This window comes from Larus michahellis, chromosome 1 (assembly GCF_964199755.1).
Source record: "Larus michahellis chromosome 1, bLarMic1.1, whole genome shotgun sequence".
NCBI lineage: Eukaryota > Metazoa > Chordata > Aves > Charadriiformes > Laridae > Larus > Larus michahellis.
In genome coordinates this window covers 70,228,939-70,301,027 of record NC_133896.1, presented here as the reverse complement: position 1 = coordinate 70,301,027, position 72,089 = coordinate 70,228,939, and the positions used below count along the sequence as shown (strand labels likewise).

At 39.8% G+C, this 72,089-nt stretch overlaps 1 protein-coding gene across 3 annotated transcripts; it reads left to right on the top strand.

The window, feature by feature from the left end:
* The first annotated feature begins 31,177 nt into the window (after positions 1-31,177).
* SLC15A5 (solute carrier family 15 member 5) lies at positions 31,178-68,628 on the top strand. Of its 3 annotated transcripts, XM_074572745.1 has the most exons (10): positions 31,178-31,731; positions 33,531-33,968; positions 35,779-36,001; positions 41,677-41,846; positions 45,765-45,985; positions 48,525-48,711; positions 53,500-53,688; positions 58,021-58,152; positions 66,266-66,374; positions 68,194-68,628. In XM_074572745.1, exons 2-10 carry the CDS (start codon positions 33,599-33,601, stop codon positions 68,336-68,338), a joined length of 1,746 nt encoding a protein of 581 aa, XP_074428846.1. In that variant the 5' UTR covers positions 31,178-31,731; positions 33,531-33,598; the 3' UTR covers positions 68,339-68,628. The 3 variants fall into 3 exon arrangements, with proteins under 3 accessions (XP_074428846.1, XP_074428848.1, XP_074428847.1); XM_074572747.1 differs by lacking the exon at positions 53,500-53,688; XM_074572746.1 differs by lacking the exon at positions 31,178-31,731 and having other exon boundaries at positions 33,283-33,968.
* The last annotated feature ends 3,461 nt before the right edge of the window (positions 68,629-72,089 follow it).

The following is a 72,089-nucleotide window of genomic DNA, read 5'->3' as shown; positions in this document are numbered from 1 at the left end:
GAGTATTTCCACTGAAGTCCGCAAAGCAACTCACATAAACATGGGCCTATCCCAGGAAACGGATTTATTTTTTAAAAAATGGAAGCATTTCTGCAGCTCCTAGCATACTTCAAGGCAGCAATTGTATCTTCATAAATTTTTGTACAACACCTAACACATAATATATCCCAATCATGTAGTGTAATTAGTGTTATTGAAATAAAATTATAATTATTTTCTGTTACCATTTTTTGTTTGTTTGTTTGGCTTCTAATCCTTATCTGAAGCCAGTTTAAAAAGAAGGTAAAGCTATTTATTAAGTTAACAGAGTTAAACGGAACACACATTATTATACTTGAGAATAAAAACTGGTAATTCATTTATATGCAGTTCTCAGAATTCTAGACTGGAACTACCAGAAAGCCAGGAGAAAGGCCATTTTCATTAGTTGTACATAGGGTATAATGAGAAGTGCAGCTAGAAATTCTACAAAAATCACCCTTTCCTTTGCATTTCACATTCCTGTTTTACAGATTCTGGAAACTTAGATTGATTTGTGTGATCTTAAAAAATGCTTCTGAAATTGAGACAGCTTATATGTTCCTAGTCTTTGAATGTTGAGGCCAACACCTTATTAATTTTTTCCTACTGTCATTGAATTCCCCTAAGGAAGGTATAGAAAGAAGAAACGAGGAAGGGAGGAGGACAAGAAGGGAGGGAAAAGAGGAGGGAAGGAGGAAGGAAAAAGCAGAGAAAAAGAACAAAAAAGAAGAAGGAGAAAGAGAAAAAAAGACGAGGAAAAGAAAAATAGAAAAAAAGAAAAGGGGAAGGGAAGGGAAGGGAAGGGAAGGGAAGGGAAGGGAAGGGAAGGGAAGGGAAGGGAAGGGAAGGGAAGGGAAGGGAAGGGAAGGGAAGGGAAGGGAAGGGAAGGGAAGGGAAGGGAAGGGAAGGGAAGGGAAGGGAGAAAAAAAAGAAAAGAAAAAGGGAAGAAAATAAAGGAAAACAAAAAATAAAAATGAAAAACAAATAAGAGAAAAGAAGATAAAAGATCAAAGAAAAAGAGGAATAAAGAAAAAGGAAAGACAGAAATAAGGAAATGAGAGAAAGGGAAAGAAAAAGAGAGAAAAGAAGTAAGAAGGGAAGCCAATATTTCTTGTGGACCCTGAACCACTTAAGAGTGGGGTGGAGTCTTGAGTAGAGTGCAAAACTAGGGCCATAGTCAGTAAAGCAGAAGTGAACTTGTGCTCAAGGTCTATTTTCTTCTCAAAGTTCAGTAGCGGGATAAAGTGCCTGTACAACATTTGAAAACTGCTGTGATCTACGTGAGGTTAGATACATAACTGTGGTGATAGTTGCTCCTGAGGGGCCCGTTCTCACAGTCCTTACTCATGTGAATTGTCCCTTTGATGCTAATAGGATTACTCTTGTAAATCAGGGAGGCCATATCAGCCCGATGCCCAGGGTTATACTGATCATGAAGGGCTTGATCTTGCAAACCTCATTCATGTGAGCAGCCCTTTTTCATGACAATTTTCCCATTGACCTGAAGAACTATCCATACAGCCAGAGACAGTAGAATCAGAACACAAATTTCGGGTCAGCATAAAAGTAGGGATATAAGAGTTTTTCATTTAACCTCCAGCAAGGAACAGATGCTCCCCAAGAAGGCCAGAGAAGTGCAATCATTCTGTCTTGACTGCGGGGAAGGTGAAGGAGAGGCATATATGGATCAGCCTCGTTCCATCCTGTCTCTTTCTCTGGTTCCATTTATTCACCATAATTAGTGTGGTAAAGAAGGTACCAACAATACGTTTTCACCACACCTGAAGCTTCTGTTCACCACCGCCTTGCTAACATAAATTAGTTATTTCCTCAAATAGCTTTTCTGAAAAATTGACAAATTATGCCTCCCACATTAAATCAACCAATGATTTACAGAGTAAAAAAAAAGATGAACACTAAGATTCAGACCATATTTTAACTTAAAATCTGAAATGCTGTTTAAATGCCACGAGGAAAGCGTTACAAAAATGTTTACTATAGCAGACCAGAGCCAGTTTTTGTGCTTCTCCATTAAAACCTGCACCCTCTGGTTAGAAAGCACTTTCGCTATATCAGATGTTGACACCTGTGTAATTTCGCTGTGATTCACATGCTTCTGCTTCAGAAGATCTCAAACTGCTGTCTGGTTTCTCTGGGGAACTGCTTCAAAAGCAGCAAGAAAGGATCTTTCTTCGGTTAGGAATGCTTCCTGCTGGGTGTAGCTTGGTGAAAGCATCCCTGGCATAAGCTGCCTTTCAGTGGAGCTTCGAACTCCAAAACAGCTGTGCCCATCCATCCGTCTCTTTCATTCATGCCACTTTTTTGAGGGCAACGGTTCTCAGTAGTGGAATTTGAAGGTTTTTTTTTTAAATTCCAGTTGCTCACTTGTAAGAGGCAAACAATAGTATATAATTTAAGTCACCGGTCGCAGTGGGTGGTGACTAAAAACCAGTGAGAGAAGGTGAAAGGAGGCAATCTCCACAAAGCACAAGAATGGTTATGTCTGCTGATTGTCTGCTCAGTTATACATCATTAATACTTTATTCGAAAATCCCACAAAGCTCATTTGCTGGTCATTTCAAGAGACCATGAGTAAGGTTGTCCTCTGAAGTTGCTTACTGTCTTCCATCAAGTAGCACCGTTGCTACAAGGAACGTGCAAGACAGGGCTCAAAAGTCACCATGTGGACATATTGTAAGAAATAATCCAACACATGAAGAGCATCCGTAGACTGTTGCCCTACACAGCTTGATGTCCCAGTTGAGGAACAACTCAGAAAGGGACTGGCGGGCACATAGGCAGACCTTTTCAGTAGGTCTCTATATAAGCACATCACGGACCATTTTTTGCCTTGATTCCTCCTTCAGTGCGTATGAATACTGCAGCAACGGTCTTGCTTCTGAAAATAGGTCTGCAGCACAGAACTGGCTTTGCTGCCGACAGTAATGCATATGTGGTGAGGTATTTGAAGTCCTGTGCTGTACTGAGGGGGAAAAGGCATTAACCTCAGCTTTTGTAATGCTTTTTGATCTGTACAATTGTTTTTATTAGGAAAGCAAGATATTGTATATCATTAAAGGCCATGAGAGAGTTGATAGCATTATAATGCTCAGATGTGCCAATAAAACAGATTTTGCAGAAACCACAGCAAGTTACTCTTAAACTAATCCAGTGAGAAGAGTTATTTGTTAAGCATTATTAAATACAGCTTGCAGAACAAAATCTGATCCTTTAAAATAACACAGAAGTAGCGGAAGGAGAAAAATATTCATTATAAAAGCAGAAAGGTTATTAAGTTTCACTTCACAGATCGAACAGAAAGGAGCCAAAGTATAGAGAGCAAAATGAGTTTTAAGACATTGAGGTTTTAATCGTTACTAGAAGAGTCCAGTAAAGATAGGTAATCCGTGGTGTTGTACTACTGCTCTGCTCTAGTGGCACAAGAAAATTACAAAGCTGGAGACCAAACCGGAAGGTTTCTTGGTACAGTGCCTCTCCAAATGCACACAGAAGGCTTACAGGCAGTTTGAGCGAGCTACTGAGAAGACACAGAGATGATAAAAAGTATCTCACAAGAAGTTGCCAAGGTATCTCTGCAGACAGAGATTCCTAGAAGTAAACAAGCAAAAGCTTTACAGATACTGGAGATACAGATACTAGACATACAGACCGGGTATGTCTGTAGACAAATAGGTGAAGTTATGAAGTTAACTTCTAAAGCACTCCCAAGTCATACTGTGAGATTTTTATACTTGTGTAGATACAGGCATTTATGTAAGGCAGTGAAAGAAGTAGGCCCTGTGGATTGAAGCAAGCTCATTCTTTCTTGAGGGTACTCAACCGCTCTGTGATGGTCTGAACCATTTGGTCACTGTTCATCTTAACTGGATTCGTATCACGGTTGAACGTCAATAAGCTAAATGGTCCCGTCACTCGTTATTAGTCATCTAAAAGTGGAGTTTCTTAACACATTGTATGTATATCACTGGTGGGATGTGAATGGTGTTTAGTTCATAGAGCAGCTTCTCCCTGGCAGTTTGGAGGTGCTTGTGAGAGCTGAAGGCATGCAAGGAGAGGTGCACTCCTGCCCAGGTGGTTATTTTTGAGGAGTAACCATCTGGAAGAAAGAACTTAAGTGTTGCATGTAAGCAAGATATTGATCAGTAGTAATCAGCTGTCCTGTACACGGGCATTCAAGCCCAGGCTGGATGGGGCTTTGAGCTGCCTGGTCTAGTGGGAGGTGTCCCTGCCCGTGGCAGGGGAGTTGGAACTAGATGATCTTTAAGGTCCCTTCCAACCCAAACCATTCTATGATTCTATGATTTATCACTGATCTGGCGGTAGGACTGTGGGTGGGGTTCTGTAGAAGTACAATATCAGAGGATGTGGGGAGAGGAAACAGGCGCCTCAGCTTTTGTCTGCCAGTTGTCATCGTGCAGGAAAAGAAGGCTGGAGGTTCCTGCCTTCAGCAATTCAGTTCTCTCCAACTCACAGCTTGAAAGAAGTTGTGTAATGAATGCAGAATGAGTGCATTCTGCTCCGTGAGGACTGAGTGCCCAGAGTGTGCTTGGCTGGGAGTTAAATTTGCATGCGAGTTGTTCTTATGTCAGGGTTAAGAGGCAAACTGTGTAGTCAGTGTGAGCCAAACATCATTGTTTTAAAAAAATCAATTATCTGCAATTATAGGGCCTACTCGAACAGTACCTTTGCAGTGCGCAGAGCTTTCCCAGGTAGCACAGCTATTTTTATTAGCAACCTCCCCTCCCCCACCTCTCTGTACACAGCCAAGTTTAGAGTCAGCAAAATGACTTGGAACCAGCGCATTTTATCCCCAACAGGCCAACCAACCACAATTAAAATGTATTACCATACGTTAGGCTTTAAAGGGGTTCCTTTACTGCAGTATATAAAAGGCTGTAAGGAGAGACAGAGAAGGAAAGGAGAAGCCAAACATTTCACGTTTAATGGGTTAAAGTCCTCCCCCATGTGAGTCCATTGACTTCAGTTGGCTAGGGATGAATACAGACAATTCAATATTTAACAATCAGCAACTTTTGCTTAGTTGGCAAGAAAAGGAACAATTTAAGGTCCAGAGCCTTCCCTGTGCTGTTTCTGTCTTCCTGAATCTTCACTTGGTTGCGGTAACTCTCGGCTAACAGGAGCGACACTCTGCAGGGTTGGCTGTTGGGTATTTTCTGCTGCGGTGCAAGATTACTCCTCGTGGTTTTATGGTGCAGCAGTAGACTTTAATAGTCACCTGAGACAATTATTCAGATACTGTATTGTGCAGTAAGATTGCCTCTGAACAGCTGCAGAAATACTTAGCAGAGACACACTCCCTAAAGCCCTGGGATGGGAAATAAAAACAAACAAACCACAGCAGCAAGACAAGCGTCTGCATCTTGCTCTGTCTTATAGCTTGTAAAAAAAGGAGTTGTGTAAGTGATTTAAAAGTTCATTGGGACAGGGACCATTTTTCATTTAGTGGTCCATATAACGCCCAGTAAAAATAGGCTACAAATGCATATTCAGTCACTACCCAAACACAAATACTCTTTGGGAAGGCTTGTGACACAGTGTGTGGTGCATTGCCAGGCAATTCTCATTAAAAAGATAAAGAGGTGATAAGATAGGGATGCAATTATTCTCTCCAGTAGTGATGATGTTCTTTGGTGTGATCCCATTTACAAAGAACATCACAAAATCATACATTCCTCGGGTAGAAATGGGCAATTTTCTTTGACATAGCTTCAGCCTTGCCATTCTGATGAGTACTATGCCTGAACAAAAATACCATTTCTTTTTCCCCCCCAGGCCATGATAACCAGTGTTTCTCTGTTACACTCTGTTGCAACTAAATAATTTCCCCGCCGTTGCAGTTCTAACCAGTCCTGGTGAAAATCTTTTGGTTGATATAACACATTGTGGCTTAGCTTGATGTTCTATGTTGTTTTAAGCCTCACCGTACAAAGGGATATTCAGCTGCGCTGTCTATTTAGCTTGAATAAAGAGGGCTCATAAACGCATAAAATTTTATAGAATCTCTTAATAGCTATCTGGTCATCAAATCCTGCCTCCAGCTCTGGACTCGGGAGGATCTGGCAATATAGCAGAGGGAGAGAAGTAGTCTTGCTTAGGCTGGTCTCCAAGAAGGATCCCTGCTTCTTTTTTTCTGCAGATGGGCAGTTGGTGGGGGCTCAGAAGGCTCTGCTAACCCACTCCTCTGCCGTATCATAACCACTTTTCTCTTAAGACACAGTTTGAACATTTCCTCAGCATCTTCTCCCAGGATGACCCTGCAGTCAAAGTCAAGCTGGGACAGTGTTTTGTACTAAATACAGGGCGTGATATGTTGGGAATTTAGTGGCTGAAAGACTGCTTGCTCACTTTTTACTGATATGGGCTTCAGTGAAGTTGCTCTTGATTTATAGCTGGATAAGCAAAATCAGAATCAGACTCTTGCTACTCATTTTTGTGGGAGCAAAACTGGGCCTTACGTGCTCTTGTGCTCATTATATACCTCAGTATCAAGTCTCACAGCTTTGATTCATAGAGTTCTCTTTAATTTGGTACGTGCAGGCTTCCAGAGTAGATCACATAGCAGCAGGATAACAATCCTCAGGGGAGCATTTCAGTTTGAGAAATTCATGAAGAGGGTGACTTCACGGCTTACTTTCAATGACACTTGTGGAATAGGAAAGAGAAGAAGTGAATGAAATGGAAGCACCAGCCTGTTTCAAAATGCATGTTCTATTCTACAGCAGATGACAAACAGCGTCCTCAATAACATAGTTCTCTTAGCTGTGTGAGTTTTTGTTGGGTTGTTTTTTCCCCGCTGTAGTCTGTCTTTTCACATTTAGGGCAAGGTTTTCTTACCCATGTGCACATGGGAGCTCTGAAATACTCCCTTATGCCCTTCTGCAGAGCAGCTATCCACAGGCCTTGCCTGGGGTGGAGGTAGCCAGGAGGAACAGAGCCTCTTTCTGCCATGCGGCAGGGAAAGACCTTGAATTCACCTCTTTCCTCCTCCCATCTCCAGCACTCTGACCAAGAGCGTTGAATTCAGAGCGGGAAAGAAGTTGTCACATTGTGAGAGGGTACAGATCTAGGGCAGGTCACTTCCTCATGGAGCAAAACCAGGTTTCTTCCTGCTGTTTTTCTGAGCCATAAAAAATCGTATGTGCCTCCTTACACGGGAAGGATTGCAAAGCAATAACCTTGCCTTCTTTCAGCAGGAATGAGTCACTCTCCTACTGGCTAAGGCATTTTACTATCTATTTGGGTATATTGAAGCTGAGGGAAAAATATGCCCTTGACAGTAGCTGTAGTGAATCATGAAGATATGTATATGTATAAAATGACTGTAGGAGCTCTGTGGCAAGAGAGGATGAGAAAGTGTTCCTAAAAGAAAAATAATCAGCTTCCTTCCCACTTTGAGGACAGCAGGATTTTGCCCCTTTCCGTGGAAGATTGGCTTCCCAGCCTGGTAGCTACGCCAAGAGTATTGGGAACTGAGCTCTTGATGCTCTTCACCCCATCCTAATTTCTACACAGATACATGTTTGCAAAAGGCAATATTGGCTTCTAATGGCATTGTGACCTGTCTTTGCACAAGAAAAATTACTTTCTTGTGAAGCTGAGTAAGGCATTTTGGTGGGATTACATGTTGAAGAGAGTTGGAGAAATGTGATTGACTGTATCCTAAGAACAAAACAAAGTGAAGGTACCTGACACACATCCTCCTCCTTGTCCATGTCATACTGCCATGGCAAAAGTGTCCCACAGAATGCAGATCATGACCTAGACTTCTAGCTCTAGTGAGGTAAAGGAGTTACAAGAAGCTACAAACGGAGAATTTATATATTGTGAGGGAGAGTGGAACACAAAAAGTGAAATGAATTGTAGAGACCCATGTTCCTAATGCTATTGGGAGACGTCCTTTAAATGTAATTTGCCTTCCCAAAATCCTGGGTTAGAATGCAGTCAGAAAAAGGACAAGATGTATGTTAAGAGAAGGGAAAATTGTAGTAATGTTTCTTCACTACTTCTAGTGAGATTGCATGACTGCTATCACATAAACCATGTTTGGGTGGATATATGTTTGGGCACTGCATTGCGGTAGAGACCCAGGTACTAAAGCATCCTGATTTCAGAATTAGTTCATTTGCTTTGGAGGGTTTTCATTTCATCCTCACTGCTTCTTTTAAAAAGGTTGTTTATTTTGTGATGTATTTAGTATCAGTGCCTCAAGATTCTGTATGTCTGTGTGCTCACTGTTTTGGGGAATATGCTTGAAAATGGTCCTTTTAGTAACAAAAAATAGTCATATGTGTGCAGATCCAATCATTTACTACCTTGTCAAAGAAATTAATTTGTTTCTGTTTCATCAGATGATCTTACTGACAGGAATTGTCAAAAAGTTATTTGATGGCAGTCATATTTCATGCCTTTTACATATTTTTTTCCTGAAACTTTATAGCCCATTTGAGCTCAGAGAAATCATCTAGCAAACAGATCTCCAACAGAAATTTTCAAAGCCTTCTCTAACCCTTTTAAAGGACTTTATGTGTGTATATATTTTTATGTTTTGTGCTGTACTGTTCAGACTGAGCAAGGGATCATGAGGAATAATGGTCTTGCTCAGCTGTGCACAGTATGGAGCACTGTACATACAGTCACACTGAGGCCAGTTAAGCAGTAGTTCATGAGATACAAATGGATTAAAGTTGATTCAATAATAATAATAATAATAATAATAATAATAATAATAATAATAATAATATGGTCCATATGGGCCAAGTTCAATTTGTAATGTTTGTACTGAGTAGAGAGTTACCTGATTAATCAGATACCTAAATCTGAGGCTGGGCAGGCAAATGACAATCATCTTCCTAAAAGGGCAGATAATACTTAGTATGTTGCTTCCCCACTCCTTATTGCAAGGACAGGAGTAGAAAAGCTTGTTATACCCACCTCAACAATGACCTGAATGAACTACAAGAACAAGGAAGAGAATAACCAGTGAATGACAACAACTGAGTTCTCAGATCCTCCTCTGAAGCCTGACAAAAATGTTGCTGTGACAGTCACATACTGTCATTTGCTGGGAAGTGAACTGAGATCCTAAACTTGTTTCAACAGCCAACTGAACAATTAATTGTCAGATGATGACTTTTGGTCACTAGCCATACTGACATTATGATAACAGGGATGAAGATTTGATGCTCCACTTCTACCTTGTGCGCTTCGTAAATGTCTCTGTGTGCATTAGCTTTTGATCTTTCAGATTGTGATATGAAGTCTACCAAAGTCAATGAAAAGACAAACTACTTTAGACCTTGTGTTCAGTAAATGTTAAATAACCCTTTCCAGAAAACTCTGTAGTCAATGAAGTTCAAGTCCATGAATCACACATGGGCCTTCTAGCTCCATGTCGTCTGGACTTTGGTGACCTAAAAATCAACAGCTGTCTCGCCTCGGTAGCGCTGTTGAAACCTGTTGCTGAGTACCACACCCAGCTGTTCACAGAGTGTTTTTTATCACAAGCATCTGTTATAACACTTAATCCATCCTTATTGATGGGCAGCCTTTTGAAGGGGAACCTTGAGATGTTATGCTTACTCTAGGATGGAAGCCAAGTTCTGTCCTCCCTTACACTGAAACTGGCTGTTCCTAGGAAAGACTGCAGGATTTGCCCCTTAACTTTGTAGCAGGTGCATAATTAACTTGTAACAGAGTTAAGTGACGCTCCCTAGTTTGGGGGTGTAGTCTTTTCCCATCCTTCTTTCATTTCTCTCAGCTGTTAGTACTGCACTGCGTGACACACTCAGTCACTTCATTGCCTTCTCAAGTCTACAGCAGTCAAAGCTAACGGCTCTTCAGCAGCATGAATGGACCCTTTTATCTGCCCTGCATAACCGTATAACCAAAGGGTAGATTCCAGCCCCAAATATTTAAATCGTGTATATGTTCACCATTACTCTTAATTTGTGTTTTCTTTAAATCTTTCATGAAGTTACTTCAGTCATTTAATCCTCAATTTTCAGGTGCACTGTTTGATTTTAAGGGACTAAAAAGCCTCTCTGAAATTGTGCCCACTCTACTTTTGAAGCCAGTTCAGGGACTCTTACCACTTTTCCTTACCACTCAGTATTCCCTCCACTTTACCCATGACAAGGCAGATATATTGATATTAATGCTACATAAGGGAAGTCAAGGGCAAACTACAGAGGCCTGATTTGCCTGAACATGGTCTTTCTGCTACTGGCCTCCGGAAGTCCTGTTAAACTCTGTGGACATTCCATTAATTCCATAAGCATCAGTGTAAGTTTCCTTCCTTCACTAAATTTTATTGAACAAACAAGCCACCTAGAAAGTTTCATGAACTTTTATGGTATGTTTAGAAACACATGAAAGATAATTGTTGCTTAATGGGCTCATAGTAACTCGAAGTCAAGTCCTTTGACTACCATTCTTGGAGAAATAAGAGTAGTTGACTGGCTTCTTCTGCTGGAATAGACCTGATTCAAATCCTATTGAAGCCAACAGATTTTTTTTTTTCTGACTTGTGGGATATGGCTCACACTCAGCTTATGTGACTCACAAGGATTTCAATTATTTTTATGCTTTTGAAAAATAAGCCCAGTCACAAGTAGTGGCACCTCCTTTAAACCTGAATTTTCCTGGTGATAAAGAAGATTCAGAGAGAGGATGTTGAATGAGTAGGGCCTATCTGCAGCTTAACTCTCACAAGTGCCGAGAGTGATAGCAATGGCATATATTTCCTAAGAACTTTACCCTACAACAGCTAGAGATAACTTATCAGAAGAAACACTGATGGGACAAAGTTCCCATCTAGTAAGTCCATGCCAGCCAGGAATCTCGACATCTCTTATAAAGCAGCAAACTTAGTTTTTCACTTCTGCACTTTTGTGCAATAGTTTTAACAAAGGATGCTGGTCGGCTCCCTATGTAAATTCCTTAGAGAATCAAAGTTCATTGTATAACACTGTAAGGAAGGAAAATAGTATTGTAATGTCTTTCTGCAAAATAAGTGGTGGTTAAAATGTACTAGCCAGGGGGTTTTCTTAGAGTCTTTTTTCAGTTTGATTTATGTATCGGCAATGCTGGAGGATTAGGACAGGTTATAATGAAATGTGCTTTAATTTCTCCACTTTCGTTGCGGCATCAATGCTCTAAATGTAACATGCTTTATTAAAAATAATGTGAGTACTGTTATGTGATATTTTAAGTGGAGCAGTAGCTACATGTTCCAGTTTAGCTACATGCTTTAGAAGCATAAAATAAAAGTCAGACCTGTCACAACACCTGAAAGTGGATATATATGCTTAACCATGCAATTGCAATAATGTCAATAATGTGTATATTGTACACAGATTTAGACATGACCATAACTCATTGCAAGATTCAGACTTAACGTTGGAACAGCAGTAATTTTTTTTTTTTACTTTTACTGCCAGTTTAACAAGCAAAACCAGAGGGTGGCGGGAAGATTCAAAGGTTATACTTCATGCATGCTAAGGCCTGATTATGCGTTGCACAACCTAGTGATGATTCCTGTTACATTTGTGGAAATACCTGAAAGAGTCTGCAGAGCTGTTTGGGTAGAAGGAGCTCAGGTATTTATGGAAGCTCCCTGTGTTGGCCTTATGGCGGCTGGGGGAGTTAAACTTTTCCCACAGTGCTTAACTTCTTCCTTACAACCTGCAGGTATTGATTTACGCAATTCAGCGTTGTTGATTCTTGTGATCATATTGCAAGTTCTTTGATACTTGGTGCTTTTCCTGAAATCCAAGTCCTTCAGGCAGGTGAATCTGTGAGAGTTTCTCTTGGCAGTGCTTTGTGCTGATGGGGGAGGATGGAGTTAAAAAATGTGGCCAAGTACGGCCCCAAAGCCCGAGCCAACAGAACACATAACACTGAGGAACAACGTTCTCATTTAAAAAAGGAAAATCCGTTACAAATACTTTCACCTACAGACTTTGCTTTTTCTAGAGGTGGGGCTTTTTTTAAAAAAAAATTGGTTTGCTTCCTGAATCAGTTACTTTGGTTTTAGTGTGGGTCAAAGGTTTGGCAACCATTTCCCCTCATTTTTATTTTAATTAGACTGTCCCTGATTTTTATATTCTCTATTAAAAGAATATTAAAACCCTGCAAATTCTGCAAGGCCTACTTTTCTGGTCAGTACAGAGTGCCCTCACATCACATTGCTCTTAATGGAAATTAATTGTATCGCGCCTATAGACCTTGGAGCAATTTTGTAGATATTAGATTCTTAGACATCTGTGGTGTTTTATTATTGATTAAAGAATGAGAGGAAATCTCATGGCTTAAGACCTTGTGCTGGGATTTATGAATTACTTTTTTTGCTATGTGACCCTCGACAGGTCATTGAATCTGTCTTTCAGTTTCCCATCCGTGAAGCAGGGAATAACGATGATTTTCTGCTGCTGCTCTTTGTCCATCATTCCTGCTTAAATAGTTCGCTCTTTGGAACAGGTCTTGTTACTTGCTAGGGCAAAGAAATCTCATTCTGAGTTGGGATCTGGAGCTGTAATACAAATAATTAATATCAGCATTAAACAGTCAAAGGTATTACATCCAAGATGCATTTGGCCTGAGGCCCGCAGAGTTCTTAAAATGATGGATTTTTAATTGATTATTTGGAATGAGACCTTTTCTCAGACTAGCTAAATCGCTTAAGACCCACGCATGCTAGCTATATTTAGAGGCGAGGAGGTGGCAGAGTAATTCTTAAAGTGCTCTGTTTCTAATAACCCAGGTGAGTGACAGTCTGGGAGTGCTGCCTCTTTTCAAACAAACATGACTCACAGCCCCCAGGCAGCAAGCATGTGCAGGTTAGAAATTGTATTGAACTGTCCACATTCAAGAAACAATGAAATACAGCCATAATCATAAACATTTAATTTAATAATTTTGGGTTAGGGCAAGAGGAAGGCATGCTAATGGCTCAGCATCTATAATAGCAAATGCAAAAAGGCCGTGTAAAATCTGTGGTCGGGGTTTAAGGCGAATCTGGAGTAAACAAGGCAATATTTTCATCCCATACCACAGTCCCATGCTTTTAGGAAGCAGAGATGTAACTGGAGTATCAGGCTTTGTTATCAATTTTGCATAAACTACATCTTTACAAGAATAAGATTCTCTCCAGTGTCCCAATGGAAAGCAAAATATAAATGGCCTTTGAGATGTATTGATATTTGATTCTCGTCGAAATAGACACCACACATATGGCTGTTTCCCAGGCATTTCTCATCCCAAACAATTACTAACACCCATGAACGATCTTTGTCTTCCTCAGAAAGCATACATGGTGAAATGAAGCTCTGTCCTTAGAAACTGCCAAGGAAGTGCAGTGGAGGCGCGAGCACCACCCTCGCCTTTCCATATCTCTGACCAAAGCTAAAAACAAGCAGCAAAACAAGGAGAAGCTTGTTTCCCAGTGGGAGAAGAATACTGCTGTCTTCTTGAAAGGTGCTTCATGTTCCTTGTGCTCCTGGGGACAATGGGCCCAAGTGATTCTTATTTTGTGTCCTAAGCTTGTCACTGACCTCGGCATCCAGCCACGTTGCGCTGCTTTCTGCGAGATTACCCAAGGCAAGTTCATCTCTGGGAATCTAAGACAGTATTGTCAGGAACTCCCACTGATGCAACAACTTTCTTTCATCACAAGCTGCAAAGTTAAAAGCACGCTTCGGTCTTAACTGCAATAACAACGCTCGGCCAGGCTCTGGAATAGCTGTGCCTTTGTTCCAGCACATTCTCGTTAAAGAAGTTAATGGCCACACAAAAAATGAGGCCAGTTCTAACTACTTACCTTCTTAAGGTAGTTTCAGTAGAAATTAGATATGGTCCTTCTTGTCTCAAATCATTGCCTCTTTTTTAATAGTTCCGATGTTTCATTTCCAAGAATTTGCATTCAATGGGCATGAAGTGACAATTTTGTGTAGTTTGCCAGTTAGTGCAATGCGTGTCACAACACTGAAAACAAGCTAGGTCAAAGACACAACGCAGAGGCTTTGGTTCAGAATTTCCTCACCTCCTTGCTTCCTTGAGAGCAAACACAATATTGATTTTGTATTTGCCTCCTAGTTCTGTTTCTCGGCATTGAACTCGGTGACAGGTGAGAGCTAGGCGTGATTCCTGCTTAACAGCAAGTGCCCGCCCAGCTCTGCTACTGCTTATGAAAACTCCTCATGTCAAAAAATCAGCTAAACATTACTGAGTGTTTTTGCACCAGACTAGGGATGTGTGCGTTTTAAAACATCTTCTTCATGTGGACTTGAGGCAGCCCGACAGCCCTGGAAAATAAAGACCCAGCACCACATAGCAAGGAGCTGGTAGCGGAAGCTGTTCAGCGTCCTCCCACCTATCTGCAAATGTGCCTTCAACTCTGACCCACTTTACTGGGTGGTGTCTTGTGTAATCCTTTGTCTTTTTGAGATTTACATGTGTAAATAACTGTATAATGCTTATATATAATCTCCTCCAGCAATGTAAATAGGCTGCCAAGCTCTGAAACTATCAGGGTGTACTAGGTATAAGGTTCATCTGATTCCTGGAGGTGTTGTACAAGCTAAGATCAACTTAATAAAATTACAGAAAGACTGAGAATTAGTAATATCTGCAATGTGTAGTGCTTTATGTAATATCTCTTTAACTGGCAGTATTTCGTTCAAGTTATTGCCTAACGTTCAGATTCTGTTCTACTTTCTGAAGTTCCTTTATTTCCACACCACTCTAGTTAACTATTTATTTGCAGCTAACCAAATTGAACTGCTTATTGTCTTTGTCAGCTTGGGCTGGTCAGTTTACAGTTGGTAAATATCTGAATATAAAATTTAACATCTTTTCCAAATGTTTGTTCCTGAAAATTAATGATTCTATATGTAATTTTCATTGTCTGCATGAATATCCAGTCCCTTCTTGTATCTTGTCAAGTTCTTGGCTTCCAAGAGAAATTAATTTCAAAGTCCAATTATACGCTGGGTAAAAAGGTATTCTTTTTTCAGGGTTGGTTTCTAGTCTTCCTAATGGCATTGAATTGAATTTGTCTTCTGATTCTGCATTATGAGACAGTGAGAAAATAAGCTCCCTATATCTTAGTTACTGATACACACTTTCAGGATTATCTGTTTTATAAAGGACAGTCTTATTGTGCTTATTTAAATAAGAGACAACAGTTTCAGGGATAGATGCAGTGATTAGCAGATGAATCATACTTACATTTCAAGTTAATGTTCTCAGGGTTTTTTTCTTCCTTAATATTTCCTATTATCACTACCAACTTCCAAGAAAGGCTTTCCATCTGCTGCCTGTGACCCCCCCACTTTACCTGTTACAGCGAACCCTTCTTTTCTAACCACACAGGCTCCAAAGTCCAATAGAAATAATAGAAGATTCCTATTGATTGCAAAAAGCCTGTAATCAGGTCATGGTGAAGTGCAGTGTTAAAGGGACAGTTTAAATAGATAGAATAGAAATAGAAATAGTTCTCTTTTTTTTTGTTTGTTTGTTTGTTTGTTTGGGTTTTTTTGTTTTGCCTTCTTACTCAGCCTGGGAAAATTTGACACCATTTCCAGACTGCTTCAGTCTCTCTGAACAGGATTTACTTTTATTAATGTGTGTAGAAAAAGTATAATATGCAGGGTGAACTTTTCTCCTAAACCTGGGATTCTTTTGGTGCCTGTTTATTCCCTTTAAGTTTCTACTTAATAGGCTGTTGCCCTGAGTTTTAACTTCTGTTTCCTAACTTGCTTCATTTGTCTGCCCCCATGATACAGGACTTTTCTCCTGAAATCATACCCCATATAAGCCATTAGTCTAATCAGCCCGACTCTTGAGGAAGCTGATAAATCAACAGTAGTCGAACCCCCAGCCTCCCTTGAAGTGCCAGCCTATGTCAAAGGGCTTTGGAGTTCATGCCATTCTGTGTAATGAGCTCTGCCCTGGGAGGACGGAGAAAATACAGCTTGATAGCTGATGAACGTTTGAGGTTCTTTCTCCTTCTGAGCAGGACTGTGATTTTCCTGCATTTCAGTAAAATGCTTAAAAGCTAATTTAGTCAGTGTGTTGGTGGTGGTTAGATGTGGATGCTTGACCACTAAAAACTGAACTGGCAAGCTACACGCTCCTTTCTCCTTAAAGTCACTTAAGAGAAGGGGAAATGATTATCTAGAGTGAGCTGTCAACCTTTATGCCAGCTTTCCTCCTGATATGATTTATAAAACAGCTAAGATAACCTCTGGGGGGGAGCTTTGCAATGGAAATAGCAAGCGATTCTTATTCTAATGAACATAACACTGTCACAAGTTTAAAGTTCAAATCTGAGGTACGAAGGTTTGGGGGAAAAAAAGAGCCCGTAAAATATGAATGTGACAGCATATGTGTTCATTGCCTGCACAGTGTATGAAACAAGAGATATAGGCAAACTTTATTTTTCTAATGAGGTTTAAAATTTTTCTCAGTCTTTATCAGGCAGAAGTTCCTCAATACGGGCTGGGTTTTTGTTGCAGTTTTTTTTTTTCTTCACTTCACACTCTCCCCTATTGAGACGAGGCATTTTTCTCAGAGCAAGTTGTGCGCCCTTTGGTCCTTCAGCATTGCAAAATGTACTGTCACAGTTGGCACTCATTAAATAAGCCTTTGTTGGTAGCTGCAGCCAACAGGCAGAAGGTTGAATGGACTACAGGAATTTAAACTCATGGAGGAGGCTTGTCCTGACCAGCATTTAGAAACACCAAATGAGGATTTATTGGAGAACTTATTTTTTTCCCATTCTGTTAAAAAAAAACAAAAACAAAAACAAACCCCAAACTACAAAACAAACAAGGAAAAGAGAGAATCCCATTACTGGGTATCTGACAGCTTTCACTGATATCTAGCTCACTTCAGAACTGCTTTAAAAATAAAACCAGACCCTTTTCTAGAAACTGTTACATGCAAAACAAACCAAAACAAAATTAGGAAGGTTATAAATCAATGGCAGGTTAACCTGCCCGTGAACTTGCCCAGCATATTTCTTATGACGAGAGCTGTATGAATGCAATTTAGATAGTCAGTGAACCATAGTATCTGTAGGTTTGCTGAGGCTGATAGCTTTTTACTGTCCGGTCAGTATCTTTCTGTCTCAAGGCTGGAGTGGCACTAGATCCTTGCTATCACCTGAACTTGAAGGAATCAGCTGAGTAGAAAAGGATGTCATGATAAAACTTTAAAAAAGCTGTGAAAACACTTACAGTAATTCTGCTTAGTAGCCTCGCTTTCTGAAGGTGTATCTCACTTTGAAGCCTTGTATTAGTAGGAAGCTCACATGTTGTACTAGCTCCTGGGTGCACTGCCCAGTTGGAAATGGTGTGGCGGTGTCTCATGGGCTTCAAGAATTCTGTGTTGGTCTCTTCCTCAATGGCCCAGCCACCCCCATCCAGGTACAGAAGGGAACAACGTGCATGTGGCAAACTCCTGCTCAATGGAAGCACGGAACTTTTCAGTGGGACATCAGTTGAATGCTTATGACGTGGAAGCAATATTGAATGTATCAGAAATCAAAAAAAAATCCCTTCTGCTGGTTTGGTACGGTCTGTGAGTTGTACAGAAGGTGTTCACAGCCGGTAGGAATACATGCCACTGCTGTGTACTTGCTTGCAGTGGAGTCCTGCTGTGCTGAAATTCCATAACTAGCAGGAATATTAATTTCATTCCACTTATTTCTCCTTCTCACACGTATGCTATATACTTACAAATAGGTACTGAATAGCCTGAAGATACAAAGAGTTAAAAATGAGGAAGTGTAGAGATAAATTGTGTTCTCCAGTGTGGCATGTGATTGCAGCTCACTTTATTGTGTTGTGAAAAGTAGAATACAGTCTAAACTACTTTTGGAAAAACCAAAAACGTGCTTGGTCAGTATTTTCTTAAGCCTTATCTGCTTCAGTAACTAACTGGTGGGACAGGTGGTAGATAAAAAAAGGTGGATCTTCAGGAAACCCAAACATCCCCTTTGAATTTTGGGGGAAAAAAGAGAAAATTATCAGGTCCTATCGTACTCCAGCTGTTCCCAAATGATAGACACTACCACAGTATTAGGAGGTTTGGATTTACTCTGGGAACCTGGCTGCATGTGGGACATAGCTGACATTCAGGGAGTAGCAGCCAGGTGGCAAGTACCCTGTCCCTCTGTGGCACAAAATGCACACTGACTGGGGGCAATGTAGCTCAGTATTTCTTCCCACAATAACGTCTCCTGAGATAGGGTCAGCGCAGGTTCGGATTAGGGAATACAAATGCTCAGTATCACTGCTTGTTGAAAAAAATCAGGAAAACACTGGAAATTCTTTCTGTTTGTTTTTCAGTAAAGTTTGAGTTTCCACAGGGGAAATAAAGTCAGTAATTCCTGGTAAATACAAAGCTTAGTATCAAAAAACAGCTGGGTAAGGCTTATTTTAATGCCTGATTTTGGAAAAATCAGGTTCACTTGAATTAATTGCCTTTTTGCAAGGCAGAGCAATTTAGAGAACATCTGCCTGGGAAAATTCGGTGGGTTCAGGACAGAAGTTATTCTCCCAACGAGACAGACATCAACATAATGCTCAGTACCAGTGACAGAAAGGCTTTAAACGGTGTGCCCCACACATCAAGCCCATGGTCTGATGGTCACACTGATATTTTGAGAGGCTTTTTTTTCCCCCTCTCATGTTAAATTTGGAATGGCTTTGATTTCATCCTTATGTAAGTAGAGTCATTATTTAGGACCTTAGTCTCTCTTCTCTGATCTTATTTAGGATTTTTCATTTCTATATTTGGCCCTGCTGTTGATTTGCAAAGGGGCCACAAATTCTCCGTGTCTTAACTGACCCACCTCTAATGTGGCAAATAACATTCCCTGCCTATCTGACAGAAACGTGCCAGACTTAATTAGCAACAGACAACGTTTTCAAAAGTGACTAGTTAGAGACATCCTGTGAAAATTGAGAGTCTTGAAGACTATCAGGTTGAGCCTCTGGATACGCATTCACACTTAAAAATTGACAAATAAATTTTTGAAAAACAGTTCGGGTTCTCATAAGGTGCATTTTAAACACACTACTATATATCATAGTGAATATGTTAATCGATACTTTCATACATGTATTCTGAAACCTAACTTTTACTCTTTCCGTTATTCAATGCCAAAGACTTGAAATCGTACCTACTCTTGGTTGATATATTCCATTTAATCTCGCAGAGAAGGGCAGACTCTGCCAGGGTTACCTGGAAAACCCAGAGGTGAAACGCACTACGGACTATGAGAAGAAAGAAGTTTTAAAACTTAAGATTCAAGCTTAGATCTGCTCAAGATTTCACAAGCCCATGAAAGCATTCTTGTGTGACTGCCAGAATCCTTCTCTGTGAAAAATATGTATCATGATTTCATCACCAAACTGGAAGCAGCAGCCACTTGCGCAGCACATACAAGTGCTATACAGCTGTTTTCGTGATGGATTTCTTGCTTGCTGACCTGATCTCAACTGGTGTCAACTCAACACAACACTGTAAACTTCTTTGGATGGTTAGGACACATTCCTCTGAAGTATGTGAACAAATGTGAGCTGCAAGCACTGTGTTGGAGATTATCTTACAAATGTAACATCTCTGCAGTGGGACTATATGCTATTTTTTCTTCCGTCAGCTGCCTGAATGTTAACAGTTAGTTGCAATCATATTAAACATCTCGCTAACATTTTTTTTCAGCAGGAAGCCTGATTCTTTTCTCTTGGAGAGAACCAGACCAAGTTATGTGTTCTATGAACAATAAGTAAATGTAAAACACAATCTCAATTCAGTGTTTATTTTGATGTAGTAAGGTATGGTAATCTGGGAGAAATAAACTCATTGCAAGTTTTCCATGGAACATGAACTTGAAATTATGGAAAGGCACTGGAACCAAAGGTGCCTTCCTCATCCCTTGAAACACTTGCCAAATATGCTAAATATCTGTCTGTATTTAGCAACCGCATATTCCTTTGAAATCTTAGTTTGTACGCCCTGGAAGGATTGTTGAACTTGTAGCACCAGCATCTTCAGAAGATTCCCTTTGCACAGGGCATACTCCATCCCCTCCCTGCTCCTAAGCTTGTGCCAGACTGCAGGGAGTAACTACATATATTTTTGCTGGTTTTGGTGCTTCTGGCCATCAGAAATCACTGGGTCTCTGAGCACTGGAACACGGAGGAGGAAAGTGCCATTTCCCAACTGTTCCTGCTAGCCCCTAGACAGCCTGCAGCGTGCAGAGGACTAAAAACATAATAATTCAACTTCATGGAGTTAGTCAGTATCTCAAAATTGGTTTTGTGGTAGCTTTGGAAAAATGTCCAAACATTTTTAAGTTCTCATCAATGGAAACACCCATGCTGGTGCATTCCAGCTGTTGGCCTGAGGATTCCAGCCCTGGTAGATGGTTAAAGAGATGTAGGCTCTGGAGCATCTGTCACTCCTGACTTGAAGGCAATCCAGGCAGCAGGTTGCCATGGGAGTGGCAGACTGTAAGGCAGGCAAGTTTTGCACAAGTCTGGCCTGACAAGCATGAATCTGCCGGATTTTTGCTCATCTGGACCCATGTAGTGTAATTGTTCAATTTTTAAAGAACTGGCATATTCAAAGAAAATAAATTCTCACCAGCTTCTGGTTTTTTACATCTTTCTTCCATCCCCCTCAAAGAAAAGGCGGCATAAGTGTAGAAAAGAAGAAAGAAAAAGGTAGTGATAACAAAAAGGAGTCTGGGAATAGGCTGAAGAGGAATAATGGTACAGAAATCTCAGCTCCTGCTGCTCTCTGCAGAGGAATAATAAGAGTGTGCAGGGATAGAAAAATAAATAAAGGCCAGGTTAAATTGGAGGTAAGTAAAAGTAGCAGGAGGGCAGGGAAATGGAGAGGATGGGGTGGAAATTATAGCAAAAGAAAAAAGGTGGAGACTGGAAAGAAAAGGTGGAAGCCAACCTGATTTCTTTAGCTTAGCACATGAGGTTAGTAGTAGTCCATACCTCTACTTCATCCACTCCACACTTTCCACAGTCTGCAAAAAGTAAAACTGAGTTTTACAGGGACTCTCATTTCATGGCAATTATCTCCAGAGTAAATCCATCTTGTGCTTTGAGATTATTAACAAATTTTATTTTTTAATTAAAGGCTATTCACAATCCAGGAGAAGAAAAAAAAGACTGAACAGATTTGCACAGGTCATCCGAAGTTTAACGCTTACTATTTTTAAAGTCCTTGTCTTAAACTCTTACTGTTCTCTCAAGTATGTCTGTGGTTTGTTTGGGAAAGGGGACTGAAGGGACTTGTGTATAGCAGATAGAGACCACCATGGTTGTAAAAACTAAATACAATCTTTACCAAAAGTCTGCAAGGTGCTGAGGTGTTCGTTCCTTTTCATGTGTGCAGGCTGATTTCTTGGGCCACTTCCAGACTTTTTTCTGTTACAACCTGAGGTCTTTCCTGGAAAATTCATGCCCACTGTTACACATGGAGCAAGGCAAGCATTTTGGTGATATGGCTCTATCATTGTTAAGCAGTGTAGCCCGTGTGGTCCCCTTGTGCATCGCTTGGCATGTATGCCTCTCCTTCACCATTCCAACATGTCCTGAGGATCCGTGTGAGGAAATTAGGGTGTCCCTTTGCTTTTCTTTTCCTGTCAGATTGTGGTGTGATAACCAACACCTGGTTTGCATTCCTCCACCTTCATCTCTTCTGCCACAAGTATAATTACTTGATGTACGGCTCACTAAGAGATTCCATATCTAAGATCTTCAAAAAGTCTGTTAAGGAGAAAGCAATAAGAAGGAAAGCTGAGAAACTCAAATGTGGTTTTAGGTCAATGTGTAGTGTGAATGTGACAAAACTTTACTGATGTACAAACGTTTATGTATCTAATTGTAAAATATGAACACCTAATAACAAATTTATTTTGTTATTATTCCCTCTCTGTCTTTCTTCTTCAGTTTAGCCTTTCTTCCTGTAACAGTATCAATTATTTTTCAATAGTGTCTTGCATCCCATTCTTTCTCATCTCTTTTTCAGTACTACCCTTTTCTCTGCTAAATCATCAAAGATATTTTCGTTCTTTTACCTATTGTGGCAGAGTCTGTAAACACAATCCTACAAAGAGAATTTCTAAGTGTAAGCATTTGTGATGCATTTGCACTAAAAGCTTTGAATTGCTGTCTTTGATAAAGCTATTTGGTCCGATTATATTGTTTTAGAATCACACATTCAAGTGCACCTCTCTGAAAAATGAATTTTTCAAAATGTAGTACATTGCATGTCTCAAAATGAGGGAGGGTTATTTTTAAATACCATGTAATCTACATAATCAATTGTATTTCTATACTGAAATTCGCACACCAGCAATTAAGAGTGAAATTTAAAGACCAGTGTTTAAAAGCCAGCAACTCCCAATCTTAAAGATGCATCAAATATAAACAAAGTTAATAATAATTATTCTGGTATTCATTGTCTTAAATTGCTTCCATGCTTTGAAGACTGCACAGACAGATATTGCAGGCAGTTCTTGTATTGAACACGACAAGTGTTCTGCGTAAGCGCTGAATAGCAGGTGTAACAGCCATTGATGGTTGTAGTATATTTTTTAAGCAGGAATTGAACACAATATTTCCAAATACAAATTCAGATCTCATAGACTGGAATTTAGGTGGGAGTAACTGTACTTCCAGAAATTCAGTGATGTCTTTAAACTGCCATAAGTAGTCAGGAAAAAGTGTATTCAAGTCATCGAATAGCAGAGGCCCAGAAGCAGAGCTGGCCATAAAGTTACACGATGTGTTGATCTCAGCATTTGAGGCATGGGCAGATGCGCTCTTCATAAACCTTTGTGGTTGAAGGCATCACTACGCTGGGACAGACATCACAACACCCACCAATTCCATCAGCGGAAAGGATTATGTGAGCCGCCTTTAATCTGTTTCAGTCAAAATCAGTCAGGTTAAACAGTAGCTGAAGCTGAAAACAGTTAATCCGCTATGTTTAAGTTGAAGTTAATTACCAGGTTTTTTGCACCTGCCATATTCAATGTCAAGACATCTAGAAGATTAACTATAGATGCTGCCCACACTTACACGTTAACAAAATGTATTTCCTTACTCTCACACGTCATCAGTGCAAGCCATTGAACACCCTCTGAGTTTCATAATGTCTATTGATTTTCAAAAGCACCTTCCTGATGGAGCTGAGCACCCTCTACTGGGAGTGTTAGTGGGCCTTTAAAAATCATGTTTCTGAATGATGATTCCTTTGCCATGTTCTACAAAATTAATTTTTTTTTACAGCAATGTCCTGATTTCACTCGCTAGTAAGTTAATATCTGGTGTCCCTCTCCTTATACTAGGTATTGATGGTTTTAAAACAAGGAACTGAACTGCGCTTAATAAAAAAGCATGCTTTGTTTGAAATGATAGCCAAATCACTCAAAACATGTAACAGATACTAGTCTCTCTTGTCTCCAGTAATAAATATCATACATGCTACCTTATCAACTTTAAAGACAACTCAGGGTGCTTTACTATAAGCTGTACAATGGTTTAACACTGTGTTTTACTCCAGCTAGCCAATGAAAGTCAGAGAGAAAATGAGCGAATCAAGGTTTCCTTCTCTTTTTGCCTATGTATGGCGTACTTAACCTCTCCATTGCATCTCTTTGAAGGCCTGTAGGAAGAAAGTACTAGGTGGATTCAGTGACAGTATTTTAGTACAGCATGAGTGAAACTCATAAGCAGTCAGCGTCAGCTGAGGAGTTGGGTTGTGTTGAAATCCGGAGGCCTCGGTGCCAGAAGATTGGTGTCTGAGTACATCCTGGCCCTTCCTTAGGCACCAGGCAGCCATAGCTTTTGTGGGTTGGTGTGAAGACTGGAGGTACTCAGCACTTCTGATAAAGCAAGCCGTTCTTGCATTGAGACTCATATCTGGACCAAGGATTCTGCCCTTTGCTAAGGTTCCTCTGTGCTACTGGACTAACATTTGGAGGCTCTGAAAAATCCCAGAGGCAGATATGGTGAGAGCTAGGCCTCTGTGCAGCTCCTTTCTCAAACTCCGGTACAAGGGTACTGGGAAACGGAACAAGGAAGAGAAGATGGAGAGTTTATGGCCCATACCACTGACTGAAAATTATGTGCTATCCCAAGCACCGGCTGACTTCCTTGGAAACTGAATAAAGCAGTTTATGTGACCTGCTGCTGCACACAGACTGTGGTTTCAGAAGCTGTGCATGGAATTCTCCGGAATTATTAGCAAAATATTGACTGACTGTCATCTGCACTTGAAAATCAGAGTTCAGAAGAGCTGATTGGAACAAAATGTGTACACGTATGTCTAAAGAACATGCTTCAAATAACCATATGATAAGGGTGGCCTTTAGTCACTTTTGTGGTCTCGCTACGCCATACAGGGAGGAGACAAGCAGAAAGAAGGCTGATTATTAGGATGCATATGCATCTACATCTAAACATGTGGAAATAACATGACACAATCCTCCTTAGCAAGTAGGGAAACTCCTAATGACCTGCCTATTTCAAATTAGGGATGAGTCTCATTCCCAAGGGGTTTAGATTGAGAATTCTTATTCAGGCTCATTTTTCTTCACAAAGGTTTCAAAAGACCAGAGGAAATAAAGTAAGAGCTCAACCTGGATTGTATTGTCTGTAGACCTTTGGTTTCTTATTTCCATAATTAAAAGTACAAGTGCAGCTGCATATTTACCCTTCCTTATGCTGGATTATATCCTAGCAGCAGCATTCAGGGCTCAGATTTGGGGCCAGTTTTGTTTAATTTCTTTATCAATGATCTGGATGAGGGCATTGAGCGCACCCTCAGTAAGTTTGCAGATGACACCAAACTAGGTGGGAGAGTTGATCTGCTTGAGGGTAGGAAGGCTTTACAGAGGGACCTGGACAGGCTGGATCAATGGGCCAAGGCCAACTGTATGAGGTTTAATAAGGTCAAGTGCCGGGTCCTGTATTTCGGTCACAACAATCCCAAGCAACGCTACAGGCTTGGGGAAGAGTGGCTGGAAAGCTGCCCGGCAGAAAAGGACCTGGGGGTGCTGGTGGCCGGCCAGCTGAATATGAGCCAGCAGTGTGCCCAGGTAGCCAAGAAGGCCAACAGCATTCTGGCTTGTATCAGGAATAGCGTGGCCAGCAGGAGCAGGGAAGTGATCGTGCCTCTGTACTCGGCACTGGTGAGGCCTCACATCGAGTGCTGCGTTCAGTTCTGGGCCCCTCTGTACAAGAGGGACGTGGAAGTGCTGGAGCGTGTCCAGAGGAGAGCTACCAGGCTGGTGAGGGGTCTGGAGACCAAGTCATATGAGGAGAGGCTGAGGGAGCTGGGCACGTTTAGCTTGGAGAAGAGGGGGCTGAGGGGAGACCTCATTGCCCTCTACAACTACCTGAAAGGAGGTTGTAGGGAGGTGGGTGTTGGTCTCTTCTCCCAGGTGAATAATGACAGGACCAGAGGAAATGGTCTGAAGTTGCGGCAGGGGAGGTTTAGGTTAGATATTAGGAAGAATTACTTTACTGAAAGAGCAGCCTGCCCAGGGAGGTGGTTGAGTCACCACCCCTAGAGGTATTTAAGAAATGTCTAGATTTGGCACTTCAGGGCATGCTCTAGTGGCAGAGATTGTAGGTTGTTTGTGGGTTTTTGGGTTGGTTTTTTCTTTGTGTGTGTATGGTTGGATTTGATGATCTCAAAGGTCCTTTCCAACCATGAAGATTCTATGATTCTATGATTTTCTACTACTTGTAGCTTGCTGATTCGGCGTGCTGGGACACCCGACAAAGGTCATTACAATAGTTAAATGCAGGTGACATGGAGGCCTTAACGTAGCTGTGTGGCAGAGAAAAAAAGAAGCAACATGTGGCTTCCACATTAAATATCAAACATAAGAGAAAGCTTAAAGAAATGCCTGCACTTGGGAGATCACATCACAATCCAAACTTGCCCAGACCTGTTCAGAGTCATGGTTTCAGTTCAGATTCACGTCTAGAAGATCTGTCCTGAAACCCTTAGCAAAAAAAAAATCCTATGTTTGGATTATGCCTCATACAAAATTCTAACCTGTCTGTCTTTACTGCAAGAATAAGAGCTAATTTTGAAACAGTTCTACTGTACATATCCTCAGATTAGGAGTGTAACTTCAGTTTCACTCATTTTAGGCAAATTGCTGACAATAGAGGACATTGTACCCAGTACTCCAGATATCCCCCCAGCAGTGCCCAGCAGTGCCAGATCACCTCCCTCAACCTGCTGGCAATGCTGATACCTTTCATAAAGACTGAAAATTCTACTAAAAAACAATTTTAATGTGAAAATACTGGCTCTTACAAGGAGAAGCATTTTCAATTCTGCCAGTTTTTCCCTCAATCAAGCCGCACAAGATACTGTAGACTGGTTCTGTAGTAACACACACAGTTTTCAGCTTGTGGACACGCCAGTTTGCAGCTGAATAAATAAAGTTATGTTACACTCTTTCCTGCACCAGTTTACAAGGCAGAAATGTGTATGAACCCACGAGGGAAATAAAAAAGATTTCAAGATGGCTATCTGAAACTTTCTGTTACCAACTTTTATGCGATCATCTGTTCGTGAGAATTTTATGTGGACAGATGATTTGAGTTTCATATGATCATTGACCTATCCTGTGAAAATTTGTGAGATTCCAAATACTATTTTGTGGACAAAACTGAAAACTTTGAAGTATTTCTTTTCCCTGTGTAAAAGGATGCTGTGTTGGCTCCGGCATTCGGGTCTCATTTTCTACCATTCTCCTACATCCAGTGTGCCAAACTGTGCTTTTCTCAGATAGTGCTTCCTCACTCCTGTCTGTTGAGGACTATGTATTTTGGAGCCATAATTAACTATTCATTGACACAGAGCCTTGAATTTGCCTCTCCCCAAATTCCAACAGAGCAGCCCTAATCTGTAGGTTATAAAGTCAGCTTCCCTACAGCTCATAAAGCCTTACACAATGTGTTACAGCTCCAGCAGGAGAGATTAAGAGACTATCTGGGCACTGCAGTGGTTGGAAAGCTCTTCAGTGAGGTGGGAGATCTCCTGTCAATCCCCTGTTCTGATGAATATTTGCTTCTAAAAAAGCTGCTGACATCTTTTCCTGGCTTCTCTGAAACCGGTTACATTGGATCAGGGATGAATTTAGAGCAGAAACTCCACCATCACATAGTACTTATATATGTATTTTAGAATACTAACCACAGTCTACTAAATGGACTTGAATATAAATGAACTGTCACTATGGCAGAATAGTTGAAATCATCTTGGATGTACAGATAATATTGTCTCAACTGTGAACCCTGCTTTAGAATCTCATTTCAGCCTCTACCTAAAAATCTATATGTCAAAAGAAAATATCCTGAGTGCCATCTACAAACTATAACATGACACAAAAAAGCCATCTTTCTATATGATAGAGCTACTTCTAATTTTCCCATTAGACCAAACGACATCATAAAGACTATCTGCCAACAACATGATATAAAACCGTACCATGCATCATGAAAAATAATTGCAATTCAATTACTCCTGAATTATAAAACCGTCAACTAGGCGCAATAAGACAAAAGCCTTAGAACATATGAAAAACTGCTTAGCATAGATAATTATATATGTTTGAACAAAATCCCCAAAATAAAACATGTGCGGTTTGAAGGAACAGGGTAATCATGCCAAAATAATTCTCATTTATGGCAAAGGTTTGAGGATCAGCAAATTTAAAAACCATTTCCCTAAAAAAAAATTATAAAAGTAAATTAGCAAACCTTTCTCCCTCATAGAGGTCATACCCAGAAAGTGGGCAAGAAACTGTTTTTCTTTCCTTTGTCATCTTCTCGCTTAGATTCTACTTTGGCAAAGTATTTAGTGTTGCTCCTTAGAATCACAGAATGGGTGAGGTTGGCAATTGTCTAGTCCACCCCACCTACTCAAAGCAGAGTCACTTACAGCAGGTTGCTCAGCACTGTGTCCAGTCGGGCTTTTAATGTCTCCAAGGATGGAGACCCCTCAACCTCTTTGGGCAACCTTCTCCAGTGTTTGACAGCCCCAGAAGTTTTTACTTATGTTCAAATTGAGTTCCCTGTGTTTCAGTTTGCACCCATCGCCTCTTGTCCTGAAAAGAGCCTGGCTCCATCCTCTTTGCACCCTCCCTTCAGGTATTTATATATATTAGTAAGATCCCCTTGAGCCTTATCTTCTCCAGGCTGAATCGTGCCAGCTCTCTCAGCCTCTGCTCATGCGCGAGATGCTTCAGTCCCCTCGTCATCTTCATAGCCCTTCACTGGACTCCCTCAAGTATGTCCATGTCTTGTACTTTCTTGTACTTGCACTTGCTTAGGTACTGTGGAAAAAGCTATGGAAGTTTTGCCTCCAGTCAGTTCTGTGCTTTAGCCACACTCCCCGCTTGAACAGGAGAAGGAAAGAGAGAGAAAAAAAATGAAACTGGGGAAAAAATTGGACACGGGGAGTAATGGCTACAGCAGTCTTTCATAGGACAAGCAGAGAAAAGAAAGCTTTTTGCAGAAGAGGCCCTGTCTGTACTCTGCACCGGGACCTCTCGGACATTCTTGAGAGAGGGATTTAATTCTCTTTCTTGGTATGTTACCTTTCGGCAGAATGAAGAAGAAAATGGCTTTCCTACATAATTTTTAATTATGACTACAAGAGGAAAAAAATATACTTCTTAAAATACAGCCTTTCCCTAACTTAAAAGTCTCACCCTGGGCTTGCACTTTCACAGACAAAAGTTGCCATGGAACAAGACAGACGTTACATCTATCCTGCAGCAAGGCAAAACTGGGCTAAGGTTCTTGGTTACATCTGGCTAAAGTGTGGAAGGTTTTGCAAGAATACTTACCAGAGGGAGAATAAAATTATTCAAACACGGTGTGGTACCATAGTCTCAGAACTTCCCAGACAATTTGTCATATAATCAGTAATTTTAATAACTGGTTATTTCATAGATGTTATTTTTCAACCTTCAAAGTATACTTTTATAACATTTAATAGACCTTTATAAAATATAAAAGAATTTTATTTGAGTAGATTTGGTAATCTAACAGATTTCACAAATAAGCTTTCTCAACCTCCCGATGACTACTTTTCCTTTACTTAATTGACCTTTAACATCGTTCACAGAGCACGTGGGTTTTGCTTGTATTTGTTCTTCTGGTATGTAGTCAGACAAATATTAGTCAGCATTTTTACCAATGATGATGTAGTTTTTCGGAAGCATCACATACAGGTTTCAAATGCTGTGAACTTCAAAAGAAGCACTGTCACATTCTGTCCCAGGTCTGATTCAAGGCTACCTGCACAGCAGACAGAGTACTCTGAGACTGCAGTGACAGGCAGTGCAGAAATTGCTAAAATGGTTGTCTGAGATAACATTTTAAATAGAATAAGCTTCATTGTTCACCTATGAAATAGGGTATAGGACATAGGAAATAAGACATTGTCTGAAGTGACACCTAAAGATGGGGAAAAAAGGGCAAAAAGAATAAAAAAATTGTCAGAAAAAGACAAAGAAAGTTCATACTAGAAGTTAAATCTTTTTTTTTTTTTAATATGAACCTTTGCTTTATCCCTTCTACAATTAAACTCTGTCCTTACAGCTATTTTGAAGTCTTGTGAAGCACATTCACAAGTGCCAGGTCATCTCCAACCTGTACAAGACCAGAGCTTCTAGTGCCTATTTTTTATGCCTCAAAAGACTGGTAATTTGTATTTGTTGATTTTTTCCCCCTGCTATAGATGTAACTGCAAGGAAGAAAAAAAAAAGCGAGAAGGATATACCTAATATCAGAGTGCCTGACTCTTTCTCTGAGGCCACACGTTGTGTTAGATGAAAGGAGGCATGAGCAGTACCTGCAGAAAGTGATGGTTTAGCTGCCCTTGCAGAAGGGCATCCTGCAGGGATCAAATTTGGGCTGGTAGCTGCTGTTATGTGTTAAATTGAGTATTTCTCATACACATAAGAGAAGTAAATTAAAGTGGTGATTTTGAAAAGCATGAAGTCTAGTCTTAGCCTGTGCTTTTACCGTATCTCTCTTTTTTCTGTCACTAACCTTGTATCTCTTCTAATTAGTCACCTGGAGCTGTAGCAAGACACTCGGTGCCAGAAGCGTTCCTCCAAACTTGCCCGTGCAGTGTTTTCCTGCTTTCTCCCTTTCTTTCATCCAGCTTTGAGCAGTGTTTCTTTACTGTGGCTGCCTGCTCAACCTACCACCTTGGACCTGTGTTTACACCATCAGGCAGCAAACCCCAGGCATGTTTGCCCCTGTTTGGCAGTGCTCTTGGCTGGAGCTTTTGCTCTGACTTTGAAATTGCAGTCCTGAGGTCAGTGGTCGTTGAGCCAACTTCTCAACCCATGCAAGTTAATAGGAACCCTGGTGCTAACTAGAAAGATTTGACCCATGAAATTTTTTATTTACAGTGTCAAAATTGTTGTGTTGCCTTGTCAATCTGTCCATGTCAGTTATGTTTCCCTCCCAGCTATTTAGCAGGAACAACAGCTGCTGCTATGATGGAGGGTAACACCTCTCACATGTTCTTTGAAAGAGTAAGGGTAAAGCTGAATCAGATTTACTAAAAGATTAGAGAGACTGATCCTTCTAGAACATAAACTGAGATTTACAGCACTACTACCTTTTAGCCAGAAAACTGTTGTGCTGGACACTGAAATTCCGTCTCTTCAATTTCAGCACATTGCCCCCATAATAAAAACACTGACAACTGTCACTTGTCAGAGAAATTTAGGAGAAAATTTCAGTTTCAACCTGTCCAACTTAATTCACTTGCCTAACGCTAACTTACAAGTTCCAGTATGAGTAGAAGTAACCTTCAGCCTTGGTCGATAGGCTACCAAGTAGCAACTCTTTTATTAATGGCCAGACCTCTAGTGAGCTGACCCTGTCACGTGAGAGCAAGTATTTTCATAAACCTCTTTCCAAGTTCTGATTGTCCCATTCTGAGAGCTATCCTTTAAAGATTTGTTTAAAAGAATACACAAAGTCCTTACTGCCAGAAGGGCTGGATTTTGAAATAGCAGTTATTTGGTGCAGCTGGTTTCTAGTTGCTTCAGTGTATATAAAGCTCTACATATGTTAATACAAGTAATGAAGTTTTTCATCAGGCATTATGCAGTCCTACTACCTTGTGTATTAAGAGTAAGCCAAGTGAATGCCAGGTGATTCAACTAGAATTCAACTTAAACCATGTCAAGTAATTAGATAGACCACCTATGATTGCTGCGGAAGTGATTAAAAAAAAAAAATCAATCATTAAAGATATTGTTATATGAAATTGTATATTCTCTTAGCATTGAGCATGTTAACTCATTTGCTGATTGTGATCTGTCACTGTCATAACCACCACACCTGTATGAGTCGCATGCAAGGGCAATTCCAAAGTGACAATGAAAATCACCCACCTCCTGCTTTCTATGGTATTTATAAGGCTCAATCAACTATTTCTTTTCCCTAGCTTGTAAATCAAAATTAGGGTAAATGAAACCACATGAGGACTAAGAGACCGCCCTCCCAGCTAGTAACCCTGCTGTCTCTACTGGTTCCCATGATATGATTCACTTTGAATTGCTAGCACCCATGACAACAGGTAAACTTCGCGCTTTTTAAAGAAAAGTAATTTGTAGGAAAAGAGACTATTTTACATTGAAATATCTATAGGGGCAAGAGTGTATTTATCCTGATGTTTTCTATCTAATTGTAAAATAGGGTCATATTTCCTTAAAAAAAGGAAAATATAACTTTCTTCATGAACAGGTAGATAAAAGTATCTTCATGCGACAAAAGATACATGCACCTTTTAGTCAAAATATTATTGTTTTTCCTGTTTTGATTTGGGATTGGCTTCATTAGGCTTTGATGGAGAAGCTAAGCTGAGTTACAAGTGATTTCTAGTTTGAGCTTCTCTGGCTAGTTTGTCCAAATGAAGATCATTTTAGCTATCATAGATCAGAAGACAAATAGTTCTTGGCATGCTACAAGTCACGACTGTTTTCATCCCTAACTAGGCTTATCTGAAAACTCTTAAGTTCTTTGGTGTCTGAGTTCTTTCTTTAGACTTGTACTAGATTAAAAAAAATAATAATAATTTGGAATTATTTTAGGGAGCAAATTTAAATTTAAATGATACTTAAATTTAAGCTTCAGAGCTTCTAGGCTCTGAAACCTAGGCAGGGAAGTAAAGCAGGCAAACTTGACAGCGACATTCGGAGACTTTTCTCTTTTTTCTCTGGAGGTAATCTTGGAATCTATCTTTATCCATGCTGGTTATATACTGTTGTGCATCTGTTTTGGGATGTAGGAGTTCTCATATACTAAACAGATCTGGAGAGGTAAAATTTGAGTAGCTATATGGACAGATGGAAACAAACAGCAGAGCCTATGTCTCAAAAAATGCCATCAGAAGTGTTGAGAGCTTTATTTAGAGAAGCAGGCCTGATTTACCACTGCCTTGTAACATGTGTATGCATTTGTGCAAAATAAATGCAGAATGCTTCTCACTCTTGGTTAGGAGTAATTTGAAGATGTGTTAGTGATCTTAATGCGCGCCACAAAATGGAGAAACTGATCTGGGAAACGTACAACATTCTCTGTGGATAAGGCAGCAGGAGCTTTATAAAGCACTTTAAGTTTGGCTCTTCCGAATTTCTTTTTGAGCTTTGGTTTTGGTTGATATGAGAGAGCACATCACCTGTGCCCCTGCCCCTTATGAAGCATTATAGCTATGGCTCAATATCTGGCCTAGAGAAACAGGTCTGGTTTAGGTTGCTCTTGGATTGCTTTTTTTTTTTTTTCCTTTGCTAATACATTCAACTCTATTTTAAAATTTGCTTTTCTAACTTAAATTTAGTAGCGTTACTTATTTTTATAATTAACTTTATCTGAATTTCAACAAAAAATAACAAGAAATCTAATAACAATTAGATATTGTTAACCTTAAAAAAATTCTCTTTATCTCTGCTTGCAGTTTTTTACTTGTTGCCTAATTAAAGTATCAGATTATTTTAACCAAATTATTTTCCCAATCTATTACTTGAATTCTGCTGAAAATGTTAGCTTTCCTGTGTATTTAAACCTTTTATCTGTGACATACAGATAGAGTTACACATACTGTATTGGATTCACCTAATTTAATGGGTAATGTAATTCTGGGGAAAACTCCTGTTCACCCCCAAATGGACTAATTAAATAAACAGGTTGAGTTCCTGAGTGTTGCTAAATTCAGAAGCTGAAATGTTGATGTAGCTCTTTGATTTTTTTTTTTAATTTTTTTTTTTATATACTCTTTGATCCTATATGTAATGTCACAAAAGTGACAGGTGCCCTAAGAAATTGTAGTAGTGAAGTGTGGAATTCAAAGCGAGAGTCTTACCAGTTTGCTAATTACAGTGGAGGAGAACAGAAGTATACCTGTAACTTAAGCTGCTCTACTCAGTCGTACTCAAAAAAAGACAAGCATGGCTGGTGCAAACAGAAGAGATATGGAAGAGAAGCGACTTTTGAACCACACTGCTGATAAGGAGCAAAGACCGTTACCTGGGAGAAGCAACCATGCTGGAAACGTGTCTCCCTCTGAGAAGAAGCTCCAAGAGGCTATTTGTGTGCTGCTGGTGGAGCTGTGTGAGAGATTCACGTTCTTTGGCATCGTCTGCAACATGATCCTCTTCTGCACTGTCAAACTCGGCTATCGCAACTACCAGGCAGCTATTGTCAATATGTGCTTTGTAGGCACCTCCATGTTGACGCCAGTACTGGTTGGCTGGCTTGCTGAATGCCTCGTGGGGAGGATCAAGCTTGTGTGCATCTGCATGTTTCTACACTTCCTAGGTAGGTGACACCCTGGTGACTATTTCATGTTTTAGCAGTTCTGTTGCAGAAATGCATTATCAAGCATCGTGTTTGAAACCTAACAATTTTCTCCAACTTTGCGGCCACCTTCTCTAACAGCTGATTGCTTAGGTTCTCCTCTATGAAATGCACTGCAGTATTTTTGTCTACGTGCTTTTGTGAGGAAGTGCTTTGAACAAGACTAAGGAACACTTGCCTGTGCATCTTGTGGATAGTTGGTGCACAAATTTGACTCCTCTAAAGTGGCTTAGCTATTCAGAACACGCTTGCTCAGCTCTTAAAATTGGTCCCTTTAACAAGCATCTAAGGTGTTTGGGGTGACTGTGAGGCTTTAGTCAGAGAGAAAGTTTGAGAAAGAATTTGGAAACTGTTTTCTAGCTGTTAGTAGTAAGATTTTATTTTATGTAAAGTTATTTGACAGTTGTATTTGGACAAGAGTGAAAGATGTATTTAAGCACATACCAGTGTAAATAAGCTTTGCTTTAAGTAGAGATGCTGGATCCTAATACTTGTATTGAGAGCCTGTTTTCTGTTTGCACATTCTGAATCTCCCCCTCCTGTTATTCTGAAGATCTTTTATGTAAAAGCACTGTTCAAACTAAGTATGACTGTTCTGTAGCAATTAGCTCAGCTCACAGCTGGTGATTATTCTGTCAATTTAAACCAAGCTGATAGAAATACTTTTCACTTGGACTAGTTGTTGAGCATAAGCAAGTCTGATTTCTGCAATAGCCAGCTGTGTTGTTATTTAGACATGCAACAAAGTAAGGAAAAAATCAGAGTCACTCCTGAAATGTTCTTGAGCTGATTGCAAAAACCATTGTGTAAGCAGCCTGTAAAAATGATTGCTATTATGTTCCACTGTGTCTCCCATGGGCTTCTGGTTTGGAATCTCCTTCTGCCACTTGTCCTTTCAATGTGTATCTTAAAGTAGAAGACTGGTGACACAAACAGAGTTTTATGTATTTGGGTATTGTTTTAACTAGAATGGTTTTTTTGGGTTTTTTTTTTAGATAATTAAACATTCCTGACTTATTAGGGTTTGATGGACATCGTAGTCTTAGTCATGGCTAATGTTGTCATTGACACATCAATATATTTTGAGTTTAGTCTCCAATTACAACTTGGACAATCTGTAGCTGATTAAATCTGAAAGACTGGCTTTGCAGACTAGAGGTGGTAAATGCAATTCATGGCAGTGCTTCTGTAGGTGAAGTTTCTGAAAAGCATGCCTTTTCCGTAAAGCTGCAGGAGAAAAAAAGAAATTTTTACACAAACGTTTTGAGACTGTATTTATTAAGTTATGGTTCTCATAAAAATTCTGGGGTTTAAAGAAGATGCAAAAAAAGGTGACGCTCCACGATGGGTGGTTTTCTTGGTCGATAGGTGGTTCTTCAGGTGAAGTTACATATTTTAAGTAGTGGCCTCTGGCAAGAGGAGAGCTACTCTACTGCCCTCTACGCATAGGTAATGCGGAAGGCTAGTGAGAGGAGCTACTTTTCCAGAGTGAGCTCTTCAGGTGATTGAAGAACCTGAATCCTTACAAGGATTTCAGAGGAAAATTGCCTTCTTGGAGGCCCTTAGTGGTCTTGCTTTACTCTGTGTAGTATTAGCCAGAAAGATTCTGGCTTTCTACAGAATTAAGACTCCGCCTTTTTGCACTACTGTCTTGTATCTTTCATTTTTCATGTTTCTTTTCAACCTAAGTAAGTGCTTAAAAAAAATAAAAATCTTATTCATCAGTCTGATTCTAATCCACTTCAAATGACAATTTTCTTTCCAATTCTAGGCACGGCCCTACTACCTGTTGTGGCATTCCCCTTTGAAGATATTTACATTGACAGAAGACACATTCTTCATATGCTAACCAAAAGGGAGCAGAAAATAGTATTCTACTTTGCATTACTTACAGCTAGTCTGGGAATAGGAGGCATAAGAGCTATAGTCTGTCCATTAAGTGCATACAACCTTGAGGACTGTGGACCGAAGGAACTTCTTTCTTTTTTCAACTGGTTGGTAACTTAATGTCAGCTAATTATCTGTTGGGGGTGATAGAGTGTAGCCTTGAAATTCACTGCTAATTTACAAGGCAAATTCTACAAATGATGCGTTTCATGGTTTGTTGTTTGTTTGTTTGTTTTTTTTTAACTGCAAAACACTTAGATTCTGGAATAGATTCCAAGAATTCTGTTTAAACTTTTCCTAACTTTTTCCTTTTGCTAGGACCAGTAGGTGATCATCTATTTTGGCCTCCTATAGATATCTTCAGTCAGAATTAGGATGAGCTGACTTGCCCAAATGCTCAAAGACTTGCCAACCTAGTTGCTGGTAGAACAACATATTCCCTTTAGCTTTCTATGTTTAACATGGCTATCCCTTTAGAATATTTTGTTGTTACTCCCTAACTAGCAGTGACAAAATTCAATGATATATTAGAATTTACATCAGAGTAAATTTTTAGCAATGACAGACAGCAGTAGAGTCTGCTGGTTTGCTGGAACTAGGGATTACTAGTAGTATCTAACTGCTAAGCTCAGTGGTATGGATCTGCTGTATTGTTTCGGCTCCGTTGGTGTGAAGCTTTGGCATCAGGTAAACCACTTGACGTTTGTGTTTTGGTTTCAATATTTTAATTTTTTGTTAAGAAAACTTTGAGGAACAATTGCTTACAAAATAGTTCTTCAAATTCAATGTTTTTTCATATTAATGGTATCTCTCAGTGTGTCAGAGAGGTCATTTTGATTATATGTTTGCCTTTATTTACTACTTCTGTTACACTACACAGAGTGCTATATACATTCACCTGTACTTTGTGGTTAAACGGTGGAGTGAGGATCAAAGAAGTCGCTGTGGGAACCTCCAGATTCCTGCTTCAAGGCAGGGTGAAATAAGCCCTAAACTGCCCCCTTTTCTCTCCTTTCCCTATACATGCACAGTTATTAAAATCAAAACTGGGAACATTTGCATATTAACAATGCTATGCTGAAGAATCAATGATCTTAGTGAATCAGATCTCTCTTCCTTTGGGGATGGCTTTCCTGGCTATTCTTTTTTCCTCCAATTATGTTAATATCAAAGAGTTTTGAATTAAATCCAAACTTCAGTGAATAAGGTAGCTTTACCAAAGGTGGGTGAGACTGTTTAGTTCCTTACAGCAGCTTCTGCCTCCTTGACCTGCCCATAGGAGAGAAGAAAAAAAAAAAAAATCCTTCCTTTTTACTCTATTCTGAGTTTTAATCCTTAATTAGCAACATCATTTTGATTAAATAAGACTCTGGGGGATTAAGACTAGAGAGCAATCAGTTGTTCTGAAAGATAGCTCGGGAGAATTTATTGTACTGTGGTCTTAGCCATTCAGAATTGTGTTTAATCAAAGTGACATTTCTCAGTGTTGATTACAAAGGAGATATAATACGAATAAAAAGTTCCTTGGGGGAATCCAAATGGGTCAGTTCTTGGAACTTTGGAAATATCAAGGAAGGCACATGTGCGATTAAAAAAACTTAATAATTTTTGCAGTGGCATCCAAAAGGGGCTATTTGATTGCAATCTCAAGATTTGAAAAATGAGGGTTTCATTCTAAGCATTCTTAATCTTGTTAAAATCTCTCAGAAAATAATCACTTTTTCTTGGTAGGCTGTTTTCTCTTGGTAGGTGCTTGTCACAGGATTGAATTTTAAAATAATATAAAATGAGATGGTTGCATAATCCTGGTGAGTTTGAGTCTGTGATCTTAGTCAAGTTCTATTTAAACAATCAGAATTATTGGGTTAAAGATTGGGTTAAAACAGCCTGTAATTACCTTCAATCCTTGAAGAAGATTGCTTTGCACATCTAGGGTCTGGTTCTAATCCCTAGTATGAACTATGACTTGGACCATTTAAGTATGTAGAATATACCAATGCGAAGGGACTTGGATTCTGCTGGACTAAGTTTCCCTAAGGACTTCTGCTTTTCTAAGGTTAAGATTATGGACTGGTACTATTTTTGCAGCAGGAGAAGTAAATTCTGTCTATGCAAGCAGAGAACTAGAGCAAAAGGTACAATCCAGACTAGGGATGAGATTTATTAGTGTTGTCTTGTTTTACTGATGTGCAGTTTAAAAAAAAAAAAAGTAGAGAACATGAGACTGGACTATCTTGGTCTGAGTTTGGATAAATCAGCACAAGAAGGACATGGACCTGTTGGAGCAGGTCCAGAGGAGGTCCACGAAGTTGATCAAAGGGCTGGAGCACCTCTCCTATGAGGACAGGCTGAGAGAGTTGGGGTTGTTCAGCCTGGAGAAGAGAAGGCTCTGGGGAGACCTTATAGCAGCCTTCCAGTACCTGAAGGGGGCCTGTAAGAAAGCTGGGGAGGGGCTGTTTGCCAGGGCATGTAGCGATAGGACGAGGGGCGATGGTTTTAAACTAGAGCAGGGTAGGTTTAGATTAGACATCGGGAAGAAGTTCTTTACAGTGAGGGTGGTGAGGCGCTGGCACAGGTTGCCCAGAGAGGCGGTGAGGCCCCATCCCTGGAGACATTCAAGGCCAGGCTTGATGAGGCTCTGAGCAACCTGATCTAGTTGAAGATGTCCCTGCTTACTGCAGGGGGGTTGGACTAGATGACATTTGAAGGTCCCTTCCAACCTAACAGATTCCATAATTCTACGAAAACTTAAATTGCAAGAGCTAGGCATGCTTAAAAAATAAAAGCAAATAACATTTCAAGTGACAGGAAATCTACCGAGTCTTCAAAATTAACCCAAAAGTTACAAAAGGTCAATTTTGTAATATTTTCATATATTTTACTTGATCTCAGATTGTTTCATTCAGCAGATTCATCTCAATTTTTACGTTCACTAAAAGCTTTTTGAATACTGTATAAACCTAAACAATACTTTTAAATAAGAAGTTACATGGATGTTACTACTTTAAAGTTATCACAATGAATACGTTTCTATAAAAAGTTATAATAAGATCATTAGGTTTTTATAAGTGTGTCACAATAGCATTTAGACTTCTTTCTGGATGGTGTTCTTAAAATGAACCTCCCAAGTTGGCATTTGGCTCTCAATGTGAGGAAACATCAGAGTTCTGAAACTCCAGAAAGGAACTGTTCCCTGTAAAGTTGGACATGGTAATTCGGTTTTATGTATGTAATTAATTCAGCTATGTCCTACTGTAACTTGCAATATGGCTATGGTTTGTCTTGACAATTATGGCAGGCCACCTAGTAGTCATCTTAAATGAATGAAACGGGGTTAAGGAAGTCTCCTAGGTGTCAAGAGAGACTTGCAATTGCCCTCTTAGGATTTTCAGCTCAAAACATTTTTCTGTGATTGTTACGGGGAGCTGCAATGGCAGGCTGATACCTCGCTCCTGCCCTACCTACTCATTTGCAGCTGAGGAGGGATCAAGCTGGAAAGCTTGGGAGTTGGGTTGTTAAGGAGTAACTGGTCTTCTACTACACTTGAGATTTTTCTTTTAATGTGGAGAATGTAATCCTAGACTAGTTAGGAGAAGTAACTACTCAAGTGCAATAGCATACATGAGGCAGAAGTGACACAAGACAAGAAAGCAAGCTTTGCTTGTTCAAGCAATATGAATTAAGCTATGTACCTATGTATCAATGCATATGTCACCTTGGAGTGAAACTGTCTCACTAAGGTTCCAGCAAAGGGGAAGGAATCTCCTCTTGCAGTTGCTTGCAAAATGTAACCTGTGATATAGCGACGTAGTACTACTACATTATTGATCCTTCTTCTTTGTTTAAAATACAGTTGTTGTCTTTAAAGCCAGCTTGGAACTTAAAACTTTAGTCAAACTTAAAATTCTTAACTTTAAATTTCAAAGGCTACATCTGCAAGCCAGACTCAAATCTGAAGAAAAAATTGCTGAATGATTGACTCTGACTCTTCAAATGATGTATCATATTGATCCCAACAGTTAGTATTTTTGGAAACTGTGACTTCACCAAGGCAGGTCCTCACTAAATCTGATCTCTCTACACAGATGCACAATATTCGAGTCTGCTCTGTAGCCTCAAACCCCTATTTTATGTGAGAGTTGTGTTTTAAGGGAAACCTTGATTAATGGTCTGCTGAAAGCAAAAAGACAACACAAGTGGCCTGAAGAACAGCATAAGGGGAGCACCTCACAATTTAAAATGAGTTTGAGGGGTTATAACTGAAACATGTGTAACCGTGAATGGTAGAGTAAAAATTGGTCAGTCACGTTGTGAGAAGAGGGCTTTGCAACAGAAGAATAAGCAGTTACTTTTATGTTTCACTTTCATGAATACTTATACAGTTAACTAATCAAAAAAGCTGGATTTTAGAGCTGCTGATGTAATGGTTTGTGTAAGTTGGAATCCAATGAAAAAAGTGTGGTGACAATATACTCTTAACAGAGCACAGAATCACAGAATGGTAGGGGTTGGAAGGGACCTCTGGGGATCATCTAGTCCAACCCCCTGCCAGAGCAGGGTCACCTGGAGCAGGTTGCACAGGAACGCATCCAGGCGGGTTTTGAATGTCTCCAGAGATGGAGACTCCACCACCTCTCCCTGGGCAGCCTGTTCCAGTGCTCTGCCACCCTCAAAGTTCCTCATCAAGTTTAGATGGAACTTCCTATGTTCAAGTTTGTGCCCATTACCCCTTGTCCTGTCGCTGGGTACCACTGAAAAAAGGCTGGCCCCATCCTCCTGACACCCATCCTTTAGGTATTTATAAGTGTTGATAAGATCCTCCCTCAGTCGTCTTTTTTTCCGGACTAAAAAGACCCAAATCCTTTAGCCTTTCCTCATAAGGGAGATGTTCTAGTCCCCTAATCATCTTTGTAGCCCTTTGCTGCACTCTCTCCAGCAGTTCCCTGTCCTTCTTGAACTGGGGAGCCCAGAACTGGACACAGTACTCCAGATATAAACTCATTTGCAAGGATAAAGTAAATAAGGAGTCATCATTTTGCATCTTATCAGGGAAATGCATTTTATTTTTTGGGTTGCTTTTTGCTATCCTTATAATTCCCTAAAGCATATTTAATATGCTATTGTCAGGGTTTCCAAACTGCAGTAGGCCTATCACTAGTGATACACCATCTGCTTCCAAGAGTATGTGATTTTCATGTGAATATCTTCTGTGCATAGGAGGGGCTCAGCACTTACTTGGGAAGCACTTCTACTGCCAAGGCAGTCTGGGAGCAAATTATGTTGGAGAACCTCCTTATCAAGATATTTCCAGAAGCCAACAAAAACTCAAGCTGACCCTTGCAACTAATGGAAAAGCCATCCTTTCTGATAAATCAAATTCTAATATTTCTTAAACAAGGGATACTGGCATTAAGACATTTCTTTCTTAAGCTTAACGAATGTGATTTTGATGACACTGCATACACAAAACTTATGTTTTCAGATATTAAATGTGTAAATGTTGATGTATTTAATTAGTCTGATCCAGAAGAATATTTCCAGTACTAGACTAATAATTTGTTCAGCTATACTGCCTTAGTACGGTTACTTTAATCCTGCACCTCTTGGAGCTAAGGCATCCAAGTGAAATTTGATGTTAATTGCTGTGTCAACATTTGCATGGTACTGATGCTGCCTGTGCTTATTATACTTACCATGCCTTTAATTTAATGTTTTAATCTTCTGTAAAAGCCTTACGTTATTCAGCCTCTCCACTCTTCCCTCTCTTTTCTGTGTGTGCTAGGTTTTATTGGCTGATTAGCTTAAATTCAGCAGTTGTCTTTGTCAGCATTTCTTATATCCAGCAATCTGTGGCCAGGAACCTTGGTTTCCTTATCCCATTTGTGTCTGTGCTTATGGCTATGATCACAATTCACATGGTGCGTGGTGAAATGATTTACAAACCCAAAACAGGTAAGAGTCAACTATATCTTAGGAAATATCTTTAGAGATTATTTTTACAGAAGAGATCAACTTGCATATCTAAACATGTTCTTCCACAAAACACTGCCCTGTTTTGTTGGAGATACTTGGGCTTAGCTTTGCAAGGTCTGTAAGAGACAACATCCATCCTCTGTAAAGACAGACCTGGAGATTCTGGATAGCCTGAAAAAGTGGAAAGCAATCTCTGGTAAACTTATGTACATTTTCTGTCATATCAAGACATGTGTCAAAGCATTTGCCCGTGCAAGAAGGGGTATCATATGCATGCTGCTGGTGGAATTTATTTTGTCATGTTTGGTTCAACCTATGCCCAATGTGTTTCGGTCAGTTGAAGCAAAGTTTATACCTATGCTAAGGCACGAAGCATGCTCGTGTTTTCTCCCTTGAGTGTGCTCCTTTGCCTCACCTGAACTCATATCTGAGCAGCCAAGCAGTCTGGTTAGTCAGCTAAAAAGGAACGTGCACTAGTAGCAAAGTTGTTCTGTAATGCCTTTGTCTTGCAGTGTCTGATGCTTATTGTTATTTCAATGTGCTTGCTTATACAACATCAAGTGTTTTTACCCATTTGAAAATCACTAGAAATACTGGGTAGCTCTAAATAGTTCATGTGCAGACTGTGGAGATATTTTATAACAGAAGAAGTTCTTCCACTTCTGTGGCCTCGCCAGTTAGTACCTGAGCTCTTCATAATCCTTTGGCAACTACCCCTCTCCATTGACCAAGCTCAATAATGTAAGTGGAGTCTAGGTGATTTGAATAAGGCTGTCAGTGCCCAAACCTTGCTATTGTTTTTCCAATAGAACCCAGAAACTGAAAGCAAGTTGTTATTTCAGTCTTCATATTATAAATATAATCTAAGCAAAAATGTATTACCAGTGAGGGAATGAATGCCTAAATCAAGTGCCTGGGAATATCATGGTGAGGATGTCACTAGAGAGGTTTATTCAAAACAAACAGAGCCAAAGAAAGAAATGCGTCCCCTCCACAATACCCCAAAAATATCACGATAATCATCAGCATCAAATTAGCTAGCTTCTTATGGAGAGAATGGTGGCTGTCTGGCTCGCTGGGGCTCACTACAGGTTTTACAACCTGAGATGGTAAAAAGATTCATTAGTATCCAACCCCGAGCTGGACTATTTCATATGGACTAAATATGTAGTTCATCATCTAACTAGTTTAATTCTACTAAGTGGAGTAACATAAATTTATAGATTATGTCTGTCTTGGCCACCAACAAAACTAGCACTATTTTGTATCAAGTGTTTTTTCCCTGAGTGTTGTTTAATTTATCGTATATTTTCCAAGTCTTTGGAGAATGCCAGTCTCTACACTGATAGCTGCAGAGTTTTTTATCTCCTCAGTCAAAATAAAAGATAATATACTTTGTATACTTCCAGTGAGATGATGAAATTGGAAATTTTTCAGAACTGTAATTCAAATCCATAGGTGACCTTAAATGATTTTTATATGTGCTGCCTTTTTTTATTTTAAGGTAACTCTTCAAATATGGATCATGCATTCAATTATGTTTAGCTGTCAAGCATGGACTTCATTTGCATTTCGTTCCACTGCTGTAATTTTGAGGACTGGCAGGTGACCAGAGATGAGGAAAAAATATGTATCTACCATCTAGGGTGCAATGTAGTCTTTTTATTGTAATTAAGTATCATAGATATTCATGATTAGATCAAGGTCAAAGTAGCAGAACATTAGAGCCAAGGGCTGAATATAAAGAAGGAAAATCACTGCTTGAAAGTTGCAATTTAATATCTATATGGATAGATTTTTTTGTTTGGTTGGTTTTTAAGAAAACGTTAGAAATACAAGTATAGAGTATATGCTGTTGATCTACACAGTGTGCACTGATAGAAGTATTTGTGCTTTTAAACATGTCTTTTACTAGCTGATCAAATTTATAATCTGAAGAATTCACCACTGTGGAGTTCTGTGGGGTTTACTCCTTTTCTTTTAAAGAAGAGGTGAGGTACTTATTCTAACTACATCATTGGCAAAATCCTCTTGATATTGATTAGGTCTATGTATCACTCAAGTTGCTTTTTGAACTACAACTTCAAGCAGCTTTATCTTCCTAGTTCACTAGACTTTATAATCTGCTGGAATTCCATGCTGAGAAACACAGCTAAATAATGTATTTGTCTGTTTTGCCTCATACCAAATGATGCTTCCTAGGTAGTTGACTGAAATTAAATTAAAAAGGGCCTCAACTGATCCATTAGGAAAGGCAGGGAAATGTCAGGATTTGTTGTCTATTTTAAGCTTTTTCTTTTTTTTTCCATAAGAGTAAGAAAGAAGTGTCTGGCCAACATCTTCCATTCCGAAGGAGAGGACATGGCCATGACCATCTTTGAGACTAGGTCAGATAAACCAGCTCACAGCCATGTTGTTGCTTTGTTGACCTGTCTGCTGGTCTTGTCATGGGGCACTCTGCGCATCTTCTGATTTTGGCACTGACTGGGTTTAAACCCTTGTAGAGCAGTAACACCACATTACTGCTTTTCATTCCTTCTTTGTGAATGTCCAGCCTCTAGCATAGGGTGAAGCAAAAGATAATCACTTCTCTGACCTAAAACATGTAATTACTAGCTCTGCCAATGAGTTGAGCTCATACTGACTTTTTTACTACCTTTTTTTTTTTCTCTATTTCTGAACATAAGTCTTCTTTGACAAGAGCCCCAAGTCCCACTTGTTTTCTGGTTAGCATCTTAGTCAAGTTGCTCCGGAAATCTGCAGATTTTTCTGTTAATCTTCAGATTTGGTCTTGAAATAGTCTAGATCCTAAACTTAAAAATCACTTATAATGAGTGGTAAGAATAGTCGGCTAATACACTTCTACAGAACAATAAGAACTGTACCAACTGTCTGTGTTTGCAAGCTTCGATATGTTATTTCAGATTCTAGTCAATAGTGCCAACAGTCTACAGGTTAATACTAAGCAGCCAGAGAGTTTTAAATGTTAGTCGTCTAATAAAATGCCCTTTCTCAGTACTCTAGATCAAGTGCTTCCAATAGGTGTCAATTAATATTTCTAGAAAATCATTTCCGTACCAGAGATAGTAGGGATACATTTTCCCTCTGCAGTCTTAGTTAAGCCTTGGGTTTTGGAAAGTGTTTATTTACAAATACCCAAGTTATTGTAGTTCTTCCACGCTCTCAGAAAAGCAGAGAAGTGCTGTAAGCCCTAGTTGCATGTGTGGCAACTTACTGAAAACAAACGAATCTGCATTCCCAAGCCTGAAGCTAACAGTTTTGTCCTAGTTTTACTTCCACTTCTTCTGAGTCTGAGAACCAAGTTAGCAATTACTGAACCCAGTAACCAGTGGGCAAGTTTTAATATGCCAAACACTAGATTGGAAACTTCTCCTCTGCCACAGCATGCTATTTGGAAGTCCTGAGATAATATGAAATCTTATGCATCCATGAAAATTCTCTTATCAGCCCTCTTTTGAACTCCCTTTCCTACCCTTCCCTTGCCGCTGGACTTCAGCAGGTATGCAATATTTCAGTACTGTCAAGGATTGAATACTAACCTCATTCAATAAATAGAAAGTGAAAGCAAAGCAAAGTAATACTTTACCTGCTCAAACACAGCAACAAATTGTGGTGTGTTAAATAACTGGTAGCAAAAAGCACTTTTCTCTTTGGATGTTGGGCTGGATTGCTTTTGTAACAATTAGGTTGTGAACCAACTGGCTTTTCAAAAGGAATGTTTTGGAGCAAATCCAGACTGTTATTGCCGTCCCCCTCCCCAAAAAGACGTGAAGGTGAATATATCAGGTTGTATTTTCCCTCCCAAAGTGTTTTGTTGTGTTTATTTTGGCAGCAAGTAAAATCATACCAATGTCTAATGTCTCTGATTGTTTGCAGACAGTTCCCTGCTGACGACTCTTGGGGTGATTGCTAGTGCACTGAAAACATGTTGTGTGCGATATCGCTACTTTGGCGGAGGCATGACAAACTGGATGGATCATGCCAAGGAAAACTATGGTGGTCAGTACAGTGAGACTCAGGTTGAAAGCACAAAGTCGCTTGCCAGGCTCTTCCCGTTGTTTGCTTTCCAAATTCTATACAGAGCGTGTATTATGCAGGTGGGTACACAGCTTTTAAATAAAAGTCTTGAAATATACTGTGACGTATGTTTACTACTGTGTCTCTAGACATGGGGGTTTTTTAACTGTTGCTTTACCTATGGAGCAACCTTGAAGAGTAGTTTTAATTACCTGAGAATATAACTTGCTATTTCCTATCATCTCATCAAATAAGTAAAAATGACTTCATCAAGACTCAGAAGGAGCTTGTGTGGCTGCTTGCTACTCATTTCTCTGAACACTTACTGGCTTAAACATCTAGTGCTAGAGTCCTGTGCCGTGTTACATTTGTCAGAGACTCAGGCTCAGCATTCTGAAAAAAATGTAATTTTCCAGTTTCTTAAATGTTCATTCACTTTTTGGGAGCTACAGAAAATCTTTATTTGCGCTTTTGGTTGCGTATTTCTCCTACTGTTTTGACGGGATTATGTGGCTGCTGTACCTACACTGGAAATGGTGGGTTTCTGTTTGTGGGAAGAAGCAATCCTTTCACAGCCTATCAGGCTATGTGCTTCTTTCCACTTCTGAGTCCATGCATGTTATATAAATGTAAATCTGTCAGGAAGCTACTTAAGCTGACATGATTCCTTCAGATTCATTTCTGTCTGGATGATCCTGGCTAAGCAGCAGTTTGCAGTAGCTTACCCTTTAGCAACTAGAATAACGAATTTATGAGCTGGCTTGGAAATTCATTTTTACTTGTTGGTTTTAAAATGCTGCTTAAGGAAATTCTTACAAATATGTAGCATATACTGCTTTATTGCCAGTCCCTCTTGCCATCATCCTACATTCCCATCCATCTGCCTCATTCTTTCTCCTCTTCCCTCCATGCATCACCCAAAAGCACAAAAAATCCCAAGCAAACAAACAAAAAAACCCCACAAACCAAATAATGCACACAAATGGCCGAGGTGATGACCAGATGGAAACAAACCAGATATCATTAACTGGAGTTGTAATAATCAGGTATATATCTAGAAAAGATAAAAGTAGTTGCACTGCTGAAAGAGATGACTTCTATTCCTTTGGCAGAATTTCCAGTAAGTTTAAGGCTTTTTCTTAGACTAGGCAATAGGTCAGTATCTTTTTTTGGTAAAGATTAGTAGTATTTTCTCCGTATTAGGTTAACAGCTTTCAGTGCCTGTGATTCATGTTGATGATATTTTAATTCCTATTAAGAAGTCCATTTTGATTTGCAATAGGCAGTGGAAAGAAGGAACTAACAAAATTTGGCTCAATTCTAATCTTTCATAGCGCTGTTGCCATTTATTCACCCTTTTACTATTTATGTCTTCTTTTGGAGGTAGGGTATAGGTGAAAAATATTTTTATTAAGAACTAACATTTGAGTAGTTCTTTAGCACTGAAAAGACTCCCAGTGAGTAGGGTTGAAAATAACCATTGATGAGAAACCCTACATGAGCTGTTACTAACCATACTTTAATTTTGAGACGGCTATACAGCTGCAATATTCTACTTGGATTTGGCATTGCCAGTCATGTTGAAGAGCCTTGCAGAATGTTGGAGGAATCCAGAACTCTGCAAAAACAGAAGCAGAGTAAAGAAACTAGCTCTACATCCAGCTTTGTCATGACTGTACTCTGTGAATTGCTCAAGTTACCTCTCTTTTTCCTATCAGTCAGTAAATTGGAGTGGATTATAACTCCCTGCTGCACAGGAAATTGCAATGCTTAGTTAATCAAGCTTCCTAATAAAAAAAAAAAAAAAAACACACACACAAAAAAAAAAAACCCTGAAAAATCTGTTGGTAGAAGCTATTCTGTTGGTTTTGGTTTGGTTTGTTGTTTGTTTTTGGTTTTTTTCTTTTTTTTGATAAACTCAACAGATGTTCTGTAGAGCCTCACACAAGCAGGAGGAATGATTTGCTCTTGAAGTGAAAGACAGTCTTACAAATCTACTTAACTTCATACCCTGATGACTGTCGTTGGTGGGTTCCTCATCTAACTATTCATTTTCCTCTGTTTCCAGTTCCCAGAAGTAAAAGGAAATCCTCTACATAACTGCTATGGATGTCAGTTACATTAGGCTGGTTCTAAGATGCTGGCCAAATCTTCATTCCCTGTGACTTTTAGAGCTGTGGGCCAGCAAGAGTGTCTTAAAAATTACTCTGACCTTGAGCATGCAATCAGAAGTTCAAAATGTCTCTGCATCTTGCTATTCTAAAATTCTGTTCTGTTAAACACTGTCTATGAGAAGTGACTAAAGTATTAGAACCATTTAGTATATTGGCTGATAGCTCTAACTAGGGATGATCAAATCAGTTCACGGAATGCTGCTTAGATTTGTTGAACTCGTGAGCATGTGACATAGAAGGAAAATGTTACATTCTGGCAGAGAATGAGAATGTCGCCCTTTGAAAGGCTTTCATTGTGAATGATCATTCCTTTTGGCCAGCAGGTATTTATACTGTGACTTCTCCAGAAGGAAAAGAGTTGGTGAAGTTTCCAAATGTAGTAAAAATCTTGTCCATGAAGGGTACCTGGTATACTAATGGAGAGGGGTCTTATTCTTCAATACAGATCCCTTCAGGATACTATCTCCAAACCATGAATTCCAACTTGCACTTCAGTGGATTTGTCTTGCCAGTTGCAGCAATGAATGTGATAAGCATCGTGCCACTGCTGATTCTTGTTCCTATTTTGGAATGCATTAACTCGTATCTCTTTAGTTCCAAGAACGCTGGACATTCTCCAACAATTTACATTGGTACGTATAAAGTACATGTGTTTATACAGTTCTGATATATATTCTGGTTTTGAACAAGAAACCACAGTAGGTGATGGATGATCCTATACAGTTATTTCTGACTATAAATATTAAGATGGACTTCTTTGGGGTGAATATTTTTTAAAGGAATTGTTGAAAAGACAGTCCTGAAAAAATATACTACATATAAAGAAAAAATGGATAGCTTTTGTTTAGAATGGAGATCGAGGCCCTTCTGACAAATAAAAAATTTTGAGACACACTCACAAATAACTAGGAATCATCCTAAGGAGCTTGTGAGAGAAACTGTACTAACCATTTATCTTCAGACTTACTCTGACTTAGTTTTCTTCTATATTTTTGTTTATCTATTAACTTTTGGAAAGTTAATGTACTTTGGAAGTCTTTTTTTGGGGAATGGGAGAGTCCTTCAATTGCTCTCTGGCAGTGGAGAAACGTTCTGTTGCTCAAAATGATAAGTATGGATTTAAATAATTAGGTTATGAATAAAGGCTTTGTTTTTCTTCCATTTTTGTGCTATAACTGCATCAACATTTAGGACTGCAGCTTATAAGAGTGAAATTGTATTGTCACCAGTATAGTTACTTCCAGTTTCATCCCAAGTGAAATAAAAATATCTAGTCTAATTCTGTGTCTGCAGTAGGTGTGTTTAGAACTCGTGAGCAAAAGAAAACATGTAGGTGACTACGTAGAACAAATGTATGTGTGTCACTGGGCTGCTGTTCCCATTGAGCAGGCTGAACGCTTCACAGGTGGAAGGTTACTTGGAGAGAGGTGCAGTGTTCCTCTCTAGTACAAGAATTTTCATTTGAGTATCTAGTACGCAATAATTGCTCAGGTGTTTAATAATTTTATTTCTTAAAATCCTGAACTGAAATGTGCCATATTGTGCACTCACTTAAAGCAAAGAAAAGAGGGATCTACAGAGGTGAAGTATTATCTCCTTCTCATAGAAGTGGTACAAAGAAGGAAGTCTTCTCTGCTGTGAATCCCAGTGTTTTCAACAGTAAGCATTGTAAACTCGGGCTTGCAGATCAGTGCTCATTTTGAAGAAATTCATAGCCTAGAAGTAATGATGGCTTTAGTAGGGGTTGGGCCGCCTCCTTTTTTTTTTTTTTTTTTTTTTTTTTTAAGACAACCCCCCCAAACCTCTAATGTACTAGGATACGGAGGAATCCTCTGCAACCCTCTTCTGATATCAGCTACATCTAGTACTACCAGAAAAGCAGCTTCCATTCTGCATTCACTTAAAACTATTCCCTTTCGTAGATACTATCATTAAACTTCCTCCAGTTTTTATCTTCCAGCCTGCATTACAAACCTCAGACAAAAATATTTATAAACGACTATTTTCTCAGTGTGCTACTATTAATTCAGTGCCCCATGGCAAGCAGCACAGTGAGTACTGACACATACAGAGGTATTAATCTGACTAAATTAGCCTAATTAAGAGTGTTATTAAGTTTTATACAAACCAGATGCATATAACGCAGCAGGTTGCAATTACCCTAGTTTTTAAAATAACATCTGCATTAAAACACAAAAAGCACATTCAGATAATAATTTTCCTTAAAACCATGGAAATTTCAAGTTAGTATTAATGTTCTATCCTGTTATGTTGAACAGCAGTAGAATATATGCAGTGGTTTATTCTTAATAGCTTCATTTATTAAAATAGCCTCCTGTTAGGGGTGATAAATTACCTGAGGCATAAAAATACCTGTGAGTACAGGCGATGGCTTTAGATATCCAAGTATATGACTGCACCTGCAAATATGGTAGACCTCTAAGTGCCAATATGTTTGCCAACAGTTAATTAGGTTCCAAATTATTTTCAGGAACAAAATTGAAAGCATAAATAGACTGTTGGTGTTAAGCCAGCCTATAACGATATTTTAATTCAAGTCTTGTAAGAGGAAGAAATTTAAATAGTTTTCTGGAAATTTTCAGTACCTTAAGAATAACAGTTCGACGAAGAATAACAGGACGAACTGTATAGACAATGTTGAACTGAAATGCCTGATTGCTCTGTAATAAGGGTCTACGTGAAAATTGGAAGCTATAGTTGTTGGTTTATTTTTAAATGAAGTATGATTAAAAACCATTAAAATCTTAAAGTTAATCTAGATTGTATCCCAAATATATTGAGTATCTGGACCTCTTTATGAAAAATATGAGCATTTGGTAAATTTAGAGGTTTTCCAGTTCCATAATTGTTTTGGTTTGTGGTTTTGTTTGGTTGGGTGTTTTTAATATATTTTATGCTACTTGATTTAGTCAATAGTATAGAAGATTCAGCAGAGAACTGAAAGGGTGTGTCTGTTGGGTAGTTGTCCGTCAGCTACAGGCAAGAGGCGGTAGCTGAAGTATCTGAGCCATAGAAGTTCTTGCTCTAATATTCTTGATGCCTGATTATACTGTAATGTCTTAAACCTGGGATTTTGTCTGTCTTAGAGTGATGTGGGGAATAGCTCTCCGTATAGTATACAAAAGCAAGCCTCCAGACCAATGTCTATTTCAAGTGATTTAGGAGCTGATGATATTTTCTCCCTAAAAGATGCTCTGGTTTGGACCAGTATTAACTTCAGGAAAGCTTTTTGAACTGTTTTACCTGGGATATGAGATCAGGTAATCACAAAGCTCTAATACAACCTTATTCCCTAGATAATATAAACAACCCTGTCCTAGAATCAGCCCCAAGCAGTCCTAAAACAGCCTGCTGTCCTGTAAAATCAAAGCCTCAGATGGTCACTTCAAACTGGTCATTTTAAAGAGGACCAAAGGGAGAAGACGTAAGAGGAAAACCAGGTCTCCAAGGCTCTCAGTTTCTTTTTCTCCCACATAATGTCTTAAAAGAAATATTGCAATTGCTGGGCATTCAGAGATTACTTTTTCTGAAATGTTTTGGCCTTTAGTAAGGAAAATGCTTAAAATATAGCGCTGTGTAGTAATATTGAACTGCTTGAGGTTTCTTTAGTAGTTACATAATTTTTCACTAGGAGAACTCTTGCTTTGGTAGATTACAAGAAGCTCCTTGAGGGCTTTATACCTGGCCTTGATAAGGTGCATTGGCTAGAAAATACTGTTGAATTCCTTCCCATCATCAATTTTCAAGCAATAATTCATTGATGTTCTTATTAAGCACTAGAAGGGCCTTAACATCAAAACAGCTTCCAGGCCTCAGCTTAAGCAGGGGGAGGGTATTTAAAGTCATGAAAATGCAGGAAAACTGCTGGTGGAAGGGTGTGAGAGATGCTGCTGAGAGAAGAAACACAGATGCATGCAAAAACATAACACAGCTAAAGCTACTTAGCTTTATGACTTCTGCCTCTTCTGCCCTGATATCCAAAGAGACAAACTTTATAAATGTTATAAATATAATATGAAACAAAAGCCTTTGACTGTTGACATCAAATCCAATAAGTGAGGCAAGGTTTTGTAAGACAAGTGGAAAAACATAGTCCAGGCATTTGAGCCAAAGCTGTCAAAAGAAACCCGATTCTCACACCTGTACTTACATTATAGCTTAGAAATGCTGAGGAATCACAAACTTAGTCAAAATCAATGGGAGCTCAAAACAGCAGAAGTATAAATGTTTCAAGTTCAGGAGACTTACTTGAAAACTTTGCATTCTTTGTGTTTTTCTGTTCCGAGAGGCTACAACCATTTCATACTGTCAGCATCAAGAAATATAAAATAATACATTTAAATATTTTACTCCATGCAATGTATGGTGATGTCTGTGGTATTTATAATACATCTGAGTTTATTAGAAGCCTCATGAGGCTAAACATATAGGTTTTTTCCTGCCCTGTGAGCTCGTACAGTATTTGTACTTCTGCCTCACCGCTGAGGCAGGTGGTAAGACTCCACACATTGCATGTGCGGTTATATATATATAAATATATATATATAAAAAAATTGTATTATAGATCCAGTGTAGTATGAATCATGCAGTGATACTTCTTCCGGACAACTGAAGAAGGCAGGAGGCAACTGTGGTCCGATGGCTTATTGTGTAAGCACTTAAAAAGCAGAAGACTATCTCTTACAGTAATGCAGCTCCTCTCATCCTAAAATGTTAAACAGTCTAGCAAATGAACTATCCAACAAAATTTCAAAAGTAGTTTAAGAAAACTCTAAAGTGGAGGGAAGGGGGAAAATGTGGGAATGCTTGGTCTCCTGAGGTGGGATCTGCAGTGGTGATCTTTCTCTCCCACGTGTCGTGGCCTGTACCCTTACTGTTTTACTGTTATACGGTACTTCAACTGGCTGCACTACTTCTTTTTGTATAGAAAACAAATGGGTGAAGCATACAGCGTATGTGTGTATTTCAGAATCATATTGCTACTTGATTAGGAGAATTTTCCCCCTGATTGGTAGTCTTATTCCCACCCAGTCTCTTGTGATACCTGGAAGGGCTGCTGCCTTTTCTTTCTCTCTTCCGTTCTTACCTCTGCCAATGTTCAAAAAAAAGTTTCTTCTTTGTGACTTTGCTCTTCAGAAAAGATTTTCCTCTCTCCTTTATTCTAAAATTTAATTAATCCCTAAATCGTTTCTGTGCTGAGCTGGTGTCCCTCTGCCATATATTTAGAGCTAGGCTTGTGGTGCAGCAAGTACTTTTTGCCCGTGTTTGTGTCGAGAGGATGTATTGTGGGGAGGAGGGAGGGAAAGCTTCTTTTGCATCTCCTGGGACTCTGCTTCATCTAAATACACGATAATGCTGTAACTACAGCTTGGTGAATACTCTCTGTGCTCTTTACCCAGTTGTAGGTCAGTTATCTGCTGCGCTTTCCGTGATGGTTGCTGGCTTCTCTGAAATACACCGAAAGCATTTCCCTCAGGTGGAGCAGACTCTTTCCGAGGAGGTTCTCCTGGTCTCCTCTATGCCTTGCTTCCACTTAGCCCCTCAGTACATCCTACTTGGAGTGGCTGAAGCCTTGGTAACTCCCTCCTGTAAGTAAAATCTAATAGGAGAAAGTGAGAGTGTCCTGATTCACGGAGAATGATATCAGCTTCCTAAAAATAATTACCGTCATCTGATATTTTATCCCTGGCTCTCTTCCATGGGCTTAATGAGCAGATCTGTGCTTTACCTGCATCAGAGTAGCATAATTTGTCTTGCTGGCTGTAACTCAGAGTGAGCGTTGTTCCAGATTAACTGGAAGGTGACACAGCCCACGGGTCCCTGGGGTGCGTAATCCACTTTTCGGTGGGGGGATGATGAGAGCGGTGGGACTCTGGGCTGGGATGCGTGACTGGTCTTGAAGTTGAACCTGCTCCAGGCGGGGGCTGGACGGGATGAGCTCCTGAGGTCCCTTCTGACCTGAACTCTTCGGTGGTGATTTTCTTGAGATGGAACAAATAAGCACATGGCAGATGAGCAGTGGTTATGGTCTACGAGCTCTTTTTAGGCCACAGTTAAAGAAAGGGGAAGCAATTTATCTTACCCTTTTTCATTTGTGGGTCCAGCTAATAGAATTATTACGAGCTTTTCACTGATACAGAGCATATGTAGGCGAGTAACACCATTCAACTGACAGGCTAACCTGTAGAATATTGTAGGCAGATGCAATATTTTTGTTTGTGCTCCAATCGGGAGTCATGCGAACATGCCTGCACAGAGCATCATGCCTTAGCTTGTGGCATGGAGCCAGAGATAAACACTCCTGTTTTGCAGAGCACAGGCAGAGCTTCGCTCACGCCTGCCACCCATAAATTATGTAGACGCGCCCTTGATTGTGAGTCTGAACCCTCCCTCCCTTCCATAACTCACCTTTCCACAACTACACTGACATTCCCGAGGCTTATTTTCTTCTGAGGAGCATGCAGAGTGCTTACCAGTGTTTCACCTTGCAGTGCTTAAAAAAAACTGTTAGTTTTACAAAAATAATCTAGTCAACATTCACATAGAGACACAGGTAAAGTAATTGACTAGCTGATCTCTGCAGGCATTTAATTCTACAGGTTGAGTGTCTGTTGTTCCAGTACAACCCCAGAAATGTTCAGATTTTTATTTAACAGCAGGAAATAACTTCAGTATCTCAGCTTCACTCTTACTCTCTAAGACTACTGAAAGCTGTGGGTCACGGTCTGTCACTAAAAAGGTAATTTTCCCTAGTTTTAAATACTTAGCACTTTCATAATGCCTCTTCATCCGATAGCTCTCAAGTACTTAACTGAAACGGGTTTCTAGGCAGGTAACGTGGTTTCTAGGTTACAGGCTAAGTGTAACTGAAAACAGTGACCTTCTCTGTTTAGCTTAACAAAAAAAGAAGGTTAGGAGGTGGCTTGCTTACAGTCTTCTGATGCAGAAGCATGAGAAGAATATTGCTGGTAGAATAAGGCTTATTAATCTAGCACGCTGGGACACAACAGAAGTTCAGTGACTTGGAAGATGACATTAGCCTTTAGAAAAGAAATAAAGCTCCATGTTGGGGTGTTTTTCTTTTTTTTTTTTTTTTTTTTTGTTTTCGGTCTTTTTAAAGGATTGTGATTAGAATGTCTTAGGAATAAAAGTTGTCTTCCCTATTTAAATAAAGATTAAGCATCCTGCTAAGAGCTGCAGTTACAGGTGCTATTCAAGAAGCCAGGTAAATGGGACTAAGTCTGAATTTGAGATTTGCATTTGGAAAACTAAAGGTGGGTACCTAAAATAGTAGGTTACTGCTGTAGTTGATGGGGATGCAGGCCTCCGTTCACTTGCCCACTCATAGGTGTCTGGCACCATTTGTCATGGAGCATCTAGACTCTGCAGGCAGGGCGAGCAGGCTCTTTACGGTATCTGTGTGGCTTCCAGCTGCTGCTGGAGAAGAACATGGTTGTCCTGTCGGTCTTGCACCTTACGGGACAGCCCCGTGTAGATGGCTAAGGTGCACTGGAGCATTTCAGGCAGCACTGGGTGTCTGTATTCAGGCTGCTGAACTGAGCTCTGGGTTTCTACTTGAATTTGAACCGAATTGCTGTTCAGGAACCATTCAGTGTATCTCCCTGAATGGTAATGACAGCCTAGACATTTAAATAGTTGTTTCACCTTTCCTGACATTTTACTGCCTTTGTTATGCAGAAGGTCAAATTCAATTATCATAATAATTTACTTGACCTGAAAGTACATGATCCAAGTTGAAGACAGAAATGTTCACACTTGTAATCAGAGGGAAGAGAGGAGATATCTCATTTCTGAAGTGCTTGGTTAGAGGAGCTAGATTTGGCATATTGAACTCTTTATCTGCGTTTGAGCCCTGATACTTACAATTGTGTTTATACAATATATTTCATTATCTTGTTGATAGGAGTTTTGTGTAATCATCTGCTTCAGGTGGCATGAGCGACTCTTAGAATAATATCAGCATTTAATGTTTGCCTAGCTCCAAGGCAGTCCTTTAAAAATAAAATAAAACAATGATAAAATAATTGCTCTCCTCCACAGTGTTAGAATGTGAGATCTCAGAAGCCTCTGACAGTTTGAATTTTGTAACCCTAGCTTGGTTTAAACTAGGAGATTAATCTTTTAAAGCCCAATGACTTGAAAGAAAAAAAAAATAAAAAATTCCTCCAAAACCCAAAGAAACCCCCCAAAAATACCAGTAAAAAACCAAAACAACAACAACAGCAAAAAAACCAACAAAACCCAAAACAGCTCTGTCCTGTGGGACAATATTAGGTGATATTTTCCCCCACAGTGCATGAAATTGCTGAGGAAGGGAAGCCAGCCTGCTGGCCAGGAGCAGCTGTGTTATGCTGCCAGTGTCCAGGCCGCCTGGTGCACTGTCACCGCTTTGTCCTACAAAGGGTTAGCAGATCTGCAGAGTTTGCTGAAGTGCCGCAAGAATATCATCTGCCCATCAGCATGTCTCAAAGCACTTAGAAATGGGAAGCCTGGTAGCAAACAGCTCTGTTAGTTAAAGGATATATTTGGGATCACTTCACCCACCGATGAAATGCAGTCGTCTCCAGGGTGAAATGCAGCAGCTGTTTAATAGTTCACAGCAGCATCGTGGGAGATGCAAGGAATGGAGTATGCAACTGAAACAGCAGGGGTAATTTAGGTAAGTAGGACGCAATTACCCAAGCTGAATTTGGCCAAGATGCATGTTTTTGCACCCCTGCTTTTAGAAGGGAGGAATAACCAAAAACTTTTTAGACTCTTAGTGATTCAAATTAGCTAGGACACTGGCTGTACGATGTTTCAGACTGTACTGTTGCATCTACAGATGGTGTCCCGGGCTCACCTGCTTTCTCTTGCCCTCAGGCTTCTGGTTCCTATTGTGAATGAGGGGAAAAAAACTCTGCCCATGGTATTTTTTTCGTTTCCTTAATATGTTTCCAAAGCTCTCATTTGGATATCCAAATTAAAAAGGGTGGAAGATGGTGATTGCAAAGTTTCATTTGTATTCAGAGATGCTTCAGGCAACTCAGCATCCAAATAGGATCCTCTGCTGACAAGTTTCTCAAGCTGGAGGTCATTCAAACTCAGCTAATAAAGCAGGCTGGGAGACACTGGGTCTTGGAGAACGAGTGTGGATGAGGGCTCAAGGTGTGAAATTAGGAAATGAGGTTTTGATAACCAGGTAAAGGTACTCAAAAGGAACAGCTATTATAAAGACTTACTGTTACTGTAACCTAGTTTAGCCAAATTACAACTGGTGGGGTTATTTGTAGTCATCTAAGCTACAATGGCATGCTGTAGGTCCCCCTCGCCACCGCAGCTGTTGCTTCTTCTGGCAAGAAAGTGAAGAACAATGTCTCTAAAATTAGCCAGTGACTCTGGGGGTTGCTCTGTGGGGAAGAGGAGCATTGTCCATCTTAAAGTTAAAGCAAGGTAACTGTCCAAGTCGAAGGTAGAGCTCTGGATTTTGGAAGTATTTGCTAGTGGCCATGCTGCATTGGCTCTGGCATAGCAGGTCCTGCTGTCCTACAGTTAAATATCACATCTGCTGTCTTCACGCTTGCTGACTGTGGTGGTGTTTCTCTTGTCTCGCTATGCCTGAGGCTTTAAAAGGTGAAAGCAACAGTCTGGGTGAAAGATCTTTATGTACCTGTGGAATATTGATAGTTGTATGTGGAATGGTTTCTTACGGAGATTCATTGAAACAATTTAAACGGTGCATACCCTATTAACAAAGGATTAACGTGTGTGATTGCCCTTCTGCAGCAATATTCTCTGTGTAAAATATGGAGTGTCCCTATTACAGACACTTCGGAATTTTTTTTTCTGTCTTCTACCATCATTTACTTTTTTGTTTGTTTTTTTTTTTAACCTGTAACTGTATCTGCTTCCTTTCTAAGGTTCCTTACTATCATTCTGGCTTGTGCCAGAAAGAATGAGAGGGATTTCCATGCATTTTTTAACTCTCTTTAATGGAGCTGGCTGCTTTATGGGAGCTTTCTTTGTTCAGACAGCCCACGCAGGCACTCAAGGTAAGAATATGCTCATGACTGGTATTCCTGAGCAGTTTTCTAATACTATTGATTTGGAGAATTAGGCAGCAGAATTAAAGGGGATGCCAAAGTTTTATTGATTTGCTCTCACAATTAAGATGGAATTAAGATAGGAAATAGCCTTCCAGCTGTATTCATCCAATTTTAATGAGTCATCCTAGTTTTGATAGGTGGAGTAATTAGAGGACGGCATCTTGCAGGAAGCCCTCACCTCCAATTTCTATACTTCTGTTCTGGAAGACAAGAAAATAAATTGTCTAGGAAGTACCTTTTTATGTTCATAAAGAAGTACATTCATGTTAGCCATGCTTAGGTGGAAGGCTCTGGCCACAAGAGCAAGATTAGTACTTCAAAGAATGAAGAGCATACCTTTCTTTCTGTTCCACGGTGTCGTAGGGGAAAGGAGCTTGGGTTAAATCTTTCAAAGCTGTCTAGGAAATTTTTTCCCCAAGACCCATCCCCTCCCTCTTGCCTTCTTTACGCCTCTCCCTTTGCCCAGCTACTGGAAGAACCAGATTCTGTGGCAATACGGTCTCACTCTGGTTTTACCCTTTTGCAGATGAATACTGCAATTCCCAGAGAACTTACCGTTTCAAAAGGAATTATTTCAGTTTCAGCCTATTGAGGAGTATTTAGTGTAAGTCCTGAAGTGGAGATTTTTCTGGGTTGCTGACTTTCAGGATAGGCCAAGAGTTTCATAAAGTCTTTTCCTTTGCTGATGAATCTTTGTTCAATACAGAAAAGACTTGTTTCATAAGTAAATTTATAAAGCACTTGAGTTCTTGAACCAAAGGATGGGGATGCCTTTGTTCGCATATCTGAAATTGTTCCACTTGCTGAAGCAGTACTTCTAAAGATGCTTTCCATTGATAAGCTTCGTTGTTACTGCATTACAGGGAACTGATCTCTTATAGAGCGCAACTGCTGGCCCTAATGCATGATATCATTGCAGTTACCACGGATGAAGAATTTTGTAACTGCTGCTGGTTAGGTTTTGGGTTCTTTTCTTTCCCACATAAAGAATCATGTAACTTAAAAACAAGGGAAAGTGGGTTTTCTTGAAAGTATGACAAGAAATTTTAATGCCTACTTGCAAGATCTGAACAAACAAATGGGTCTTTGATGCGCAGTGCTGTTTTTAAGTTAACAATTCAATTAAAATTTTATTACAAGGTATAAAAGCATCACCTAGAGGTGGGTAAAAACCAGGAATCCTTACCCAAATGAATCAGGTAAACAACTATTAAGTAATGAGGCATCCAGGGTGGAGAGCAGAGCTCCCTAAATTTCCCCCAATGGAACAGATTTTTTTCATTCAGTAATATGGGTTCAACGAAAATTAACACTTCAAGAAAGACTGTGTTGCTGACTATTTTTCTTCCCCTCCCCCCAAAAGTATGGAAATTATTAATTTTGATAAGGTTGAAAAATTTTGTTTTAGTAGAATTGACATATTTTACTGCACTTTGACTTTGGGTATAATTAAATATTTATAAAATAATTAAGCATAATGTCAACATCAAAACATTTTGACTATGTTGTGCCACTGTATATGTAATTTATTCCTTTGTAGAATATTTTTATACAAAGCAATAGAGGAAATAAATTTTTGCATTTCGTTTGCAATTCAGGAGATTTTTTTTTGTCTAATTTTATATCAAGGTGATTTATTTCAATTTTTTTTTTCTGTAAGTCTGTACGAAAACATTTAATTGATTCAAAAAAGGAAATGTTAATTTCTTGCCAGAAAGGCTCTTTTATTAGAGCCTTTAAATTCTTATCCTGGCTGGACCAAAAATTGGAACTCTCCAAACTCTCCGCAGACTGCAGCTGTCACATTCCAACCCTTTTTGTTCAAGATTTTTGAACACTTATGAAGTTGTATGGCAAAGTTCTCTACTTAGCTTTGCAGAGAAAAAAAATAAAAAAATACGGTGTAACATGCCTTTACTTACGTTGTCAGACCTGCTTTTCCCTTAGATGGAATTGACCACACCGTTGTCCTGAGCGAAAGTCACTCTTACAATTTCCACAGGATTCAGCAACAGTCTGTATTCAGATTAAGGTGCTGTAATGGGATAAGCCCCTAAATAGAGGATGTCTTCTGCAAAACTTGAAAAGCTTTAAAGAAAATACAGTGAAAAACATTTAGCGTTTCCTCAGTTCCTCTAGCTAGCTTTGTTAGATACTAACAAGGAAAGTAGTATCTAAATAACATATTATTGGGCTCTCACATCTTATTTCTAAAAATAATTGGAATCTTACTGGGTATCTCTTTCCCAGTGTTTCCCGCTTGAATGAGATTAATTATTCTAAGTTGTCACAATTCGTGTAACTCACAGCTTGTAAATAATGGAGATATTCCTGTATCTTAATTTGTGTTATAACACTTCAGACTGAAAACTTAGAATATTCCTCTACTCATCCCAGCTAGGCTTTTGTCCTGCTGACTCATAAATCAAAGTTGGCTTGGGATCAGATTTCTGGAGCTGGGTGTAGACTGTAGCAAAGCCAAAGAGGCATTTAGGCTTGGTTTTATTTTTTTTTCCTAGTTTGATAGGAAAAGTTATATATAAAATTCTCTTATTCCACCTGTAGTTTTTCCAAACTCTTCCATTGTGCTTCTTACGGTGTTCTTTGGTGGTTGTGATGAAACGCGTAAGATCAGCAAAATAATAATTTTTAAATGTATAAAACCTAATGGTTACCGGTTAGCTATTGAACCTTCTAAAGTTGACAGCGCTTCAGAGAATAAAATTGTGACCCCCGTTAAGTCAAATGACACAAATTAAGCTTTCATTACTCGCCCTTGTTATTTTTTTCAGCTCTGTTTAAAGAGCTTGTAAAACATTCGGTATCTGGGCAATTTATGGAACTGGGGGTAACGAAAACCAACTGGAACATTTTTTCCCTAAAAAGCTAAACTAATTTCCCTATATTGGAAGACCAAAATTCTTTCCCTTTTACTGAAAGGAGATGATGGTGTTTATGCAATTGTTTTGTAAGATTTAAGAAGGCTTAGTGTGCGCCTCTCGGGCTACGGGTGCTTTTGTCTTGTCCCATGATTCTTGTTTCACTAAAACCCGAGCCAAGACTATTTCTGGTTCTCCCATCTCTAAGCAATGAGACCATGTTTTCCATGAAGCAATTCAGGAGGCAGTGAAGTAGATCCTCCAGTGTGCATTTTGAAGTGATGAAGCACAGAGGGTGTTGACAAAATTTAAACACTTTCATATCCTCTTTCATGTCACTAGTTTAGAATTTTATTTGGGTTTTTATTGGCAAAGTTGATCAGATATCAGTCACAGTCAAAGCTGCATTAATCATTTTTAACGCATCTATGGAGGATGGTGTGAATATGATAAAATAAGACTTTTTTTAAAAATCTGACGAGTGCAAACAGATGACGGGTGACAGTGATATTTTCAGTACAAGCTGGGAAACTGCTTTCTTTTGGATCTCTTACCTCTCCTAACATTTTAACGGAAGAAGATGCAAGACAAAACCTGTCCTCCTATGTCAATCATTTCGGAATACATTTCTCTAAAAATATTAATATAAATACGTAAGAAAGAAAAGGGGAAAAAAAAAAAGGTCAGAGGAAGGAAACTGCCCCAGATACAGTTTTCCTATTTGTATTTAGAGAACTGGGGGTTTTTTGTGGGTTTGGGTGTTGTGTTTTTTTTTTTTTTTCCAGTTTGGAGCCTTGTGTGATTCTAAATACCAAAGATGATAAAGCTAAAGGATATTTCTTGCAGTCCAGATGGTGGTGTCCACTGGTGCCTACTTAGCTAATAAGGATTAGAGGCAGACTGAGACTTTAATTTGGGTATGATTAAACATTACATAGATGCCCACTAACTTGATGAAATGATGGAAGGTGATAAAATCCGTTTTTAAGATATGAATTACACTTTTCTATAATCAAACTCTGAGTTGCAGGATAGCTGTAAAAATGTGGGAATCATACAGAATAGACTAACTTCTGGCTTGCGACTGTTTTGCTTTGTCTTCTGTGTTTTCCCAATACTAAAATATGATGGTGTTATTCACTAAACAAACTGAATGCCTGCCTTTGCAACTTTGGGCTTTGTTGTGAATCCCTTGAGAGCTCCAAGGGTGCCGTCATAGTAGCGATACCTTGTGTACGCTTGTATATGTCAAAGACTGGCTCACAGCCCTTTCCACATCTTTTTTGATAGCTAGTATTGCCAGCAGTTTGTTGTTGTCAGTTATCCACCAGAAGCAGGCCAGGAAAGCATTTCTGTTTGTGTCTTAATCCCTGCTTCACTTACTTGTCTGGCTGTGTTGGTGGGGTCAGGTGTTTTCTCTTGGTGTTGTATAATATTCCTCTGTCTTGTACTACCTGAGCATTTTTTGATGCAAAATCGATAGGCCTGCAAAATGCCAGTGAAAGATTACCAGGCACTCTGTTTTAACAATGTATGGTATAGCAGGCTTGAGGAACTGACTCTGCCTAGGCTTAATCTTCTAATTTGTTCTAAATTTACCATGAAATGCATAACCGATTCACCTCTAACCAATAAGAAAAGGCTCTTTAAAATATACACAGCTAAAGGAAACTTCTGATTCTCTGTGGTGATTCATGCTACAAAGTATTTCCATTGTTGGAATAAAAATGGCAATCAGGAGCTTGTTGTAGAAAGTTAATTCCCAGTGAGTAATTATCTATGTGACAAACCAACCTTGTAATTGGCACTTCTGTTGGCAATCTCCATAGAAAAGTAAAGGATTGACAGAACCCAAAGGCAGCGTCTTTTGGGGGAAAGTGAATTGTTAGCATATTGCATGCTGATTCAAGGATGAGAAAGTGCTGGACTCTTCAAACACAATAGTGCTCAGGGCGTCTTACTCCAGCAAAACCAAACTGGCCCAGTAAGTTCCTGACGTTCATGGTTGAGAGTAAAATTCCTGAAAGTATCAACCCCAAACCCAGTCAGTGTAGGGTGCTGGAGTCTGCAGGCAGCTTCTGGAAGGTGTTAGCGGCGTAAGGGGTGAAAGCATCTAAAGGGAGTTTTGCTGCCTGAAACACATGGTTGATGTTTTAACACCTACGGCTGTTCTCCCAAGGCTTCCTGCCAGTAGTGCAGTTGTGTAAGTAGAAGTAAATGTAGTCCAGATTTATCCCCTCTTCCATGGAAAACTAACTTCCACCTAAAAAGGAAAAAGAAGAAATTTTTTTTTTGGCTGAAAATAGGAGATGGTTACATTAATCTTTGCTGTATCCACTGATGAAAATGCATATTGACAGTAGGATAACAGTCTGGATATCTCTAGGACAGCTGCCACCCCTGTCTCTCCGTAGAGAAAGGCACCCCTGAGAAACCTTATTGCGCTTCACTGAAAGGAAAAGAAAGCCTTGCTCCTTCCTCCTGCTTTGCATAGCGCAGTAAACGAGAGAGAGAGAGAACGTGTGCGCTATGGGAGATGGAGTCTTACTGTACCCAATCTAATTTTGGCCCTGCCTATGCTGTTACTCACTTATAATACAGGATTTTCTGAAGGTTTGGGTCATTGTCCTGGCCTTGCTGTTTAAACACTGGCAATTACTAAAAGAAGTAGAGAGGAGAAAGAGCGATGATCTTTGATCCAGGCCATGGAGGAGACCAGCGGTGAAGTGGGGGCAGAACCCGAATCTGGGTTCTGGGCAACCCTACTTGCCGGGCTGCCCTCCCACGCTGATAAAACCAACCATTCCCACTTTCAGTGCTTCACTATGGTGCCTCTGCTAGTCTTAAGACAGTTTCAAAGGTCCATTTTACTCTGTTTTCTTAGAAGCTGCTAAATTCTTCTTTTTAATTTTTTTTTTTAAATCGCTCAGTGCTATTTTTAAGTACATATTTTTCCGTTCAGGTTCCATTGTAAATGCCGTTCCATTAGGAAGCTCCCGCTGCTCATATAGTTAGCCTTGCCGATGTAAATAACCTCGCAGACAGTGTGAACTCTGCTTTGACAAGCTGTAGCGCCGAGCCCCACGCGCGCTTTCTCTTCCATCAGAGACGCGCGCTCTCGCCGTGACTTCTACTGGCCACTGGGGGATGCGAAATGAAAAACTACCTGATTGTGAATTATGACGGTAAAAGTTTATAAGCTCCTAAAATGAAGCTATAGCACCTAGGAGCTCAGTCAACTGACAATGTTAAATGATACGTTTTAAAGCTCGCTCCGAGCTAATGCTACAAAAGGAACGGCGTGCGCAGGGGTGAGGTGGTGCTGCTCTGTGACAGGCAGGAAGGTAACATGGCACGGAGCGAACTGCGGAGGAGTTAGGGGAAAACGGCTGCACTTGATGGCAGCTTGTTCTCTGTTAGTCCCAGGAGAGCTAAAGGTAGCTGCTTTGGGAAGAAACATGTTTACAACTCTTAAGATGCGGAGGAAAGGGAAAAATGTAAATATATGGGGAGGCGGGGTGTGTGTGTGTGTAATCCTTTGGCTGCCAGTTCTCCTAGGCTGTGGGACTGCTTTTTCCTCTCTAATGAGAAAATTTTGAGAAGCTAAGTATAGCATTGGATGGCGAAAGATGGCATTAGTGGCCAAAAGATCGGTTAAGGCTGTCAGGTTTGTAGAGCGCAGCTACGGCAGAGGTGGCTGTGTTTCCTCCTCTCCCTTGTAGCTAGTTCAAGTGGTGAATAGTTTCTCCATTTAGATCAGTAGGATTTCATAGCAGACTTTGAAGGAGCAAAGTCAGGCAACTTTGGGCACATTGATGCCGGTGTTTTAGCTCAGATCAGGAGTGTGCTTTTGATCTGAATGTCCTGATCCCCTCTGCTTATTTGTGTGTTGTTTTGCATCACAGAGTGTTCTTGGAGCACAAAAAAACCTGCATTCCTCTTGTATGGAACTAAACAAAAAAAAAAAAGCTCGTGCCTGATGTGTTCCAGATGTTGGTGGGAACTGGTCTGATGTGAAGCCCCTGCCCTGAGCTCTTTAGAGTGTGGACATCATGTTCTCAGCACCAGCTGTTTCATGCTCTGTGTTTGCTGCTATTGCACTTCACTACTTGCCAATGAAGACAGTCTCTCTCTCTTCTTCAAAGGCATTAAACATCCTGTATTCCCAAATAATGTAAAAGGTTGTTACAGCACTGTAGAACTCTCTCTGATATTCTCTATCTACTACAATTTCTTTTTCACCTTGATTTTATGCTTTTGCTGTAGTTGATTCTGGGACTCCAGGTACTGACTGTCTTCAAATGCAGACTGACTGGGGCTGGCTTTCTTTTTAAGCATCTTGATTTCCATAGTTATTTACCACCTGTGCTCGTTTGCAGACTGGTTGCAATGGACAACATCGAAAGCGATGTGGTTGCAAACTACAGCACGCAAGATTGCAGGCAGGGAAGACTCTGGGTGTGTGTAGGTGTCACCATCCTCGCTGAATGGAATTTAAGTTGCCAAAATGTCACAGACACTATGGCCAAAGGCCTTAGTAGAGAAAGGTCTCATTCATGCAAATACATGCCGTGTGCACGACAAGGACACGTCGCAGACTCATGGCTAAAGGCAGCTATAAAGAAACATAAAGTGAAATGTCAGGTAGCATCTCAGTAATGGAGCACCATTCAAGGCACTGAACAAATGCTTTTTATGCTTTTCTTATAGGTTTGGGGGGTTTTTATCTGAAGAAGGGCCTTTTAAAAGCATGAGAGATGTGAATGAGGATTTCTACAGACCACCTTAATTCTAGCTCTTCCTAAAATTTTTGCGTTTGACATTCATTTAGCCATGTGCACAGGATAATATAGAAGGGAAGATGGCCCAATCATTACTCTGCACAGCAGTAGCTGTGCAGAGTTAGGTTTTCCAGTACGCTTCAGATTTGTTAGGAAAGTTCTTTAGTTTCTCTAGATCTCTATTGCCTGCCTAGAAAGCAGGAGCAAAATACACCGTAGGCTCAAAAAAACCCATAGATGTTGTGAGAATGAAGTCTGTATAAACACCTATGGGGAGCGGGGGGAATTCAAAGCACCTGCTGTGATTGTGTCTTACAAAGCTATCTTTGTGTCTTTCATATGAGCCACGTCTCATCCTGCAAGGTAAACTAATTCTGCTTCAAATGTCTGCTTTGCCAGGCAACTGGTTTCCACACTTGCTGCATGAAGGTAAATTGGAGAGATTCTTCTTCTTCTTGGCTTCCTTAATGGTGGTGAACGCCCTGGGGTTCTGGACCATTGCACACAGGTACATGTGAGAAAATGAAAGCTTGATGTTTCATTTGTACAGGTAGAAATCCTTGAAAAACCTGTAAACTAGTGTGTAATAAAGAATTGGTAGTGATAGATCATATGTTGTCGTCGTCCAGGATTCAGACTTTAGCATTTTTCATCTGCCTTGAGCAGAGAGATTTCACAATAAAAAATTAAGTGGTAAAGTAAAAAACAAACAAATAAACAAAACGAACCCTGATGTAATTAGCCTTGAATGTTTAAGGGGTCTTATTAATATGAAAATGCCTTGAAGAAAGAACACTATCCTAGTCTTTAGAGAAAGACATTAGCTATGTTGGTATGGAGTTTAGATCACAACACCAAGATATCTTGTTCATGGAACTGACCTCCACTGCACTTGGCTTTGTACCAATATATAAAAAACATTACTCAATGAGCTTACATCTTTAATATAGGATACTAATGCTGTATGTAGTGGTTTCAACAGAATAACCCTGAAATATTTTCTGATACTCTACTGGGCAGTGAGATAAAAGCAACTTTCTGCTGGAGACAATGGAAGCGATTTTATGCCACCTATAGAGCGGCCTAGGTTTAATGCCTGTATATTGTCTGTAAAATGCAAGGAACTCACAACTGCAGTCCCCTTTTACCTGCAGGGTGGTTTAAAAGTTGGCCTGCCTCCTGCATTCTGGAACACTTAATCGCAGTTAACTTTCTGTTGGCAGTGTGTTAAGTAATACTCGTAGTCAAGAACAGGGAGGAAAGCAACCTCTGTCACCACAAGTGGGAAGGGTCACATGCAAGTGGCATTCTCTCTTAGGCATTGGGCTGCAGTTCCATGGAAATCCTTCGTAAGCCTTGCTGAAGCACTGATTCAATAATGACTATAATAGAAAACTTCCAAGAGCAGTGTACTTCTAGAACTCTTGACAAAAACATTGCTCTTTCTATTACGTATAGCACTAACTTTGCAGCACCAAAGATTACCATAATGTCTCGTCAATTATTTCAATATAAGCTGAGACACAAGTGTCCATTTATTCCAGTGGCTGGTTCTCGATTCTCTTCTTTTAAATGTGACCTGAGTCATGATTAGAAATGTTTCTCCTGCGTGTACTTTGTCTTCTTTTTATAAAATGGGATTTTATTCTTCTGAGAAGTGAAATTTTCATTTCTGATATGTACTGCTGAAAATTAAAAGTTTTGGTTGTCAAAAAGTAGCCCTAAAATTGGGTTGAACTCGACAAATAATTTGTGGCAAAATTAACATATTTTTATGAGGAAATTTGCTGATGTCCAGTCTTCCAAAAAAAAAATATTTCAAATTGGTATCTTACTTCAGAATCAAGCTACCTCGTTTTTCAATAAGACAACCAAAACCCACATGAAATATGTTTTTTGAGGTCAAATGTAATTGTTTCATTTTGTGCTGAAGAAGAATTCTCCCAGAGGGGAGAAAAAAAGCGTGAGGACTGTTCAGATAAACACTGATTTAGGGGTGGGGGGAAATCAGGCTTTAAAGCTCTGAATTAGAAAAAGTATACTAACATTTCTCTGAGGAGAAAAGCGTGTTTCTTTTTAAAACTGGTTAAAATGCCACAGTGCAGCTATTATTAACACCTGCATCCTGGTTGGCACTGCTCATCCCGAAGTTCTGAAAGGTTCTAGGAAAGCACATATCACTAGCTTGGTTGTTTTTTGGTTGCTTAGTAGTCCAGGACTCAGAAGGCACTATAACTTGCAAAAATATTACCTAATAAACAATAGGTGAAGCTAATCCAAGAAAGGATGACTATTTTAGTATTTTCCATCCCTATTCTCCCTCCCAGATACAACGATCTGAATCAGGAATACACCAAAGAATTCGGAGAATGTCTTCCTGAAGGAAAACTTCTGAAGCATGAAAAAGCCATCACGCATTATGGTGGTGTCCTGGAACGTTCTCCCGTTTTATCTCCTATGGAGAAAACCTGATAAAACTCCACCCTTGTTTGACTAAATTTTGATTGTGTTACTAACCAGCTTTCTCATGACAAATTACCTAGGATACCTAAGTGGAACTACCAGTGTATTTATGAATTCTCTTAGTAATAATAATGTTATTTATAAGTTTACAAAATAGCAGTCGTCATAGGATTTGGCCTTGGAGGTTCCTGCACATTGAGGACAAAGAGTTCACTGCTTGACATGGTTGATGACGAAAGGCTTTTAATCTCTATAGGGAAATAGATAGGTATCCGCATGTATTAGTACTCAGTAATGGTTCAAAATTAATAAACACATGTATATATTTGTTTAGCAAATTACTTTGTGACAGTATCATTTACAAATGATTTTGGAGTCCGGTATTGGCTGGTTGATACTTGCAAAGGTGGGAGACTTGTGTGCCATTCTTGGCTCTGCTACTTATCTGCTACCCAGCCTTCAGCAAGCTGCTGCTTTACCTTAGTTTCCCTGTCAGTAAAACGGACGCAGCCGTACTAACCTTCTGTCATGGTTTTGGCTGGGATGCAGCTGACTTTCTTGCTGGCAGCTGGTATAGTGTTGTGTTTTCCATTTGGGCTGGGGAATACTGTTGATAGTGCACTAATGTTTTTGGTTGTTGCTAAGCAGTCAAGGCCTTTTCTGCTCCTCATACCACCCCGCCAGTGAGTAGGCTGGGAGTGCGCAAAATGTTGGGAGGAGACAGCTGAGCCCAACCGACCAGAGGGATATTCCATGCCATATGATGTCACATTCAGTATGTAAAGTTGGGGGAAGGAGAAGGAAGGAGGGGACGTTCGGAGTTATGGCGTTTGTCTTCCCAAGTAACTGTTATGCGAGATGGAGCCCTGCTTTCCTGGAGATGGCAGAAGACTTGCCTGCTGATGGGAAGCAGTGAATGAATTCCTTGTTTTGGTTTGCTTGCATGCACGGCTTTTGCTTTACCTATTCAACTGTCTTTATCTCAACCCGTGAGTTTTCTCACTTTTACTCTTCTGATTCTCTCCCCCATCCTGGCTGGGGGGAGTGAATGAGCGGCTGCGGGGTGCTTAGTTGCTGGCTGGGGTTAAACCATGACACCTTCTTTGCAAATTGCTTTGAGATCTACCAAAAATATTCTAGAACCTATATACCAGTAATAAGTCCATGAAGTATGTTATGAAACATTGACACTAAGGCATGTAGCCTTTTATTTGGCAGAAGCACTGTGAGATTTGTCATTCCTAAAGAAAGATAGACAGAAAATTGCTAGTAGGATAACTGGAGACTAGAATTTATTTACATCAAAATTACTAATTGTAGCCCAGTTGAAGGGTTTGAAGGGAATAACGAGAAGATTGGGGAAGGGTAGATGCTGTTGGGAATGGGGGGAAATTATTATTAAAATGCATTCCACTTTAAAAATCTAAACAATGTTAAATACTCCCCAAATTGGATGACTTGGGCATTGTAAGCAATGCTAATTTAGCACTTAACATTTTAATTTTTTTTAAAGCCACATTACTAAAAAGAATGAGGATAGAAGTGGGTTCTTTATGTGATAAGGAAAAATATTGAACACAAAAACAAAAGGAGCACTCTGATATCAAGGTGTTTGTATTGGAAGTGGTAGACAAGCCAGAATGCTTGCTAGATATGAGGAATGCTCTACTGCAGGAGAAACTATATTTGAGGAATATAATGCACTGAAATGACACGGTGGGTAATTTGTGAGCTGAAACTATGTAAAGGGTTGTTAAAGGAAATAATCTCTCCATTGTTAACCATTTTTAATGCTGTAGCTTTGGGTTTGACGTTGCAGAAGGGAGAGCGAAATGTAATAAAGACATCTAAGAAGCATGAAGGCAGGCAGGCAGGAGCAGTTAGTTTGATCTCACTAGTATTTAAGTTTTGTGATTTTTTTTTTTAATTAAAAGAGAATATTTAAAGTCATGAGATAAAAGGAAAATTGAATAAAATGCAACATATCAAAGGCAGATTTGCCAGATTACCTTAATGTTGGTGTGTAATGAGAATTCATTTTCTAAACAAAACATAGTAGAGATGATCTGCCTTGATTTCAGTAAAGCATTTGACATATGTCCCATGGGAAATAACTTATGAAGATCAGGGTCAGCAGAAGAGCTACGTGGTCGCTGGGGGACCTGTTAAAGCCCATATGGCAACAGATATTGTAGAAAGGGGAGGTACCCATCTGGAAGTGAGTTTTTTGTGGAACTTGTTTAATATCTTCCTTCGCGGTGAAAGAGAATGTGATTCTAGGATGCACTGGTGAAGATGGGAGAAGTATAACTTCATACAAGTTGACCTGAAATGGTCTTCCATGTCAAAGATGTGCTTTCTGACTGGTGTGGGACATCGTGCCTTGATGGCGGAGCTGAGTGCACAATTCCCTGTTTGCCACGTAAGAAGCGGTGTGGGGGGGAAAAAGGCTGCCTGCTTGCCTTGCCCTGGCTCTTGGCCTGCCAGCCAGAGACAGCCTCTTTTTCCTAAAGTGACTGCATAAGCCGGGCTGGTGCTGGGGCTATGAGAGGGAAAGGCAGCAAAAGGCTGAAGGACCTAGTCTCCAAGGGCACCGGAGAGTGAGAGGCAGGCTGATTTCCACATATTTTGAGTAAATCTGTCCATCCCACCTGACAGTTACTTGCTTGTAAGTTATTATTTTCTCAGTGGTATTCCTATTGCAATAAACCCAGCTTTAAGCCATGGAAGCTCCTAGTTTCTTTCCATGAAGAAAAGGTGAGAAATTCCTGAATGCTTGACTTTTGTTTTGGCACAGAAAAGCTGCAAAGATGCTGGCTGGAGTCTGCTGACAAGAGGTATGTGGTCACTGTCAATGCATTTGAGAGTTATACACAAAAGGAAAAGAACTACGTCATAAAAGGGTAAAATCTAAGATCTGAGGCAGTGAGTATAATTGGGCCAGAGATGCTTTTAACACCTAATGGTAATTTTATAATTATTTTTTTAAACTGCAAAAATAACAACAGTTTGGAACCATTTACATCAAGAACAGGCGAAGAAGAAACCTAACTTTCTTTTAAGAAAAAATGTTTCCTCTGGTGCATGCTTAGGCTGAATGATTTCAAATTTCCTAAGACCCTTGACCCTTTTTTTTTTTTCTTTTTTTTTCCCCCTCAGAAATCAGAACGTGAGAATTGATGACAGCAGAGAATGGAATGCAGCTATTGCAGTTTAATTGCCTGATGAAGATTATTCTGCAAGAAAAAAGAAGATTAGTTAATTCCCTGGACAGGACCTCTCTGTCATGCAATCATGCAAGAAAGGCTTTCAGTAATGGAGAAGGAAGCAGTTGGGCAGCCGTCATAAAGAGGTACTCTGGAAGATATGGGATAGAATGGGCTTTGGGATGAGTAGCTGAGTACTGAAAACTCTTTACCTTCTTCACGTGGACTAGAGGAAGGCTTTTTCTGTCAGATTTACTTAAGAACTTGGCCTTTTGGCTGGATGGCAAAAAGAAAAGGTGTACTGATTTTGCTGGATTTTGACTTATTTCAGCTGGTGGTGCAGAGGAAACTATATGCAAAAGTCTATCAATCATGCTCACTGTTATGACAGAACAATTTAGCAGTTATACCCAACAGACGGGGATGCTTCTTGAACTGCAGCATCTGGGACTCCACACAAAGCTGATGGAATCCTTTGTACTTTCAGAGCACTGCCTAAATTTTGTAAATCTTGTCCCAGCACACAGTGAAATCAGTATAAAGGACTCTATAGG

Coding starts and splice junctions, on each gene's coding strand:
- SLC15A5 (XM_074572745.1), top strand. CDS start 33,599: ATGGCTGGTGCAAACAGAAGAGATATGGAAGAGAAGCGACTTTTGAAC. Junction 36,002..41,676: donor CTTCTTTCTTTTTTCAACTG/GTTGGTAACTTA, acceptor TGTGTGTGCTAG/GTTTTATTGGCTGATTAGCT. Junction 58,153..66,265: donor AGCCCACGCAGGCACTCAAG/GTAAGAATATGC, acceptor CTGCTTTGCCAG/GCAACTGGTTTCCACACTTG.